This window comes from Delphinus delphis, chromosome 17, assembly GCF_949987515.2.
Source record: "Delphinus delphis chromosome 17, mDelDel1.2, whole genome shotgun sequence".
NCBI lineage: Eukaryota > Metazoa > Chordata > Mammalia > Artiodactyla > Delphinidae > Delphinus > Delphinus delphis.
The window spans coordinates 74,478,148-74,550,236 of record NC_082699.1 but is presented as its reverse complement, the minus strand read 5'-3'; the positions used below and the strand labels follow the sequence as shown (position 1 = coordinate 74,550,236).

Genomic DNA, 72,089 nt, shown 5'->3' with positions numbered 1-72,089 from the left:
GGGAGGGAGGATTTCAGGCAGTAAGACTAAGTGGAAAGTCTCTGAGGCAGGAATGTGCTTGGCTTGCTGGGGGAACAAGCAAGAAGGCCAGTGTGGCTAGCACAGATTCAGTAGCAGGGAGAGGGGCAGCACATACATTTGGAAAATCAGCAGGGGTAGGTAGAGGGAGAATAGATGAAATGAGGACTTATAAAATCTTCCTGTCTCTCGGTCAGACTTTCATCAAAATGCTATTTTAGTTTTCCTCTGGGGTCCCCTATCTCCTCATCGTTCCCGAACAATAGGAGGCTGGTGCAGGTGGTGAGGGTGACATTGTACAGGCGCTGACACGTCAAAGGCAGGAGGGCCTGAGTCAGGACGGCTACAGAGACGGGCTGCAAAGATGAACACGGTGCTCACCGACCTTCCGTACAAAGACAGCACCTGTGACCGGCAGCCAGGCGGCGTAGGTGTCCAGAGTGGTGATGTTCACGTGCGTGGTGCAGTCTGTGGAGGAGGTGAAGAGTCTCTTAGCCTCGGTCCTGATTCCTCAGGTCATCCAGTTTCTCCAGTCATAGCTGTTCCCGTAAACACTGCCACAAGGTGACAGCATCCCAAGCTGTGGAGAGGCGCTAATGTGTGAGCTGCCACCAGGTGTTGACCCCCCTTAGCAAACGCCCTGTCACTTCCCAGCAGCCTCACGAGCAGCTCTGCGCTGGGCAGGAGGCTCTCTGCTCAGCCTGGGGCCTGCCATGCTGGTTGGGCTTCACAGTCACACCTGCCATATGCTGCTGCATCACTGTTGTGATCAAGAGGCGGAGGAACAAATGCAATTGTGCTCCTTTTAAGCTCTTTTTGATATCATCATCATCGTCATCATTGTCATCACCGTCGTCATCATCATCATCATAAACATCTACTCAGTGCTTGCTGTCTGCCTGGCACAGTGATAAACACTTGCTCAGAACCTTACTGAATTCTCCAACAACCAGGAGGTTTTATCACCCACGTATTTAGATGAGAAAAATAAAGGAGAGAGTAATTACATAATTTGCCCAAGTTCACACAACTAGCTTGGGCTCACTGACCCAGAGGAAAGCTAACCTGTCCTCCTGCCAGGATGGTAGACAGAGCTGCACCCCTGCCCACCCTGGGCTCTTTATAAAGACCAGGGGACCTTACATCACTTCCTTAAGGTCCCACAGCTTGTTCATATCAGGAGCTAACACACACCATAGCAAGTACTAGTCTAGTGGCTTTTACGAAGTTTTTATTTATTCTTCACAGCAACCTGAATTTTACAGATGAGGAAACAGAGCCCAGGGTCTGAGAGCCACCAGAGAGCTGGGCAGGGGCTTGAGTTCCAGACTCTCTGATAACCTTTGCCCCGACCCCCGTGGTGTCAGGACTCACTTTGAGCAGAGCACGTGCCAGGGTTCAGATTTTTAGTGGACAGATTTTGTCTTAGAGCAAACAAGCCAGTGCAGCACCACAAGACAGAAACAGAATGGGAGCCACACGTGCACTTCCTACTTTTTTGAGTAGCCACATTTTTAAAAAGAATTGATAGTCAAGTCATACTCCCGAGAAAGGGAGGATAAATTTTCATCCTCATTCCTGTAAGAAAACTGAAGACAAGAAAAGATCCATAGAGGCGAAGTCCCTGGACTTAGAGTCACTGAGCGAGCTGAATTCAAATCTCCCATCTGCCACTAACTGTGTGACTCTGTGCACTGTATGTAAACACAGTCTTTGCTGCATCGTCTGCAACTTTAAACTCTAACGCCAAGCATCTCAGCACATCATGCTGATTCGTGCCTCCATATGTCTCTTCCAGACTAGGGTTTCTTCCCTTCCTGCTACCTACCCTCTTGTAAAACCGATGCTTATCCAAGGAAATCTGACAAAATGATTGACTTAGCTAAGCTGATACCTACTAGCGCTCCAGCTACAATCCAACTGAATAAGCGCGTCTATGCTTTTTACCTCTCTCTCTCTGCCCCCCCTCCCCTTCCCCGCCTGTGTGTGTGCGTGTGTGTGTGTGTGTGTGTGTGTGAAAGAGAGAGAGAGGGAATTCTGAGGGATTTCTTCCTCCAGTGTAGTTGAGATTAGGATAAATTGAATTGTTGGTTCATGACTATACCGAAGCTTCTTGAGTGTCCAGGAGAGACTCAGTATCAGATGGTTAATCTGAGACAAAACCAATAGCCAGGACTGCGCCATCAATAGACCTGGGTTTACAGTTTGCAGAATAATATTATGAACTGGAGGGTCAGCCTTCTGTTTGCCACTTTCGTCTTTGTTTGCACCAGTCTCACTCAGACCATCTTGCTCTACATGCTGACGTTCAGAACACACTGTTCCCTCTACAGCCATGTCCCGGGGGGCTCCCTTTCTTCCTTTGAGTGTCAGTTTAAATGTCACTTTCTTGGAGAGGTTTCCTTATGCAGACTTAACAAAGTAAAACCCACTCTTTTGGACACTATTTCAACCTCTATTTTTTCCTTCATAACATGTATTTTAGTTCACAATGCTTTTTAAACGTATAAGTACGTGCCTGTTTGCTTGAATATGTTTTTTCTAGACTAAAATGCAAAATTTATAAAGTCAGATATTGGTTTCTTTTATCATTGTTGTTGTTGTTCAGGTTTGTCCTCATTACCTAACATTATTCATGGTACTTAGTAGGTAATCAATAAATATTTGTTTGGGAAAAACAACAGTGACAATAAGGAAATGAGGAAGGAAGGAAGGAAAGCAGGGTGGGTGGGAGGGAAGAGAAGGAGGTTGAAAGAGAGAGAGAAGGAGGGAGGAACAAATAAACTAACGGACAAATGAGAGGGAAATGCAATGAAAAAAGAGGGAAAGAAAGAAGGCAGTTAGGTAGGCACTCAATTTAACAGAGCCTCATATTACCCTTGTGTATTGGGACTCCTGAGTGGAATTAATTATCAAGGATTTTTGTGTGATAATCAAACCATGCAAGTTGTAAACAGTAAAACACTATGCAAATCAGAGCCATTAAGGTTTGTCAATAACTCTTCCCCACCCCCACCAGAGGCATCTACTATGCAGTACCTAGAACATACTTGGTGTCTCTCTTTCCTTCTGCCCTGAGTGCTTTCCTCTCTGCCTTCATTCCTACTCACCCTTTAAAACTTCCTCTAGGACTTCCATGATGCCCCGTTTTCCTGCATTTTGAGGTAGGTATCTCCTCTACATTTTTGTGGGGTTCCATGGGCCTCTGGTGACTGGGGGCAGGGGGAGGGACAGTAAGCCACTGCCCTGATCATGTGGTTTTGGTTTTTTTTTCATTTTAACATCTTTATTGGAGTATAATTGCTTTACAATGGTATATTAGTTTCAGCTTCACAACAAAATGAATCAGTTATATATATACATATGTTCCCATATCTCTTCCCGCTTGCCTCTCCCTCCCTCCCACCCTCCCTATCCCACCCCTCCAGGCGGTCACAAAGCACCAAGCTGATCTCCCTGTGCTATGCGGCTGCTTCCCACTAGCTATCTACCTTACGTTTGGTAGTGTATATATGTCCATGCCTCTTTTCTCGCTTTGTCACCATTTGCCCTTCCCCCTCCCCATAGCCTCAAGTCCATCCTCTAGTAAGTCTGTGTCTTTATTCCTGTTTCACCCCTAGGTTTTATATGACATTTTTTTTTCTTAAATTCCATATATATGTGTTAGCATACGGTATTTGTCTCTCTCTTTCTGACTTACTTCACTCTGTATGACAGACTCTAGGTCCATCCACCTCATTACAAATAGCTTAATTTTGTTTCTTTTTATGGCTGAGTAATATTCCATTGTATATATGTGCCACATCTCCTTTATCCATTCATCTGTTAATGGACACTTAGGTTGTTTCCATCTCTGGGCTATTGTAAATAGAGCTGCAATGAACATTTTGGTACATGATTCTTTTTGAATTATGGTTTTCTCAGGGTATATGCCCAGTAGTGGGATTGCTGGGTCATATGGTAGTTCTATTTGTAGTTTTTTAAGGAACCTCCATACTGTTCTCCACAGTGGTTGTATCAATTTACATTCCCACCAACAGTGTAAGAGGGTTCCCTTTTCTCCACACCCTCTCCAGCATATATTGTTTCTAGATTTTTTGATGATGGCCATTCTGACTGGTGTGAGATGATATCTCATTGTAGTTTTGATTTGCATTTCTCTAATGATTAGTGATGTTGAGCATTCTTTCATGTGTTTGTTGGCACTCTGTATATCTTCTTTGGAGAAATGTCTATTTAGGTCTTCTGCCCATTTTTGGATTGAGTTGTTTGTTTTTTTCTTATTTAGCTGCATGAGCTGCTTATAAATTTTGGAGATTAATCCTTTGTCAGTTGCTTCATTTGCAAATATTTTCTCCCATTCTGAGGGTTGTCTTTTGGTCTTGTTTATGGTTTCCTTTGCTGCATAAAAGCTTTTAAGTTTCATTAGGTCCCATTTGTTTACTTTTATTTTTATTTCCATTTCTCTAGGAGGTGGGTCAAAAAGGACCTTGTTGTGATTTGTGTCATAGAGTGTCCTGCCTATGTTTTCCTCTAAGAGTTTGATAGTTTCTGGCCTTACATTTAGGTCTTTAATCCATTTTGAGCTTATTTTTGTGTATGGTGATAGGGAGTGATCTAATCTCATACTTTTACATGTACCTGTCCAGTTTTCCCAGCACCACTTATTGAATAGGCTGTCCTTTCTCCACTGTACATTCCTGCCTCCTTTGTCAAAGATAAGGTGACCATATGTGCGTGGGTTTATCTCTGGGCTTTCTATCCTGTTCCATTGATCTATATTTCTGTTTTTGTGCCAGTACCATACTGTCTTGATTACTGTAGCTTTGTAGTATAGTCTGAAGTCAGGAAGCCTGATTCCTCCAGCTCCGTTTTTCGTTCTCAAGATTACTTTGGCTATTCGGGGTCTTTTGTGTTTCCATACAAATTGTGAAATTTTTTGTTCTAGCTGTGAAAAATGCCAGTGGTAGTTTGATAGGGATTGCATTGAATCTGTAGATTGCTTTGGGTAGTAGAGTCATTTTCACAATGTTGATTCTTCCAATCCAAGAACATGGTATATCTCTCCATCTATTTGTATCATCTTTAATTTCTTTCATCAGTGTCTTATAATTTTCTGCATACAGGTCTTTTGTCTCCTTAGGTAGGTTTATTCCTAGATATTTTATTCTTTTTGTTGCAATGGTAAATGGGAGTGTTTTCTTGATTTCACTTTCAGATTTTTCATCCTTAGTGTATAGGAATGCCAGAGATTTCTGTGCATTAATTTTGTATCCTGCTACTTTGCCAAATTCATTGATTAGCTCTAGTAGTTTTCTGGTAGCATCTTTAGGATTCTCTATGTATAGTATCATGTCATCTGCAAACAGTGACAGCTTTACTTCTTCTTTTCCGATTTGGATTCCTTTTATTTCCTTTTCTTCTCTGATTGCTGTGGCTAAAACTTCCAAAACTATGTTGAATAAGAGTGGTGAGAGTGGGCAACCTTGTCTTGTTCCTGATCTTAGTGGAAATGCTTTCAGTTTTTCACCATTGAGGACGATGTTGGCTGTGGGTTTGTCATATATGGCCTTTATTATGTTGAGGAAAGTTCCCTCTATGCCTACTTTCTGCAGGGTTTTTATCATAAATGGGTGTTGAATTTTGTCAAAAGCTTTCTCTGCCTCTATTGAGATGATCATATGGTTTTTCTCCTTCAATTTGTTAATATGGTGTATCACGTTGATTGATTTGCGTATATTGAAGAATCCTGCATTCCTGGAATAAACCCTCTTGATCATGGTGTATGATCCGTTTAATGTGCTTTTGGGTTCTGTTTGCTAGTATTTTGTTGAGGATTTTTGCATCTATGTTCATCAGTGATATTGGCCTGTCGTTTTCTTTCTTTGTGACATCCTTGTCTGGTTTTGGTACCAGGGTGATGGTGGCCTCGTAGAATGAGTTGGGGAGTGTTCCTCCCTCTGCTGTATTTTGGAGGAGTTCGAGAAGGATAGGTATTAGCTCTTCTCTAAATGTTTGATAGAATTCGCCTGTGAAGCCATCTGGTCCTGGGCTTTCGTTTGTTGGAAGATTTTTAATCACAGTTTCAATTTCAGTGCCTGTGATTGGTCTGTTCATATTTTCTGTTTCTTCCTGATTCAGTCTTGGCAGGTTGTGTATTTCTAAGAATTTGTCCATTTCTTCCAGGATGTCCATTCTATTGGCATAGAGTTGTTTATAGTAATCTCTCATGATCTTTTGTATTTCTGCAGTGTCAGTTGTTACTTCTCCTTTTTCATTTCTAATTCTATTGATTTGAGTCTTCTCCCTTTTTTTCTTGATGAGTCTGGCTAATGGTTTATCAATTTTGTTTATCCTTTCAAAGAACCAGCTTTTAGTTTTATTGATCTTTGCTATCGTTTCCTTCATTTCTTTTTCATTTATTTCTGATCTGATTTTTACGATTTCTTTCCTCCTGCTAACTTTGGGGGTTTTTTGTTCTTCTTTCTCTAATTGCTTTAGGTGCAAGGTTAGGTTGTTTATTCGAGATGTTTCCTGCTTCTTAAGGTAGGATTGTATTGCTATAAACTTCCCTCTTAGAACTGCTTTTGCTGCATCCCATAGATTTTGAGTCGTCGTGTCTCCATTGTCATTTGTTTCTAGGTATTTTTTGATTTCCTCTTTGATTTCTTCAGTGATCACTTCGTTATTAAGTAGTGTATTGTTTAGCCTCCATGTGTTTGTATTTTTTACAGATCTTTTCCTGTAATTGATATCAAGTCTCATAGCGTTGGGGTCGGAAAAGATACTTGATACAATTTCAATTTTCTTAAATTTACCAAGGCTTGATTTGTGACCCAAGATATGATCTATCCTGGAGAATGTTCCATGAGCACTTGAGAAAAATGTGTATTCTGTTGTTTGTTTTTGGATGGAATGTCCTATAAATATCAATTAACTCCATCTCGTTTAATGTATCATTTAAAGCTTGTGTTTCCTTATTTATTTTCATTTTGGTTGATCTGTCCATTGGTGAAAGTGGGGTGTTAAAGTCCCCTACTATGAATGTGTTACTGTCGATTTCCCCTTTTATGGCTGTCAGTATTTGCGTTATGTATTGAGGTGCTCCTATGTTGGGTGCATAAATGTTTACAATTGTTATATCTTCTTCTTGGATCGATCCCTTGATCATTATGTAGTGTCCTTGTCTCTTCTAATAGTCTTTGTTTTAAAGTCTATTTTGTCTGACATGAGAATTGCTACTCCAGCTTTCTTTTGGTTTCTATTTGCATGAAATACCTTTTTCCATCCCCTTACTTTCAGTCTGTATGTGTCTCTAGGTCTGAAGTGGGTCTCTTGTAGACAGCAAATATATGCGTCTTGTTTTTGTATCCATTCAGCCAATCTGTGTCTTTTGGTGGGAGCATTTAGTCCATTTACATTTAAGGTAATTATCGATATGTGTGTTCCCATTCCCATTTTCTTAATTGTTTTGGGTTCGTTATTGTAGGTCTTTTCCTTCTCTTGTGTTTCTTGCCTAGAGAAGTTCCTTTAGCAGTTGTTGTAAAGCTGGTTTGGTGGTGCTGAACTCTCTCAGCTTTTGCTTGTCTGTAAAGGTTTTAATTTCTCCATCATATCTGAATGAGATCCTTGCTGGGTAGAGTCATCTTGGTTGCAGGTTTTTCTCCTTCAACACTTTCAATATGTCCTGCCACTCCCTTCTGGCCTGCAGAGTTTCTGCTGAAAGATCAGCTGTTAACCTTATAGAGATTCCCTTGTGTGTTATTTGTTGTTTTTCCCTTGCTGCTTTTAATATGTTTTCTTTGTATTTAATTTTTGACAGTTTGATTAATATGTGTCTTGGCGTATTTCTCCTTGGATTTATCCTGCATGGGACTCTCTGTGCTTCCTGGACTTGATTAACTATTTCCTTTCCCATATTAGGGAAGTTTTCAACTATAATCTCTTCAAATATTTTCTCAGTCTCTTTCTTTTTCTCTTCTTCTTCTGGAACCCTTATAATTCGAATGTTGGTGCGTTTAATGTTGTCCCAGAGGTTTCTGAGACTGTCCTCAGTTTTCATTCTTTTTTCTTTATTCTGCTCTGCAGTAGTTATTTCCACTATTTTATTTTCCAGGTCACTTGTCCGTTCTTCTGCCTCAGTTATTCTGCTATTGATCCCATCTAGAGTATTTTTCATTTCATTTATTGTGTTGTTCATCATTGCTTGTTTCATCTTTAGTTCTTCTAGGTCCTTGTTAACTGATTCTTGCATTTTGTCTATTCTATTTCCAAGATTTTGGATCATCTTTACTATCATTATTCTGAATTCTTTTTCAGGTAGACTGCCTATTTCCTCTTCAGTTGTTAGGTCTGGTGGGTTTTTATCTTGCTCCTTCATCTGCTGTGTGTTTTTCTGTCTTTTCATTTTGCTTATCTTACTGTGTTTGGGGTCTCCTTTTTGCAGGCTGAAGATTCGTAGTTCCTGTTGTTTTTTGTGTCTGTCCTCAGTGGCTAAAGTTAGTTCAGTGGGTTGTGTAGGCTTCCTGGTGGAGGGTACTAGTTCCTGTGTTCTGGTGGATGAGGCTGGATCTTGTCTTTCTGGTGGGCAAGTCCACGCCTGGTGGTGTGTTTGTTTTGGGGTGTCTGTAGACTTATTATGATTTTGGGCAGCCTCTCTGCCAATGGGTGGGGTTGTGTTCCTGTCTTGCTAGTTGTTTGGCATAGGATGTCCAGCACTGTAGCTTGCTGGTCGATGAGTGAAGCTGGGTGCTGGCGTTGAGATGGAGATCTCTGGGAGATTTTCGCTGTTTGATATTATGTGCAGCTGGGAGGCCTCTTGTGGACCAGTGTCCTAAAGTTGGCTCTCCCACCTCAGAGGCACAGCACTGACTCCTGGCTGCAGCACCAAGAGCCTTTCATCCACACGGCTCCTTAATTTGGGATGATTCGTTGTCTATTCAGGTATTCCACAGATGCAGGTACATGAAGTTGATTGTGGAGATTTAATCCGCTGCTTCTGAGGCTGCTGGGAGAGATTTCCCTTTCTCTTCTTTGTTCTCACAACTCCCAGGGGCTCAGCTTTGGATTTGGCCCCGCCTGTGCGTGTAGGTCACCGGAGGGCGTCTGTTCTTTGCTCAGACGGGACGGGGTTAAAGGAGCCGCTGATTCAGAGGCTCTGGCTCACTCAGGCCGGAGGGGTAGGGAGGGTCACGGAGTGTGGGGCGGACCTGCGGCGGCAGAGGCCGACGTGACGTTGCTAGCCTGAGGCGCGCCGTGCGTTCTCCCGGGGTAGTTGTCCCTGGATCCCGGGACCCCGGCAGTGGCGGGCTGCACAGGCTCCCCGGAAGGGAGTGTGGATAGTGACCTGTGCCCGCACACAGGCTTCTTGGTGGCGGCAGCAGCGGCCCTAGCGTCTCATGTCTGTCTCTGGGCTCCGCACTTTCAGCCGCGGCTTGCGCCTGTCTCCGGAGCTCTCTCAAGCAGCGTTCCCAATCCCCTCTCCTCGTGCACCAGGAAACAAAGAGGTAAGGAAAAGTCTGTTGCCTATTCGGCAGCTCCAGACTTTTCCCCGGACTCCCTCCCGGCTAGCCGTGGTGCACTAACGCCCTGCAGGCTGTGTTCACACCGCCAACCCCAGGCCTCTCCCTTTGCTCTGACCGAAGCCGGAGCCTCAGCTCCCAGCCCCGCCCGCCCCGGTGGGGGAGCAGACAAGCCTCTCGGCTGGTGAGTGCCGGTCGGCCCTGAGCCTCTGTGCGGGAATCTTGCCGCTTTGCCCTCCGCACCCCTGTGGCTGTGCTCTCCTCCGCGGCTCCCAAGCTCCCCCACTCTGCCACCCGAAGTCTCCGCCCGCGAAGGGGCTCCTAGTGTGTGGACACTTTTCCTCCTTCACAGCTCTCTCCCGCTGGTGCAGGACCCGTCCCTATCCTTTTGTCTCTGTTTAGTTTTTTCTTCTGCCCTACCCAGGTACGTGGGGGGTTCCTTGCCTTTTGGGAGGTCTGAGGTCTTCTGCCAGCGTTCAGTAGGTGCTCCGTAGGAGTTGTTCCACGCGTAGATGTATTTCTGGTGTATCTCGATCACGTGGTTTTGTAAGAATCTCTTTAGAAGCCTGTCTTCTGATTTGGTGGTTAGCTTCCCAAGGGATGTCATGTCTGTCTTGTTTATTATGATACCACTACTTAGCCAAATCACTGGCATATAACTGTATATTGAAACAATAAGCGCAGAGGTGATTGGGTAAGTAAATACGTGAGTGAATGAATAAACATTTTACACTTGCTGCACACAGGAGCTTTTTTTGGTGAGCATTCTCATACACTTCCTAGCATCTAGTTTCAAATATAATAGGTACCTAAATGCATCGCAGGTTTTTTTGGATGGCTTGTTATTTTCTTACAAAAGAACCACTGTCTCTATGGTTATGCAGCAAAACCAGACTGCAAACAGGAGTGTTCTGTTCATCAAGAGAGGCCAACAGGTGTTATTTTAGAGGCATCCACTGCCTGAGAGCTGAGCCCTTAATTTACTCTGATGACTACCTTAAGTAGCCAAAGTGACTCGGAAGCCCTCCCTTGAGACATTCATTGGAAAACACAGTTTGAATTAGTCTAATAACTGAATGTCAACCGACTTCTACCACAAAGCAGTGAGGTGTGCTTCCCTCTTTACAAATCAAGTAACCCAGAAGAGTACAGCCTCAATAACCACTAATAAGGGTTCTCAGAGGATTGAGGCCAGCAAGGGAATTCTTTTTACCTGTAGCCTACAGTCCAAATACCTTACCTTAGCATCCACTACCCTTAATGAGTCGGCCCTGACTTCCCCAATCATTGAAAACACTCCGCAAAATCCCACGAGCATTTGTAAAGAAGTGGAGACGACAGCGCATTCCAGGTTGAGGGAACAATTTAAACAAAGGCAAGAAAGTCAGTTAAGTTCAGTAATTCTATAAGGTGCATATGTGGGAGGAATTAATGATAAAATAGGGAAACGAAGGTCTGATTGTGAGATATCTTGGAATAAATGTTGCTCGGTCTTCTGGTCTGAACAGAGTGGCATAGATATGTTTTTCCTTGTCCCTCCTCACTCAGCATCACCATAAACCCTAGAACGGGTGCAGGAGACAACCAAGGAGAACTCTGAGAGGTGTAAGAAGGCCAGCAGGCTCGGGCTCCAAGACTGGAAGAACAGCTCAGGGGCAGAGCATCTTGTCTTCTCTCGCCCAACAGAAGAAGGTCACCCAGGCCTGGCGTTCACCAATCCCCGACCCACCAACAGAATAACATGCAGGCAGACGCATTCTGGCCCCGGATCAAACAAGAGTCTCTCTGGATACATCAGGTTACTCACTCAGACACCATGAATAACCAGAGGATAAACAAAGAACTCTTCCCCCACTGGGCCTGAGACTCCCTCTTTCTGCTGAAAGGTTCTGAGGGGTCAGGGATAAAGCAAGAAAAAGACAAGAAAACCAGTGGCTGTGTCCAGGAAGCCTCTCTTTCCTCACAGGCTTAACTGAGATTCCCCCTTCCCACTCAAAGACACCTGGGGAGCAGAGGGGGTGGGACTGGGGTCCAGTAGGTGGACCCAAACCACGCCCCTCACCAGTGGAAGGCATCCGACAGCAGACTTGGGGAAATGCCTTCTGTACCCTCCGCAGCACTAGCCAGGACAGGGAAGGCCCAGCAGCACCAAACCAAGCAGATGAAAACCACGCTGCGCACATTCTGAGGATTAAACTGCCACTAGAACCATACTCCACAAAGTCAGCCAAAGCCTGCATTCTAAACCTAAACTTGGTGACTTGCTAAAAGAAGAGATTTTACTAGGACCCAAAGCATTCTAACATACAGACGCTGTCCAGGACGCAACTGAAAATCACCTAGGATACCAAGAACCAAGAAAATCACAACTTCAATGAGAGACGACAATCAAGTGATGGTGTACAAGGGCGAATCAGACGTGGGAATTATATCGTTGTAAGAGAAGGATGTTAAGGCAGTAGTTGTAAAAAATGCTTCGAAATTCAATTATAGATTCTCCTGAAACAAAAGAAAAAATAGAAATTACAGCAAAAGAAGTTTTATATAAAGAACTAAATGGAAGTTAAGAAACTAAAAAATGCAGTAACAGGAAAGTCTCACTGGATGAACTCAAACAGTAAAGTAGAAATGACTTGTCGATCAAGACTGTGTGACTGACACACAGATCAATGGAACACATGTCAATGGAACACAATAGAGCTCCTACTGAGAGACTCACATAAATGTGCTCAACTGATTTTTGACAAGGGTAGAAAGGTAATTCAATGGAGGAAGGATAGCTTTTTAAACACACAGTACTGGAGCATTTGGGCACCCATAGGCAAGGAAAGAAAGAGTTATCCTAACCTACTCTCAACACACTATATAAAAATTAACTCACCATTGATCATAGACAAATATAAAAATATAAAACTTTCCACAAAAACAACAGCAACAGAGGAGAAAGTCTTCGGGATCTAGGGCTAATCTGAGAGTTCTTCAACTTGACATTAAAAATATGTTGCAATAAAGGGAAAATTGATAAACTGGACCTCATAAAAATTTTAAGAAGTTTGTATTTTGACAGTCCATGTGAAGAGGAAGAAAAGACAATTTACAGACTGGGAGAAAATATTTTCAAACCTCGTATCTGTCCAAAAATCAGTATTTAGAATATATAATGAACTCTCTAAACTCAACAGTTAAAAAAAAAAAAATGAGACATTTCACTGAAGATATACACATAACAGATAGTACATGAAAAAGGCATTCAACATTATTAACCATCAGAGAAATGCAAATTCAAACCACAATCTGCTATCACTACATACCTATCAGAATGGATGAAGTTAAAAACAAAAAATACCAAAGAAAATGCAAAGAAAATGAATCACTCACACATTGCTGCTGGAAATGTAAAACAGTATAGGCACTCGTTAAAATGGTTATTGGCTTCTTGTAAAACTAAATATAAAATTACCATATGACCAGGCAATTTCATACCTGGGCATTTATCCCAGAGTAAGAAAAATTTATGTTCACGTGAAAACCTGTACATGAGAATTCATAGTAGCCTCATTAGCAACGGTGAGAAACTGGAATCAGCCTGGCTGTGCTTCCGCAGGTGAATGGTTAGCAACGTGTGTTACCTAAGTTTCACGGAATACTGCTCATCAATAAAAAGGAATCAACAACTTGGTTAAGTCTCCAGGGAATTATGCTGAGTGAAAAGAGTCAATTCCAAAAGGTTACATTTTGTATTATTCCATTTATAGAACATTTTTAAATGACCAGATTTTAGAAAGGGACAGCTTTTTAGTGGTCAGGACTTCATTCCAGAGCCAAGTGGGGTGGCCATGGTAGGAGATGGGGATAGTTATAAAATGCAACATGAGAGATCCAACATGAAGCAGTAGTTAGAACTATTCAATATCTTGACTGTCGTGGTGGATACAGGAACCTACAAAGATGATAAAACTGTATAGATCTTAACATACACGTACATGTGTAAAGTAGAACTGGGAAAATTGGGATGAGATCAGAGGATTGTATTAAAGTCATTGCCCTATGATATTTAATATAGTTTGGCAAAATTTTGCTACAGAGAGAAACTGGGAAAAGTAGTCAAGGGATATCTATGTAGTATTGATTTTTATTACAATTATATGCGAATCTACAATTATCTCAATAAAGCTTTCAAGGAAAAATACTACTTGCTCTAACTTGGGGCAGACCATGGGATGGCTGAGCCCATAAGCCCTAGAGAAAGTAGCTAGAAGGGGTCAGTGTGAGTGGCTGACATTAGGAAAGGATTAAAAAAAAGTGAAGAGCTTGGTCAATGGTTGGCTTTTATGTAAGAGGAAAAAGAAAGAGATAAGAGACAGTTCAGAAATGTGAGACATCAAAAAGTTGGCACAATGAGTATTCTAGGCTCTCAACAGTAGGAAACAAGGTTGGAAAAGCTTGGACTGACAAAGACACATAGAGACTCAGCCATTCTGCATAAAGTAGTAGTGTCTCAGCCTAGCTGTCTTGAAAACAGAGCCCAAGACAATGTTGTATGTCCACGTGTCTTATCTGAAAAAGAATGAAAGACTAGGAAAGCCAAGCAGGGAAGGAGGAAAATCCAATTTAAGAATATTGGCCACTCCTGTGGGTGTCAGGGGCCCCGTCATCACAAGACCTTCTGAGAAGCTTTACACAAGGTGCCTCACTGTCAACCCATTAAGTGAAGGATAGGAGACATAAAAAAGGAAGCAGCAAAGTGTATCAAGCTTCAGAATTGTGTCTAGGTTGTGATGACTGGCCACATGTAACTGACTGGAGAGAAACAGATCAGAAGCTTCCTAAGTTTGGGGGTAAATTACATTGTCAAAACACTACCAAAGGTTCTCTGACTCTTTGAGACCTAAAAGGGCCTTTGAGACTCCATACCATACTTGCACCTGCAGAAGTGGGCTTTACAGGGTTACAGAAACGTTGCAGACCTATAATAATGCACCCTGGAGGATAATGAACAAGAATAGAACTCCCAGAGAATAGAGCAAAAAATCCATGGAGAACGAGGGGCAATGAGTATTCTCCCAAACATCAGAGGAGGATTTAACTAAGAAACGTCACCAATTTTCAAGTTAGAGGACCTTCTTAAAGCCTGCCCTGCAGGACTTCGAAGATACAGACCAGTGGCTGCTGTAGCCTCCCATTCTACCATTTTCTGACTGAGAATTTCTTTGCATAGGAGGAGGATGGGGAAACAGACAACTTCCTTTTTATTTGTAAATTATTGAACCATGAGGAGACATATCCATGGGGAACCACTGGGGCGCTAAGCATCTACCCGACTTTGAGCTGAATGCAGTGGGACAGAAGAAACCTGGCTTGGCTCTACTGCGGAGGGTATGAGAGCTTTTCTGTGTGACAGAAGAACGAAACAGATTTCTGGGCAGTGACCAGAAGGGTAAACTGAAAACCATTCCACGTTTTCTCTTCTCCTTGGGCCCAAAACTAGACTACATTTTTCACCCTCCCAGCAATTAGCCAGTGGAATATGAACTGAAGTAATTTACTTATACTTTTAGGTCTGACCCATTAAAATATAAATTGTCCATAGATAATTTTCAATTCTGTTTCCATCTGTTGGCTTAATGTAGAAATTTTGAAGAAGTTGGATGTAACTGGAGCCAAAAACGGAAAGAGTTTGGTTACCAAATACCTTTAACAATGCAGAGTTCTCTTGCTAACCCACATTGGACTGGGATTTATGCTATTTGGCAAAGTGAAGGAATTTTGCAGATGTAATTATTAAAGTCGCTAATCAATTGACTTTAAGTTAATCAAAGGGGATTTTATCCTGGGTGAGAAGGACCTAATCACGTGGATCCTTTATACAGGGGTCTAGATGTTAGTGTCTTTCTACTGTTGGTTCTGAAGACACAAGCTGACATGAATTCTACAGACACAAGGAAATGAGGCTGCCAACATCCTGATGGAGTTTGGAAGTAGATTCTACTCTAGTTGCGCCTCCAGGTGAGGACACAGCCTGGCTGACACCTGGATTTCAGCCTTGGGAGACCCTGAGCCGAGGGTATAGTTAAGTTATACCAAGACTTCTGACCTACAGAAATTGTGAGGTAATGAAGACACGTCAAGTTGCTAATTCGTGGTACTCTGTTATGTCGCAATATAAAATGGAATACAGCTACCTGCATGACACGGATTTCAATTATTTTATGGCAAAACTATATCCCTAAGGTCCTGTCAAAGGAAAGAGTTTTATTATATTTTCCCTTGTTTTCTGAAGTCAACCAGGACAGTCTTCAGTAGAAAAGGACCCCTGGTAGGTGCGATGGTCGTGGTCACATCCTCGTCTCTGTCGAGTCTAACTGATCCGTTACTGGATCACTTTCAAGTTTTGCCACCTCCAAGGATCACCTGAGATACAATTAAGTAAGTATTTCTTCTTTTTATCTACTCATATTTTTACTTACGTAAATCTCTGTGAAGAGTGTATTAGTTATGGTGACGCCAGCTGCTGTAAGTGACGAATCCTCAGATCTCATTGGCTTAGAATAAAAGTTCATCTCTTCCTGTGAAACATTCCAAAGATGGATATTCTCCAGGAAACTCTCTTGTGCAACTGGCTCCTATGCACTGATTCAGGATCCAATTTCTTCCAACTTGTATCTCAGTGGCCTTCAACATACAACTTACAAAATCACCTGGTGTTCATCTCAGTATAAGCCAACCTGTGGGTAAAAGAGAATGAGGAATCGTGCATAAGGAGTCCCCAGGTACGAGGCCTTGAAGAAATTTCCTTACTGGTCCCAGGGATATGCCTAATTGCAAGGAACCTGAAAAATACAGTTAAGTCCAAGAATACCCTCCTACCCACCGTGGACCTCAGACATACGTGGGAAAAACACCAGTGTAGTTTCAGTTCTCAACCCTGTGACTACTTCCCAGGTGACAGTTGTCAATGTCTGAAGGCTCTTTTGGTGGTCACAAGTAGGGCGAGGGCCACTACTGACATCTCATGGGTAGAGGCCAGGGATACTGCTGAGTACCCTACAATACACCGGACAGCCCTCCCCCTGCCCCGCAACAAAAATTAACTCTCCCCATATATCAGCAGTGCCAAGATTGAGTAACCTGGTATAGAGTAAACAGCAACAGATCTGTAAATCCCTGATATCATGTATTCATATGGGACAAATTCTTAAGCATTTACCATGTGCCAGGTACTGTTCTATATTCAGTGATGCAAAAGTGAACAAGACAGATTCCTTTCCCTCATGGCACCTACGCTCTGGCTAATTACATATGTGACCTGATTAACCTGCCTGAAAGTTCTGTTTCTCACTTACGAAGTAAGGGTCAATATAACTCACAAGGCACGTATCGAGTTTAAATGAGACAACGTATGTGTAAAGGAATGTTAAAATGGTGCTCTTCATGCTTCATGAGGCATGAATTCAACAGATGTTACATTCCAAAGTGAATTGGAGACAGAACACCATGGAAAAAATAATTGGTTATATGACTATCATAAAATGTGGATATAAAAAAGTAGGTGGAGGAGTGATCCAGGAGGACTCTGCAACGGGGGCTTTGGGGAAAGGCCGTGGGGCCAATGAGAATGTGAAGGGGGAGGAGCCTGATAAGAGGGCTTTATGAGCACAGTCAGATTTGATATGTAACCAGGGATGGGTGCTGATCTATACCCGAGAAAGTTATAGTAACCTTGGGCTTCAAGGGTGGAGAGTAACATCTTGGAAGTAATTGCACTCCTTCTGAGAGTCAATCAAACAGGCGTGGGGCTTTGGGACCAAATGAGGTAGGGATGGAAGCTTGGAGTAATTTCCAAAGGACTCCTGCCCCAAAGGGCCACCTTCCAGGCTGATAAGACTCAGCAGTAATGAGATGTGGAGTTTTCTGCTAAGACAGAAGCCCAGAGGAGATTTAGGAAGGAAGTCACGTCATAGGAATTGCAGGGGCGGGGTCTCAGCAGGGGAGATTCCGAAGAACTCACCATGGCACTCACAAAGGAAAGGGCAACTCTCATCATCTGCCAAATAAGAAAATCTTAGGACAACACTAGGTAAGAACTTGCTCATTCCCCTAGCCTCCCTACCCTCTGCTTGATAGGGGTCAGAAAATTACTTCACGAGTCTGGAGGAGGAGAAATTCCAGGTAGAAAAGAGAGTACGAGGATTATACCAACCTCTTTTGTTTTAAATGAGCAGCATAAACCCATTGGCAGCATGTAGAGAGCAGATTTAAAACTAAATCAAGTTCTGGGCTTACCCTGGTGGCGCAATGGTTGAGAGTCCGCCTGCCGATGCAGGGGACGCGGGTTCGTGCCCTGGTCCGAGAAGATCCCACATGCCGCGGAGCGCCTGGGCCCGTGAGCCATGGCCGCTGAGCCTGCGCGTCTGGAGCCTGTGCTCCGCAACGGGAGAGGCCACAGCAGTGAGAGGCCTGCGTACGGCAAAAAAAAAAAAAAAAAAAAAACACTAAATCAAGTTCAGAAAATTGGTCAGGATAGGAGAGGCTATAAGGAGGTAACAAATAAACCTACAATTCCAATTAATTCACACCACAATTTTTTTTATTTCTTCTCATCCGCACATCTCAGTTATAACAGCGGGTGTGCGTATGCCTAGGTTTGGGGGGCGGAGGTGCGCTTTCACATATTCACATAGGGAACCTCACTGACTGAGATTCCATCTCATCATTACTACCTCAACAAATGACTTCCAGGGCTTCTGAAGCACAGCAAGAGAGAGCTGGAGTGTTATACATGGGCTTTTATAAAGTGACCCGGAACGGTATACATGGCATAAGTGGCTTTTCTCCATCTCCCAATGGCCAGAATTCATCAACATGGTAGCAAGCATAATTGCACCGGAAGCTGGAAAATGCTGTCTTCCTATGTGCCCAGGAAGGAGAGAGCTGAATATGAGTGAGCACTCATATTTCAACTTTCCAAGTTATAATCCACTGGGACTAGACATTTTCAATTGCTATCTTGAGACATTGGATTTTAGGTATACCCAACAAAGTCGGGAAACTGAGTTTCCATCCAAGGGCAGAGGAAAGATCGCCAATACTAAATAGGTTAAAGAGAGATAGTTAGATGCAAAACAATGAAGCAGTTTTCATTAGACTCCACAAGTCCTACAAATTCAACTTTCTGGTAATAGAAGTAAAGCCCTAGGTACATTGAGGTACACAGACTGGGTACCATGGGACCATTTCCCTGTTTCTTTCTCTTTTCCATGCACAGATAGCTTCTATACCTTCCTACTCCCGATGTGATACAAAATAATATCCTATATTATAACACATTTTGTAACAGCAACACTTGCCATTTCTTTTGCACCTACTATATACCAGATGCTCTGCTAAGACCTCTTCACATTTTCTCTTCAAAGTCCTCCAGTGGGTGGGTCCGTGTTTCCACGTGGGGGTTAATGCAGAAAACTCTGCAGAGTGTGGGAGATATGCAAAGTCAGAATTTCCTGGATCAACATTTTTACTCAAATAGTGGGAAGACAACCTCACTAGCAAGAAATATAGAAGAGGGAATATTATTTTTTTATTAGAACAAATGTGAGCATATCTGTGGGGTTTTTTAAGCTTTGTTGAAATATACAAAAATTGTACACATTTAATGTATATATTTCGATGAGTTTGGGTATATGCATACTCTCACCACAGCTAAGGTACTAAACATATCCATTACCTCCAAAAATGTCCTTGCACTCTTTTGTGTGTTTTGCCCCCTTTGGTAAGAATACGTTAACAAGAGATCCACCCGGTTAACACAGTTTGAAGTGCACAATACCCTATCATTAACCATAGGTACTGCGCCGTACAGCAGATGTCTGGAATTTATCTTGTGTAACAAAACTTTATATCCACTGAAAAGTAATTCCCCATTTCTCCCTCCTCCTAGCCCGTGGCAACCACCATTCTATTCTCTGCTTTTCTGAGTCTGACCATTTTAGATATCTCATTTAAGTAGAATTATGCACTATTTGTCTTTCTGTGACTGGCTTGAGACCAGTTGGGTGTGTGCAGCTCATAGGAAGAATGTACTATTTTATTTTACTTTTATTTCTATGCAGAAAACTGCTAGTCCCTTCCCCTTCCTCCCTCTTCCCGCCACGCCAGGAATCAGACACAAAGCTGTCTCTATCCATCAGCACATTGTACAGGTGTTCCCTGGGGGGGGGGGGCAGCTTTGTTAAATCCCTGTCCCCGCACTTAGCTTGTCTTAGCTGAAGAATTAGGAACACTACCTTAGCAGAACAGGTACAGACAAAATTTATACTTTTCCTCAGGGTTTTGGGGACATCTCGGAGAAAAGGTAGGAAACCTTATACTAGCAAATGGAGAAAGAGAATATTCAGGGAAGAATAAGAGATTGACCCAAATAGAAAGGAGCCACAAAACTCTGATGGAAGGAAACCTTAGAGATGAGCATCTGTCCATGAACAAATCATCATCACACCCAGCACTCACAGAGCTGCTCTGTGCTAGGGCGTCCATCAACTTCACTTCGTTTAATCTTCTCAACAACCTTTGATATAGATATTATTATCTGAAGCCATGCACTCAATACAATTGAGACCCCAGAAGGTTAAGCAAGTTTTTGAGTCACTGCCACTCAAAATCTCCCACGTCATGTCCATTCTCCTTCCTGGCCCTGCCCTGAGTCTCCATGGGTCTGTGGCATCCTAGATCAAAAGCTCCCAGACTAGATTCCGCAAATGCTCATTCATCTCTCCACCTTCTGAAGGTAGCTCTCGCTACTTCTCTTTGCCAGAGGGAAGTAATAACCTCTGATTCAGTCAGTAGAATTCATGAAGGAGGATTTAAATTCCAGGTCAAACAAAACCATTAGTGTAAAAAGCCCCCAACAAAGCAAAACTGTAATGATCATTAGTGTACTGATTGCTTTAGATCTTTTCTAAAAACAAGGCAAGTATAAATAAACACCTGAAATGACAGAAGCCGTAAAAATAATACAAACCACGAAGAATGGTAAAAAGCTGTGTTTTCTAAACCAATGCCTCGTGGGATACAAGCTCAATGAAATTATCCTTTAAAAAAAAGATGATATGGTTGTGTAGTTTGGAAAATGGTCTAAGCTTAGAAATTCATGTTAGCATTGTAAAGATTCTAAGATGTCTGGCAATATTATAGTTAACATGGCTTAACTCAGATAATGAAAATTCCAAACTCAGTCACAAAACCATCTTTTCTCTGTAATGAATGTCCTTGATAAAATATACTGTGTATTTACTTCCTGTGGAAATATGTGGAAAATGCCAATAGGAAGCTATTTCTTTTTCCTTCTCAGCCCCTTGTTCGAGCCCTTGATGTAAAACCTCTAAGACTTGCCCTATCTGCCCCTCAGCACAACCAACAGGAGACTTTGTAATATGAGTAGCAGAGGTCCACATCCCGCCTAAGTCTTTTCTCCCGGGTGCTTCCACTGCTTTTCCTGCTCTACCTCTCTTTAGCTTCTCTGACCTCTGGCTCTTCAGCTGGGATATTTCCCTTGACTCACTTGACCAAGGTTTTTGGATTATCTGGTTTGGGCTGAGCTAAGTGAGGTACCCTTCAAAGATTCATCACCTGGTCTCTGACCTAAGAACTTCCCATATTGGCCTATAGTTTATCCAACATTTCAACACATCTTTACTGGAAGCCCACACTGAACATAGAGGGATGAATAGGAGAGACATGTACGTTCACACAGTTTGTTTATAAATTAAAGCTAGACGAACAGGCAGCACAGCAAGCATTATGGGAAGGGAATAACAAGCAGATAAAGAAGGGCATCTAACCCAGACCTGGGGGTTAGGAGAAGATCCAAGTTTAGAGGAAACAGCACATACTCTAAACTACGGGGTGAACAGGAACATCTACGTGAAAGGACATAGAAATGGAAGCAGAGTGTTGTGTTCCATACAGATGGAACCACATGGGTAAGAGTTTGAGCTAAGAGAGAGAAGGTGATCTTAGAACAGAAATAACTTCCATTAACTGAAACATGTAGTTTGAAGAGCTGAGAAACAGGGTGTGGGGCTTCAGACAAAAGGGAAGAAAATGTTCCCTGGGCCAGCAACCTAGGGGTGGACGCTTGACCAGGCCAGCCTCCTGGACCAGTTCTTACCAAGAATGCAGAGGAAACATCAGATTCACGAGCTCCGTTCAGCTGCAGGCATCGCGGATCTTCGCCGCGGGTCAGAGTCCTGCCCTTCTGCCCAGACCTTCAGCAAGTTAAGTAAACTCCAGGTGCATATTAGGAGCCTCAGCAGCGCCACTCAGAATGGACACAGGAGGAGAAGTATGAGGCCGAAGCCAGGGCTACTGTACATGCAGGGTCTCTACAACAAGCACTGCTCTGGACTCACTCTCATCCACCATCTCTTCTGATCCTGCAAGTTAAATGTTAAAATTCCCACTTAACATTTTAGGATGTGGATGATAAGAGAGATTAAGTAACTCACTTAAGGATATATAGATTATAAATCACAGAATCTAAGCACTGATCTACCGAAATCCATCCTCTTTCTATCATGCTGCCTCACTGAATGCATGTTTGCTTCCTGGTTGGTTTATTAATAGCAATGATTGTCATATAATAGCATCTAACATTGATTAAATGTCTTCTTTGGACTAGGGGCTTTATTAGGTGTTCTGTATTCATCATCTCCCTTAAACCTAACAACAGCCTATGAAATAAATACCATGATGCTTAATTTGCCGAGGATAAACCCATAGTTGAGAAAAGGTAATTTTTCTGAGGCAAATGGTTATTACACGGAGGAAGTAAGATTGGAATCCAGGTTCTTCTCATTCCAAGTTGCACATTCTTTCTGTAACCACACTCCTTCTGGATTGAATAACTGAATAAACAGAGAGACAAACAAATGCATTAACGAGAGCACTTTTTAAAAATGAAATGCGTTGAATTTTCTAATTGAAAGAACATGCCTTTTTACTATTTTTTGAAAGTGAAGAAGCCTTCCAGCAGAGATCTCTGGGGTGCTGTGCAATTATCCATTACAGTACAAGAGACACAGGTGTCAAATGCGCCTGCATCCATCATGGGTTTATTTTATTTTATTTCAAGGTAGATAATGAGCAGCCCATTTATTCTAGGCACTTTTGTCGATGACATACTAGTTGCCATAAAATCTGAGAAGTAAGATCAATTTTATGAACAATTAAATGGGGTCTATCCAGAGGTAATTAATTTTATGATGGAGGTTGGACAAGGTGATAGGAGAGCCTGTTTTAGAGGCATTGATGATAGGGAGGAATAATGGCTCATCAGCTATGAAGTAATTCTAAATTACCTGGCTTTCAGGTCGTTATTTATATTTTGTCTGTTGCCCTCCCCGTTCGCATCATGAAGGGAGAGCATATTGTTATCCATAGCATTTTGGGGAGTGATCCAAACTTGCTCTTGGGAGCATAATGGAAACCCAGACTGTTAGGAGACTGACTTTGCTTTCCTGTAGGACAGATGTTCTTTGATCTACAGTTGAAGGAACAATGAGACCATTTATCAGTGAAAGGAGCTGCTGGACTCAGGAAATTGATAGCAAACAGCTGAGCAAGAGGTCTTTGGAGGTTATGCCCCAGGTAGAATTAATTACCTATACATTCACTAAACAAATATTTATTGAGGATCTTCTATATATGAGGCACCATGCTAAATACTAGGGATATAGAGTAAGATTAACATAATTAGTGGGGAGCTTGTCAGTCTGTGATAACTGTATTTCCCCTTGAGATGATTCCAATTTTTCTTAAAAAAAGTGACTCTTGGGCTTCCCTGGTGGTGCAGTGGTTGAGAATCTGCCTGCCAGTGCAGGAGACACGGGTTCGAGCCCTGGTCCGGGAAGATCCCACATGCCGCGGAGCAACTAGGCCCGTGAGCCACAACTACTGAGCCTGCGCGTCTGGAGCCTGTGCTCCGCAACAAGAGAGGCCGCGATAGTGAGAGGCCCGTGCACCGCGATGAAGTGTGGGCCCCGCTTGCCACAACTAGAGAAAGCCCTCGCCCAGAAACGAAGACCCAGCACAGCCATAAATAAATAAATAATTTTTTTAAAAAAGAAAGTGACTCTTGAATAGGCCTGACCATCTCAAAATCCAGGGATTGCAAAACGCGTGAGCAGTGTGGCTTGCCTCCCAGTTAACTGATGATGCTTGACTTTATCCTTAGAATGGTGTTCCTACCACAGAGAGAGACAAGTTTGATTGTGATCACCAGGGACAGTGTAGCACAATAAAAAATGCCAAAGGACATTCTACTCACCATAGTTTATCAAAGCTTTACCAATCCTTCATGTCTTCTTCATGACGCTTCCTTTTCACCTGCATTTTCCGAGCACCCACTCCACTCTCTGTGTCGCCAGGCATGGGCAGAGCATGGACCTCTGAGTCAACCTGATTTGTCAGACTCTAGTTGTCCTAATAGTAGCTTCAATTTAGGCAAGAAATTGCACCATGTCAACCCTCCTCACCACCCCCTATAACAACTCCGTGGTTACAGGTTTTCAGTGAGAAAAAGACCTGACCCAAATTGCTGAAGGGAAAACAAAAGTTTCACTGGCTTGCAGGACTGAGAAGTCAGGTGGAAAATGGCTTCAAGCACAGCTGTCTTCATATTCACACATATTCAGATGATTTAGTGCCACACTTTCTCCATCACTGCTTTGTGCTCCTTTGTTTTTCTCCAGAGGGCTTCTGAGATGGTGACCTCTGGTATCTCCACATGTACATTATCCCTATTGCCTAGAATTCCACAAGGAAAAAGTCCTGTCTAACTTGCTTGAAAAGACATTTCCAAGATTCACTCTGATTAGACCAAATTGGGTCTCACGTGCCACATCAGACCAGCCACTCTGATGGGTCAGTTCTGGACTGTACACCCACCCTTAGCAGTAACGGGTGACATGAACTCCATCAGAATCCCATGGACAAGGAGAAGGTTAATTTCCCAAAGGGAATTATTATGAGTGCTGCTTCCAAACGACAGAGGCATAATTTACAGGGCAGACACAAGGAGCAGAGTCCATTCTGCCTACTTTTTCCTGAAAATCTAGCACTTGAGCCTCATAAAGTTGTTGGGAGAATTAAAATAAATGATTCAAATTATCTTCGCAGGTAGCACAGAGTAGGTGCTCAAATAGTCCATTCTCTTTCCTTTCTTTCAAAATGAAATGCATTGTTTTATGCTTTCCTGTCTCTCTAAAGAGGCAACAGAAGGGTTTTGGTTGGGTGCCAACTCATGTTTATAGCTTTTTCAAGATCAACCAGTCCTGTGGCTTGTGCCGAGTGACAGGTGTGCGTTTTTAAAGGAAAAGTGTTTCTACAAGCACAGACTGGAATTACAGAAAAGTCTAGAGAGATTTCTTGGATAAGATCACTCATGTTGATATAGCTAACTTAACTGGTCCTCTTCATGACCACATCATGGACCAAAACGGATCCACCTTGAGCTCTAATTGATAAGGAGCTTGAGTTCCTATGACAGGAATAATACTACAGCTGGGAAAAAGATTCAGAAGTCATCTTTGACCCACGCAAAAGTCATACATGACACAGCAGCTTCCCTGAAGACTTGACAAGCAAAAGTTGTGGTGAAGGATCACGTAGCCACGTGTTCTTTCAGCTAGCCAAGAAGGAGTCTGACCTAGAAACACGTCTTGCTGCACCTATATAAATATAGCCAGGCAAGTAGAACAGTCTGTGGCTAAGATAAAAGAAAAAGCCGTCTGGCTTTCTACAACAACCCTAGCTGGGATTTGAGACGTGTTCTCGTAGCCTGGGTTTGGTAATCTAAGCTCCTGGCTTTAGGATCTCCTACAAGAACAGATAGCCATTTTGTTTCTGGTAATCCCTTGTGTTACGATTGGCCAGTGCCTCTTGTTCAGACCCTTAAATGCAACTGCAAAGCCATTTTTATACCAGATGATTCAATGATTTATCCTGCAACCAAGAAACAGGAGGAATGAATTCCAGCCCAATTACCAATAAAACATTCATGATCAGCAGAAGATGGCAACGATGAAGATCTGGATACCCTGAATAAATGCCTACAGCCTGATCTGATCTACCCTCATCCAAAAGAGGGGACTAAAAAAAAACAAAGGAGTAGTTGTGTAGTTGTGACAGCTCTTAGCTTTTTGCTGTGAGCCACTCCATTCCTCCTACTGCCTAGATTAAAAATTATTGGCATCCAATCATTGTATTACTCCAAGCTCCTGACAGCAAGACACAACAGAGAAAATCCCTTGAACTTTCCCCAAATCACCTAACACAAGTCCAAATCCTGTAACTAGTGCCTCCTAACACCATCTTACTGAAGGTCCCACGGTTCCCTAAGGTGTGTGGTACCCTTCTTTCAGCAACTCACAAATCCAGCATCATTAGACACCAGTGTGTCTTCATCTGGAGGACATGGACTCCATCACTGGTACTCATTAGATATTAGTCACTGTGGGGAGTTATGAATATGTGGGCAGATTTCATTAAAGGGAACCACTCTTAGGGGGTCCAGACTCACTCTCAATCCTGGTCCTTGCAGCATCTGTGGTAGCTCTAGGGAAAATTTTGGGTTTCCACTGTGTTTTTCTGGATAACCTTGCGTTGAAAGAACCTAATTTTGGTGAAGAATGAGAATAGTTTGCACAAATGAGGACAGAACTGCACGATATAACCCTGGCTTCAGAAAAGAATCCTTCAGCAGATGGGAGACAAAGATCCTGCCTCTCTCTTTGGATTTGTGCCCTCATCTTTTAGGTCCAGACTGCCAGGACCTTAGGTATTTAGGCTCTGGGGAGACAGTGTAGAAATAACACCTACCACATGAGAGGGAGTCTGTGAATGGTGAGAAAAACATAGCCCGTAAGCCCTAGAAAGCAAGCCACACCTCGAAAACCAGATTATTGAGTGGTACATGACTTTCGGTGTTCATTTTTTGATTAACACCAAGCCTTTAGTAAACTCTCACTTAAATGTGTCAGCCTTGTTCCACTACGTAAGTGGTTATACTGAATGTCCATTCCTGGTCTAGAGGCTCAAAAAAGCAACACTGACCCTGCCCCGAGGCCAGTGTGGAAGCAGAGACAGACAGAAGCTAGACCTCCCAAATAATGATGCTTCGCATGGATAGCTTTGAAGACGCTGGTTTTGATTGTAAGAGAGGTGGCAGTTCCTGCAGAGTGTGGCTTGGCTGGTTTTAAAGGAGTTTTGTCATGAGCCCAGTAACTGCCCTTCCTTGGGTAATCTGCTAATACTTGGAAAGAAAATGAGGAGGGAAAGCCCTGTGGCTTGAGGCATTCACAGAGAGCCTGCCTAGTAAGGAGACAGTAAATGGAGGAAAGCCAAGGATATATTGTAACTTAAAGCAGCTCAGTAATTCCAGACCCTGTACACTCAAATCTAGTTTCCACCTGCCCCCCACCCCCCATCTTTGGACACTCATAATCATGACCCAAACGCCCTCTGTCTTGCTAAGAATGAACATGTCTCTCTGCAAACATTTTTATCAGTTCCTTTCTGTGCTAATCTTCCTGCCTGTCATGCATAGGTAGCAGAGTTATGATCTGTAAGTCCAGAAATGTATAATGCAGTTTGAACAAAGAAAATACTGAGAACTATTTGCTACTTACTGGGCAGGATTACGGTGTGCACAAGGGGTTTGAAATATTTACACGTCTCAGAACTACAGGTGAGGATTCATCAAGGCCACTGTGGCTTTTCTTCTTACAGAATTAAGTAAAGCAAGCCATAGAGTTTCACTGGGTGGCAGCGTCTTTGACAGGATATTAATATCACAGGATATTAAAATCACTCTGCTGCCCCTGAAATAATTTTACATCTTTTATTTACAGCAAGCTACTGGTAGATGGGACTAGTCCAAGAGAGCTCAGGGACCACTGAGGTAGGCTTGAAAGATATGGCAGATCAGGCGGAATTTGTGTGATTCAGTAGGCTTTTTTTTGTGTACACCTACTATGTGCCATCTTTTGTGTTTGGGCTTGTGGGAGAAATGGGTGATGTGTTTGCCATGTGATCAGTCCTGAAGAGGCAGAGCCAGCCGGTAAACCCTGAGGTCATCATTCCTCAGTCCTTCCATCCTTCTCACTTGCGCATCTGTTCTGTCCCAGGTTAGGGATGCTTTGTACTCACAGTGTGCCCTCATTTCTGCCCACACTTGTTCATGCCTAAAATTGGACCACTGTCCTCTCCACTGCTAACACCCTGGTTTCAGCCACCATTCGCTCTTTTTCTGGGGAACAGAAAAGCCTTCCACATGGCCTTCCTGATGCCACTCTCATGCTCCTGCAATCCTAACTTCATTCTCCACACAGTAGCCAAACTCAGTTCAACTTCAGAGTAGTCTGACTCAGGCCAACTCATGAGTGGCCTGATGGAAGAAAGGGTGTACCCTCTTCTGGAGGTAAATACCATCTATTTCCTTAGTTGCTGTATTTTGCACAGAATGTCTGGCAAGTGATTAAAAATTAGGAACATATGAAAAATGTAAGAACATATGACTCATGACCTAGAGAGAAATTAGTCAATAGAAGCAGGTCTGTGTTGGCTCTAATGTTGGAATTAGCACATTATGATTTCAAAATAAGTATGAAAAAATATATTAAAAGATCTAGTGGGAAAAGTTCACATGTATGAACTGATGGAGAATTTCAGGAGGGAGGTGAAATTAATAAAAGGATTAAGTGAAATGCTAGAAATAAAAAATATGATATTATTTCATGGGCTTCAAAACAGTCTGAGTACATCAAGGAAAGGATCACTGAACCAGAAAACAGGTCAATAGACATTTCTCAACATAAAACACAAAGAGAAAAAGAGATTCAGTAAAAATGAGTTCTAGCATCCAAGACCTTTGGAACAAAATTAATAATATAACACATGTAATTGGTGTATCAGAGGAAAGAAGATAGAGAATTGGAGAGTTTCCAATAATTTTTCACAATTTTTGAAAAAAAATCAACTCACAGAACCAAGAAGCTCAGCAAATCACAAACAATATAAATACAAAGGAAATCACACATACATATTTTATAGTCAAACTGTGAGATCTTTAAAGTGCTGAAAGAAAAAAAAATATCAACTCAGAATTTTTTATATAGCGAAATTACTCTTCAAAAAGGAAATCAGGGGCTTCCCTGGTGGCGCAGTGGTTGAGAGTCCGCCTGCCGATGCAGGGGACACGGGTTCGTCCCCCGGTCCGGGAAGATCCCACATGCCGCGGAGCGGCTGGGCCCGTGAGCCATGGCCACTGAGCCTGCGCGTCCGGAGCCTGTGCTCCGCAACGGGAGAGGCCACTACAGTGAGAGGCCGGCACACCGCAAAAAAAAAAAAGGAAAGCAAAATAAAGACACTTTCAGATGGATGAAAGGTGAGAACATTTGTCTACACCTGACCTAAACCACAAAAATGCTAAAAGATACCATACGAAAGTCAGATCTCAGGAAATACTAAAAAGTAACAAAAGGGCCAATATACCTTTTTATTTGCACACACACACAATTATGTGTTTTTATAATTTCTTTAAAGACCATTGAGTGTTTAAAATTAATATAATAGCAATTTGTAGGCCTGTAGCATAAACTGTCAGACAGTCAGGGTGAGAGGAGGGCTGAGACCAGGGCAAGGGGAGTGAGGCACCTAGGACGCAAAACTGAAGGAGGCGCTCACCCTCAGGGTCATGTCTGTACCTCACTCACTTCACCTTCGTCCTGACTCGGAGTGGGAGAGGTAAAATGTAAATATACTATTATAAGAATCTTACATTTTTCATATGGTTGTATAATTTTGTTTGAAGAAAAAGGTGAAATGTTAGCGTGCATGTTATAATATCTAGAGCAACCACTGAAAAATGTGAGCTATAACAAGTCAACGAGGTAAATTCAAAAACTCAAAGATACTAAATACTAAACAGTCAAAAATAGAAGAAAGGACTGAGATGCAGAGAAACAAAAAGTAAATGGGATAAATAGAAAACAAATAGGAAATACAGTAGAATTGAGCCCAAACATATATCTTTATATTAAAAATAAAGAGACTAAGCAAACCAATTAAAAGGCAGAAGTTGTAAAATTGGATACAAAGCAAGACCTGGTTACCGGTTATTAGCAAGAAACTTCAAACAGGCTGATGATAAAAGGATAGAAAAAAATACATTGTAAAAACTTTGACAGAAAAAAATGTGATTCTATTAATAGTCTTCAAAGTATACTTCAAAAGGAAAGAACATTACTAAGCAAATGCATTTAACAATGGTTAAAGATTACATTAATCAAGACGGTGTAATGATCATACTCTGTATTAAACTAATAAGGAGCTTCAAAAAGTTTTACAAGGCAAAAATTGACAGAACTAAAGGGACATATAGACAAATCTACAGTCAAATACAGGGATTTCAACATCCCTCTTTTCTAAATGACAGAACATAGATAAAAATATTAACAACATCAATGCTTGTAGAATTTTTCTAAATCAGAATTTAAAGGGAGTAGGAATAACTTTAATAACAATATTAAATAGTTACTCTCCTAAAATCACAGAGCAAATGGCATGACCAGACTCCCAACCAGCTGCTAGCTATTCTGATTTATCAGTTTGGTGCTCTTTCCTCACACCATAAATGCATTGGAAAATGCTAAGGTAATTGTTATATCACTGAAAATCATAAAAAATGTGGCTCCTTGTGTGCGAGAGCCCAGTGCAGGTACTAGAGCCTGAGAGAGAAACTCTAAAATGGCAGACATGGATAAAATGGCAGGTGGTTCCACTGGGAGCCAAAATAGCTCTCTTCCCAAGGGGCGGAAAAGGATAGCCCATTCTTCCCACGTCATTGACTCAAAAGACTGTAATGAAACTATAATGATCCATCGTGTCAGGGAATACTACTGTTCAGGGAGCACTTGATCTGTGAGCTGTTGGCACCATGCACCGTGAGGAACCGTTAAGGTACAGCTTCGCCAATGTGCGCAACATTGAGGAGCCACGTCGGCCAAAGGGGCAAGGATCTGCCAACTCTGAGGGCTCCATTCCTGAGACGCAGGGTTAAAGCTAAAGTGGAAGAGGTTTTTCAGACAAAACATGGCACTATTTCTTCATGAGAGAGAGGGAAAGAGGGAGGGAGAGAGACGGAGGAAAGGAGAGGAAATGAATAAAATTCTATCAAGGCAATTTAAAAAATCAAAAGTACCCACACTGACCTGTGTCACTGTCAGCTCAATCAGTCCATAGGTGATCGTTAAGCCTTTAGGAAGAATGAGATATGAAATGATATATATAAAGAATATCATCCTTGGCATACAGACTGAATGGGTTTGTTTGCTCCCCAAAATTCATAGGTTGAAATCCTAACACCCCATGTGCTGGTATTAAGAGGTGGGGTCTTTGGGAGGTAAGTAGGTCACAAGGGTGGAACCCTCATGAATGGAATCAGTGCCCTTAAAAAAGGGACCCCCGAGCGCTCTCTCTCTGCTCTTTCCACCACGTGAGAATGTGGGGAGAAGTTGGTGGTCTGCAAACTGGAAAAGAGACCCCACTAGAACCTCATGGTGATGGCACCTTGATCTCAGATTTCCAGCCCCAAGCCTGTGAAAAATAAAGTTCTGTTGTTTATAAGACATCTGATCTGTGATGCTTTGCTGTAGCAGCTCAAACTGACCAGGATGCTTGGTCTTTGCTCATATAAGCATATTCCTGTGCAGTAAAACTTAGGTTTCAGGGACGCTGCAGTGGAAACAGAATAGTCTGACAGACCTGGCTTTGCATCCTGTTCCACCAACTTTCCACCTTATGATCTTGGGTCGAGAACTTAAGCTTAATTTTCCTCATCCAAAAAAAAAAAAAGTACTCATCACTCCCATTGCTGCTAACCTGGCCCCAGACTGCCCTCATCTCTCACCTGCATCAACATCATAGCTTCTGAACTGGTTCCTTGCCGGCACTTTTCTCCCCTACAGCCAAGTTCCGGAGCATTCTTTAAAATCATAAATGTTTTCATGTCATTTTCCTGCTCAGAACATTTACCATTAGAATAAAACTCAAAACCCATAAAATTTGTTACAAGGTCTTACAACATCCTACATAACCTTGTCCCTGCCTGTCTCCCCCTGCTCTCCTCCTACGACCCACCTGGTGGTCACTGCACTGTTGCCATGGTGGCCATCTTGTTGCGATTAAAAAACATCAAGCCAGTTCCCACACCAGAGCCTTTCTACTGGTTCTGCCTTCTGCTTAGAACATTCTTTTGCACAGCTTGCTCTCTCAGTTCCCGGGTTTCCGGGAAAATTTCAGGTCCTCAGGGAAGCCTACTCTGGCTGCTCCAACTTAAACAGCCTCCTGCCCCCTCCACCTCTCTCTCCTCATCATCACTCTTCAAGCCACCACTCTGCATTATTTCTTACTGCAATCATCTCTATCTGAAATTATATTATGTATCGATCAATTGATATAATAGTTTATGATAGTGTATTACTTCTACACCCAACTTCTATAATAATGTAAGCTCCAGGAGGAGAGAGTGTTTTTATTTGTTTTTGTTCTGTATTGTGTCCCACATGTTTAAAATAGTTTGGATCGTGAAACAGTTTGGGTCATATCATAATATGACATGTATGTGTATGTGTGTGTATATAAGTATATTATGTGTATATAGGCAGACATATACAATATGTTTCTATTTAGATTTGTATTCATACTCCTATTAAATACATGAAGGAATGAACAACTCCACAGATACTGAGTGCGTAGAAGTGACTGAGCTGAGCTGTGTCCACAGTGTGCTGCTTTCCCTGGCCGCTCTGGGTAATTGGAGCTGCTCCAGAATGCCCGTCAAGAACTCTCTGCGCTGCAGCTAACACGGAGCAGACCTCTATCCAACAACAAGACCTTCTGCAATCAAGTCTCAGTGGGCCCCTCTGAAATAACACAGATACAGTGCAGTAAAAAGAGCCCGCAGAAACAGCATTTATAACTCTCTTTACAACTCAAGTCTATCAGAGGAAATGCCGAGAAAACACATATAAATAAAAATGAATTCTCAGATTTATCTGCTGCGACTATAACAACCTAATAAGGTTTCCCCAGCAAAATCAGGGCAGGTGGGGAGGAAAAATACCCCCTCAATTTCTTCTTTTCAGCCCACATATAAAGGCAATTCCTCCTTGTTTCCAGCCAGGGCCTCCTCTGATCACACGTAAGTGGTTCTAACTACCTTCGATTGGAGGTGAGAAGGGAAGGAACCATGCTTTCGCATGGCTGAATTCTTCATGGCACGTAGTGCAAACAGGACCACCTGGTTCCCAGGTTTTACATCCTTCTACTCCCACTAGTGAGTCTGACGTACCTGAAGGTCTGACCATCAAAATCTCAAGATCTTAAAAGAAAAAATAGGGCTTCCCTGGTGGCGCAGTGGTTGAGAGTCCGCCTGCCGATGCAGGGGACACGGGTTCGTGCCCCGGTCCGGGAGGATCCCGCGTGCCGCGGAGCGGCTGGGCCCGCAAGCCATGGCCGCTGAGCCTGCGCGTCCAGAGCCTGTGCCCCGCAACGGGAGAGGCCACAACCGTGAGAGGCCCGCGTACCGCCAAAAAAAAAGAAAAAATATATGTATTTATATATGTATACGTGTGTGTTTTACCTTCTTGCCTCAAGCAGGATGTGTACACACACACACTAGTTACCTCTGTTGTCAACTCATTTTCTGCCACATTAGCTTTAACTCTATACCCCAGTCCTAATAACTAGACTCTAGTTTCCTTCTCTGTGCATAAGGCCCAAATTCCCAGTGCCCTCAAGATACATATAATACCTTACCCTTAGAATTTCCATCCTAGGCATGGTTTGTCTGTTCCTAACTGTTGTCTGGACTCACCTTTTGCCATTCACCCTTTATATCCCATACAACCTAGACACTGTATTCTCTGCACCCCGCTCTAATTCAGAATCCAGTTTGCTTGGAGGTCATTCCAAGCCACAGGTTATTCTAGAAAAGAACCAAAGTTGTGGGGAGGTACACTCATGGTGCAGCAGGAGTAGATGGTACCTTGAATATTAGTTTGGGGGAAAAACAGAAAAAGTTGAATAAAAATACTCAAGGCCTTGGGTCATATCCCGGAGTCTGCTGGGACGGGGGGAGGGGCAGCAGGTACTAAAGCCATAATGGAGGGAGGCGTAGGGAATCAGAAAATGGGTAAAGAATGAAAGAAAATGAATGCATGAATGCTGATTCACCCAACTGTCAGCACTTGCTGTGACCTATAATATGCTGAGTGCAGTGCTGTGCTGCAGGGATAGAACACAGCCCCAGCCATCATGAGAACAGCGTTGAATGGAGGTGGGAACTAATAAGAAAACTGACAATTTTAATACTATTATCCCCAGCAAGACTTTCATTATGCACAGTGCTGCTGAGGATTTCTATTCAATATAACAGACTGAGCTGACATAAGAATTCTCTATCTCCAAGCTAAAACAAATAGAATGCTGGATAAAACCTAACCAAAATTTATTATTTTTTCATACATAAAGTGAGGTTAATCCAATAAAGGGATGAAGAGCAAACACATTGGTAATGAGATGACAAACCTAAAGGATTTATGGGAGAATCAGGACTAAATCTGCAATTCCATGCCTGGGGGAGAGATCTTTAGCATCAGAAAAGGTCATGAAGTACCAGCCAGGGTTCCTGTGCACATGAGAGCTACCTGTTAGAGAAAAGTACGAATGCCCAGTCTTTATGTGAAACAGAACAAAAACTCTATCCGCTGGCCAAAGAAAGAAGGGAGAAAGCATACAGTCATGCCTGATACGCAAAACTCAGGCCCGCCCTGTAAGAGTATATGGTCTGCATATTAAATAAATAAATATTTTAAAACTGCTCTAGGATCAATGAAATCATACTCTCCCAATTCTCTGAAGCAGATATAGACACAAATCTGTCTAAATGAATGCTCCGCAAATGGGGGTCCAGATAATTCTCCAACAGACTTAACACCCACTGAAAGTGAGCTCATGGTCAGAAATGAAAAACCACAAGAGGACAGCAACCACTAAGCGGGACAGTTAGCAGATGCTACAAACAGGAAGAGCTCGAGACAATGTATTTATTTAGTCAGCAAATATTTACTGAACGCATACAGAGCACTATTTTAGCACAGTGACAAATACGCAAATAAAACAGACCCAAAATTTTAGCCTTCATGAGTTTATACTGCAGTAAGGAAAGACACTTGAAAAATACTTGAAAGTAGGCAACCAAGAAAGAACTTACAGCTAATGAATTACCTATAAATTGTGTGCTTCCTCTCAAAAAGCCAGGAGTCACCTTATACTCAAGAGTTCAGAGATGCACCAATCATTCAGTAACTTCTATTCGTTTCTTAAGATGAAAAAGTTATAGCATAGTGAGATATATGTATATCTCAGTATATATAATGTAATGTGTATCTTACTATGTATTGATATATGATTCACTATACATAGTCCAAGTCTGATGATGCAGCCCAGGCACCTGGACTGGATTTGGCTGTTTCCTCTGCTTCCATCATGGAGCATCTCTTACATTTGGGACAGAAGTGCACACAGGGATTAAAGTGCAAACTACAGAGTCAGCCAGTCTGGTTTTGAATATCAACTCTTCACTTACCAGCTAAAAGATCTTAGGGGGGTTGCCCAAACCCACTGAACTCTTTCCACAGTTTTAAAAAGAAGATAAAAAGTGGGCAGAGGAGCGGAATGGACATGTCTTCAAAGAAGACATACAGATGGCCAACAGGCACACGCAAAGATGTTCAACATCACTAATAATCAGGGAAATGCAAATCAAAACCATAGTGGGGGGCTTCCCTGGTGGCGCAGTGATTGAGAGTCCACCTGCCGATGCAGGGGCCCAGGTCTGGGAGGATCCCACATGCCGCAGAGCGGCTGGGCCCGTGAGCCATGGCCGCTGAGCCTGTGCGTCCGGAGCCTGTGCTATGCAACGGGAGAGGCCACAACAGTGAGAGGCCCGCGTACCGCAAAAGAAAAAAAACCATAGTGGGATATCACCTCACACCTGTTAGGATGGATATGATCAAAAAGGCAGAAAATGACAAGTCTTGGTGAGGGTGTGGAGAAAAGGGAGCCCTTACAAACTGTTGGTGGGAATATAAATTGGTGCGATGACTACGGAAAACATTATGGAGATTCCTCAAAAAAATTAAGAATAGAACTACCATAGGATTCAGATATCCCACTTCTGTGTATCTATCCAAAGGATATGAAAACACTAATTCAAAAAGATATATGCACCTCTAAGTTCATTGCAGCATTATTTACAATAGCCAAGATTTGCGAACAACCTAAGTGCCCATCAATGGATAAAAGGATAATATATATTTATATATAGTGGAACACTACTCAGCCATAAAGAAAGATGAAATTTTGCTTCTCTCATGTGTGGAATATAAGCAACAACAACAAAACTAAATAAGCGAACAAACCAAACCAAACAAAAGCAAACACATAGATGCAGAGAACAGAGTAGTGGTTACCAGAAGTGAAAGGGTTAAGGAGAAGGTGAAACAGGTAAAGGGGGTTCACCATATGGTGCTTTTGATGGGAACAAAAATTTTGGTGGTGAGCATGCTGTAGCATACACAGAAGTAGAAAAATGATGTTGTACACGTGGAACTTACGCTGTAACCAGTGTCACCTCATAAAAAATAAACTTTAAATGAAAAGGATATCACGAGACAGAAACTCACAGGGCAATTATGATTTCTCTGTGTAAAGCACATAGCAGTGCTTGGCAAATAGGAAGAACTCAATTAGCTATTATTATACTATTTTGATGCCAGATAAAATTTACCCATGATACATATTGATACTTCTTGATTCTTTTTTCAAAGAATGGGATTTCTTTTAAATTCTGGAAGATAACCACCATTCAAACACTTAAATCTTTACACGTGAAATGAAGTCCCTTCCCTTTCATGGACAACCTTAGGAAGAGAGGGAAGCATTTGTTAAACTGACGAGAGATGGATGGCAAGGATTATTCCAGAACCGAAGCAGGTAAAAGCTGTTCAATAAGTTGTGACCAACAAGTTAACTGCGATGGAGAAGAAAATTGTGCAGACATGTGATTTGGGACGATTTAGGGCTAAAGCTCCTTTGAAATGTACATCCATTCTGTCCTCTAATACCTCCCGCAGGTTGATTAACTCACTAAGCTGGGTTTTATGAGAAAGCCCCTGTGATAATCTGTGGGTGAAGTCATCTTGAAAATGACAGAGTGCAGCATTAAGGGCAGTTCATCTTACCTTGTGGCTGTTTGATGTCAGTAGACTCTGATAATGTTGAAGTGTGTTATCAATGCCGTGTGAAGCCATCGGAGGCCAGTATGTATGTCTTTTCTATGAACACAATGATAACAGCAAGGATGATATCAATATTGCTCCACTAATGACTACATATGCATACTCTAATTTTATCTGCAATTTATTGTGAAATATAACTAACAGCATCTTCATTTTACAAATCAAGAAAGTAAGACTCAGAGAGCTTAAGTCACATTATGAACAATGGCAAAATCAAAATTCTAAGTCAGTCACTCTGATTCCAAAATTTCTGCATGGAATCTGCTGTAAAATAATCAAATCAAGGAAGTCTGTAAATAGATTTTCTCCATGTTACTCTTCCTTAGTCAAAAAATAATAATAGGGCTTTCCTGGTGGCACAGTGGTTAAGAATCCACCTGCCAATGCAGGGGACACGGGTTCAAGCCCTGGTCCAGGCAGATCCCACATGCCCCAGAGCAACTAAGCCCGTGCACCACAGTCACTGAGCGTGCACTCTAGAGCCCGCAAGCCACAACTACTGAAGCCCGCACGCCTAGAGCCTATACTCAGCAACAAGAGAAGCCACCGCAATGAGAAGCCTGCGCACCGCAAGGAAGAGTAGCCCCCGCTCGCCGCAACTACAGAAAAGCCCACGAAGCAACAAAGACCCAACACAGCTAAAAATAAATAAATAAAATAAATTTTAAAAAATAATAATAACTGATATTAAGCACAAGGAAAACATAGTCAACCATATTTGTAAATATTATTAAAAAATTGTTTCAATGATAAGGTGCTTCCCCTTGAAAAAATTGCTCTTGTGATTCTGGTATTTTATTGGTGTATTATTTATCTCTCCTGCACGTTTGGTTTCATAAACACTTCCCACAATGCTCATATGTCCCTAATAAAACAATGTGACACTTGCATTATGGGCTTTCCACAAATTAGTTTGACAGCCAGTAAAAATCATGTTAAGAAAAAGAAAAAATCTCAGCATCGAAATTGTGATGGGCATTTATTTGGACATTTGAGAATAATATTTGAGCATCTGGAGTACACACCCTGATTAGAGTTTACAATTGTTTAGCCAGCTGTCTCATTTCTATTGCCACTGAGTGTTATCCAGACACATATCTTAATCATTCATGAGCTTCATGGAAACATTCCAAGAGGAACAACTAACGGGCCACCGCTCTTGCCTGGATACTGTCAGATAAGATGTAGAGTCCTCGAATGTCGGAGATGAAAGAAACTTAAGTGATAATTTGTCCAACTACATCCTTTTACAAATGAATAAACTAGAGCCCGGAGAGAGGATGCAATCACTGTATTAGTCAGGATAAGGCAAGGTTATACTGCAGCAACAAGCAATCTCACATTACGGTACTTTAAAAAAGAGGGGAGTTATTTCTCTCTTAGGCTACATGACCCAAACCCTAGTCGGCCAGGCATATAGGCCATAAGAGGCTCTCCTCCCACATGGGCTTACATTGTCATCACAGAGGACTAGCACAATGCAAATTGTACCCAAGGTCTTAGACTTCCTTCCATGAAGCAAAGCTCTTCACTTTTGCTTCATTTTGTTGGCTGAAATTAGTCACATGTTTAACTTCAAAGGAGAAGGGATGTGTAATCCTACTAAGTACTCAGAGGATAAAGTCAGGTATATGTTTGAGTTGCAATAAATGTCATAATCCCCATTAACCATAGCCACACTTACAATGTGACATTAGTGTAGAATTCAATGAAAGGCGTGATTCCAGCAGAGGTTAAAACCAAGAAAGAGGGACGTCCCTGTCAGTCCAGTGGTTAAGACTCTGCTCTCCCAATGCAGCGGACCTGGGTTCAAGCCCTGGTCGGAGAACTAAGATCCCACATGCCGTGTGGTGCGGCCAAAAAATTAAAAACAAAAAACAAAAATAAAACAAGAAAGAGATGCTTTGGCAGACCTAGAAGGGCAGTGACAGAAGGAAACCTGACATGCTGTTCTAATAATCTCTCCATTTGGGGCCAAGGACTCTTTGGATAGTTTGGTACATCTGGATAGCTCAGGAAACATATGTCCAGCTCTGACCCTACAGATGGAGAAAACCACGTTGGAAGGAAAATAACACCAAGGTAAGTGGATGCTGGGGACTAATCAAACTCTTCTGTAGGTTCAGGAGACACTGGCAAAGGGAGAACCCAAATTAGGGTGGAAAATAGTCAAAGCTGTAACTAGAATATGTAGCAGCACTCATGACCCAAACTAAAGTGCACTGAGGGTAAAAAGTAAGAGAATGAAGATGGGGGGGAGAGCTGGAACCAGTATAAGGAATGGGTCAAAGCCAACTTATCATACTAAGAGAGTAAATACGGAGAGAAGGAGACACATTCCCTTTCATATGGTCCTTGGTGTCTGAGAAGGGGAAGCAGCATAGAGATTGGAGGAGTCCTGAGAGTAGAATCTGGAAAGCACTAAGCTTGGCTTTAGGAGGACAGAAGAATGCTCTTAGGAAGACAATTGTTCTTTGTTTAGGAAAAGCTCACCAACAGGTATCTTTCCAAGTACAAAGTGAGAGCCGGAAGCTGATTTGATGTATATACCTAAGGAGGGGATTTTTCTGCATCACAAATTAATCGGGTCTCTGTTCTCCAAACATAGGATTTTGAAGATCCCCAGGGCAGCTAAACAAGAGGAGTACAGGCCCAGTAAGGGCTGAAGGTAAAGGGTAAAGGGTAAAAGGCTGGCACCAATAGCAGGAAGATCAGCCAGGTCATGTGGAGAAAGACAGCCAATGAGAGCTCACGGGGGCGTATGCGTCCCGGCCCAGCCTATTGCAATGTCTCACCTGTTCTACTCTGAGCCATAATCATCCTCCAACATCCTCAGCACTCAGGGAAAGGTTGTTGCATCCAATGGCTTCCTGTTAGTAATCTGGAGAGTGTAAGTCATGTGAATATTCTCCATTTGGAAAAAAAGCAAGACAGAGAGTGCACAGCAGTTTCTGAAGGCCATAGGGGAAGCAGAGGGATGGCAAAGTCAAGAAAAAGATCGTGAGAGAACCATCGGAAGGCAGGATACGAGCCCTCTTCCCGCCCTGAGAGTCCTCGGTGATGCTGGAGAAGCTGAGAGGCTTCGCCAGCAAGCAGGCTGCGGCTCGACGTGCTGTCAGAACCCTGACATCAGGGCTGGCGGGCAGTCAGGGCTGCGTGCACAGCTACACTCACACTCACAAACCTGGAGCTGAGTTTTTGTGCCCAAAGGCAGGTTCACTTTGAACTGGAGCTGGCTGAACGCAAAATCACAGGAATGCTGAGAAATGACAAGCTGGCCCTTTGAGTCAGAGAACTTGCTCTTGTAGTTTTTTCCATTCTGCTCGGGAGGGGGCCAGTAAACATCCCAGGAAAAACCCCAGGGAAGTGATTGTTTCTCCAGCGCTCGAATTACACTGCATGACGTGCTTGCTTCACTCTAACTAGCCCTGGTTTCTGCTTTGCCAGCTACCCCTTATTCCTTCCTAACCCAACAGAGGTTCTGTTCAGGGGGCTACTCCTTTGCCACCGGGTTCAAGGGGAAATGACCACATCACCCACTTGTCTGTGTAGACGGTCACTCACAAAGCCTTGAGGGTGCTGGGAAAGTCTCACGTCCTGCAAAGGAAGCGGGACCTCAGGAGGCATTAGAAATAGGAATAAGAAATCAATCAGACGCCGGGCTTCCCTGGTGGCGCAGTGGTTGAGAGTCCGCCTGCCGGTGCAGGGGACGCAGGTTCGTGCCCTGGTCCGGGAAGATCCCACATGCCGCGGAGCGGCTGGGCCCGTGAGCCATGGACGCTGAGCCTGCGCGTCCGGAGCCTGTGCTCCGCGACGGGAGACGCCACAACAGTGAGAGGCCCGCGTACCGCAAAAACAAACAAACAAAATATAAATCAATCAGACGCCAGGTGCCTCTCCCTCTCTCCCGGTCTTTCTCCCCCTCACCTTTTAATCTCTCCTCCTCATTCTTCCCCACTTCCTTACCTGCTCTGAAAACAAGCGAGGCCTCACATCCATAGCTTTACGTGGTCTTCCAGATGAAGAGCACGACAGAGTCCTACAAGGCTCCGAGACCTGGACTCCAGATTCCCTGCAGGCAGAGGCTGACTGGCCTAGTTTGGGCTACTGACTTACCTCTGGCCTGACCAGCTGTGGCCTGGGGGCCAGAGTCTAAGGGTCCCAACAGCACATTCTCAGGAGAAGGGTGAATGACACTGTCTAAAAAGGAGTGTGTGAACACTGAGAAGCAATGAGCCTTTCTAGTGTTCAATTGTGAAGAGTCCACACGTCCAGGCACCACGGCGGGCACATTCGATAAACTGTTTTCTATAAATCTCACAAGAACCAGGCAGCATAGCCATTATTAGCCCATTTTACAGACATGGAATGAGAGGTGCATCAGAGAGTCCCAGCAGAAAACAGATGGCACACTCCAGCAGGGCTCAGACAGCATCAAGGGGGGATGTTCACCCAGGAACCAACCACAGCTGGAACCAGCCACCACCCCTGGATCCAGGGTCAGGGCGAGGGCGCAGTGTTCCAGAACCTGATGGGAGCTGCAGGGGAACCATCTCTACCTGGGGGCTGTGGCCATAGGTAGAAGCACCAGCTGCTACCCAGGCTCTGGTCCAACAAGGACAGAACAGTGAGAGCAAATACTGTGGCCACTTTTACTCTCATCATCTGCTGGTGCCTCCCACCAGCAACTAGAAACTAGAAACGCTGCACAGATGATGTAGTCCACCAGGGCAGCCTCCCAGGGCACCAAGTAAGGTGAGAAGTGGAGCTATCAGGCAAATGGAGAATAACTGAACAAGGGCCTTGAGGGTCCAGGCCTTCTGGGGTTCTCATCGCTCTCGTCTCCTTTACCACTTGACCCTTTCTTGTCACCTAAACTCCAACCATATTAAATGACTTGGATTACTGATGCCTTGCTGCTCAAAGCATAGTCCACGGTCCAGCTGTATCAGCTCAGCAGGGAGCTGCAGAGTCTCAGGCTCCACCCCAGATCTACTGAATCCAAATCCACCTTGAATCAGTATCCACGGGCGATTCCTGTGCACCTGGAAGTGTGCAGGCATTACCCTAATGGACCCCGAGGGCTCTAACTCTAGGACTTCATACAGGACGACCCCCCTTATCTTTGCATGGTGTAACACATATAGCGCCATTGTTAATTTGTCCAGAAATATTTTTAAAGGGATTCCTTTCTCCAGCATGGTGGGAATGCTCATAATATAGCTGGTCTCCCCAACCTCATGGGAGGCTCGTGATTCAGGCTGACCTGGGTGCACAGATTTCAGTGTCCAGAGGTAAACTCGAGAACAGTGCTTCTAATTAACTGCAGTGGATGACTGAACACATGAGTGAGTAAGAGAATAGGAATGTGGCCCAAACAGGACCATGCAGTGTCCTTTTCTGGGGAACTGACGTGGATCCTGGCAGAGTACCCATTTGTACAAGGACCATGCAAGCCTGGATCAGCTTAGCGTATTCCACTTGCCTAAATGGGAGAAAAATTCTAGAGAAACAAACAGGAAAATAAAATGTATGTGTAAGAACAAGAGAATTGTAGACATTGTCTAGACCGGGATTCCACCCATACCTGGGCAGTCCCTTGAACCCCTCACTTGTGGCAGTCAATAACTTCTTTCTTTGTGCTTAAACTTATTCTTTTTGGTATCTCTACCTAGCAACTGAATGATGTCCAATTAATCCTTCTGGATATTTTATATTCGTATTCATCTTTCTGGAAGAGCATAAGTGTCACCTCCTCCAGGAAGCCTTTCGTGATACCTCTTCCCTAAGCAGAAAGAAGTGTCACGTCTCTTTGCCAACACAATCTTCTGGGCGTATCTCTAGCACAACATGTATCACATCATAGGACCACCACCTGCCCCAGCATCTTTCTCACTGGACTGAAGTGAGGACCAAAGGCAAGTACCACAGCTATCTTTTTCACCATTGAAATAAAAGCATGTTGAGGAGTGTCTGGCATATAATGGGCACTTAATATATTTTGTTTTATTTTGTTTTGTTTGTTTTTGCATTAGGAGCTAAAACACTTGCTCTGGAATTTTTTATTTGTTGTTTTTCTTTTAACTGTGTGTGGCATGGTGGTTTTTTTTTAATTGAAGTATAGTTGATTTACAATGTTGTGCTAATTTCTGCTGTACAGCAAAGTGACTCAGTTATACACATATATAGTCTTTTTACATTCTTTTCCATTAATATATTTTTAATTAAAAAAATCATTGGGCATAACTCTCCTACATCCTATATATATGCAGAATGTTTCTTAAGTCTTTGTGAAAATTTCAAGTTAGTAGTATTTCAGCAGAATTGGACAGATTCTCCTGGGCAGGTCCAATAAAGATAGAGGAACAATGTAATCACCCACTCTTTTCAGCTTCATTAAGTAAGGAATTGGAGGTAAACCGAGAAGGCAGACAGCACTTGGGAATTTGATACATGTCTTTTAAAGGACTTAAAAAGAACAATTAGGAAGACAGGGCTCCACAGTTAAAATGAATCTTAATTGAATCAGTCTGGAAAGAGAAGCCTGAATTAGATTTAAAGGGAAAGTTTAAGGGACTCTTCATAATTAAGTAAGTTAATTCAAAACATTCACAGTCTAATGGTTTCATCCACTCCTAGGGCTGGGTTGAGAGGAAAGAGAACAAATTAGTAAGAAGTACCTCTGTAAAATCTGTACCACGCATGTAGTTGAATCTCCTGCTGGACTAGGACCTGACATGGTGGAGAAATCAGGTGGTGGAGGCAAGATGGTGCCTCAAACTGCAGCTTGGGAGATGCACAATCAAAGGGGAATTAACAGAGGCTGCATTTCCAAAGGCAAAGTCCATGAAAGCATCCAAAGTCATGTTAACAAATCTAAATAAAGCCTGAAATGAAGAAGCAGGTTCAGTTGTCTGCCCTGGAGTACAAGGAAAACAGAAGCTTGTGTGTGGATGCACATCTAGACATACTGCCAGGTACTTGCCAGGATCAGTCCACGGAGGTTGGGGCATCAGGTAACAGGAAGATGCTAGGCCACACCAGTGTTCGCTGCAGTGCTGTTTACAACAGCCAGGACATGGGAGCAACCTAAGTATCCATCGACAGATGAATGGGTAAAGAAGATGTGGTACATATATATACAATGGAATATTACTCAGCCATTAAAAAGAATGAAATAATGCCATTTGCAGCAACATGGGTGCACCTGGAGATGATCATACTAAGTGAAGTAAGTCAGACAGAGAAAGACATATCATATGATATAGCTTATATGCAGAATCTTAAAAAAAATGGAATAAATACACTTATTTACAAAACAGAAACAGACTCACAGACTTAGAAAACAAACTTATGGTTACCAAAGGGGAAAGGGGGTGGAGTGGGGACAGGGATAGATTGGGAGTTTGGGAATAACATATATATACACTGCTATATTTAAAAAAGATAACCAGGGACTTCCCTGGTGGTGCAGTGGTTAAGAATCTGCCTGCAGGGGACACGAGTTCAAGCCCTGGTCCTGGAAGATCCCACATGCCGCGGAGCAGCTAAGCCCGTGCGCCACAACTACCGAGCCTGCGCTCTAGAGCCCGTGAGCCACAACCACTGAGCCCACGTGCCGCACCTACTGAAGCCCACGCCTAGAGCCCGTGCTCTGCAACAAGAGAAGCCACTGCAATGAGAAGCCCATGCACCGCAGCGAAGAGTAGCCCCCGCTCGCCACAACTAGAGAAAGCCTGCACACAGCAACGAAGACCCAAAACAGCCAAAATTAATTAATTAATTAATTTTTAAAAACCTTAAAAAAATAGGTAACCAATAAGGACCTATTGTATAGCGCAGGGAACTCTGCTCAATATTCTGTAATAACCTAAATGGGAAAAGAATCCGAAAAAGAATAGATACATGTATATGTATAACTGAATCACTTTGCAGTACACCTGAAACTAACACAACATTGTTAATCAACTCTACTCCAATATAAAATAAAAATCTTTAAAAAAAAAAAAAAGAAGAAGTAGTCACTAGGCATGGTGAAGAAGAGAGGACAACATGGGTTTCCCCCAAACAGAAACCATCTTGACCATCACTGTGTCTGCACAAGACAATAGCAACAAAAAGATTGTGTGCCTCCTGTGTGCATACCTTTGTTAGATGCTGGTAAATTCAGAAATTAATATGACTCCTTTAACCTCTCTCAGGTTTCAGTTTTTATTATCTACTCCCAAAGCTTACTGAAATGAGGTAGAGTATATTTAATTTTATAAGGGATTACGGACATACCAAAATGCGTGACAGACAGCCCCTGCACCGTGGATGTGCACAATCAGGTAGAGACGTAACACAGGACACCAGGATGTAAGCCTGCCGGAACAAAGTAGCATGCTACTTCTAAACAAAGTAAAGCTGCTCAAAGATGAATTCTAATCCAAGGAGTAGGATGTGACTGGGTGATCCTTTTTCAACCGGTCTGTAACAACAGGAAGCGAAACAAAGAAAAGAAACCTCTAGGTAATGGAACCAGCACAAGACTCCTGGATGGAGAGATGTATACACATCTGAGGGATATTTTTGCCAGAAGAGACATTACATTTGATTCTGTTACCACAACCACTACATACTACACGCCACTCTCTCTACTATGATAAATTCTTCACAAAACGCTTTCAGATTTATTTATAATTTTATTTTATTATTTTTATACAGCAGGTTCTTATTAGTCATCCATTTTATACACATCAGTGTATACATGTCAATCCCAATCTCCCAGTTCATCCCACCACCAGCCCCCCCACTGCCGCTCTCCCCGCTTGGTGTCCATACGTTTGTTCTCTACATCTGTGTCTCTATTTCTGCCTTGCAAACCGCTTCATCTGTACCACTTTTCTAGGTTCCACATATATGCGTTAATATACGATATTTGTTTTTCTCTTTCTGACTTCCTTCACTCTGTACGACAATCTCTAGGTCCATCCACGTCTCTACAAATGACCCAATTTTGTTCCTCTTTATGGCTGAGTAATATTCCATTGTATATATGTGCCACATCTTCTTTATCCATTCGTCTGTTGATGGACATTTAGGTTGCTTCCATGACCTGGCTATTGTAAATAGTGCTGTAATGAACATTAGGGTGCATGTGTCTTTTTTGAATTATGGTTTTCTCTGGGTAGATACCCAGTAATGGGATTGCTGGGTCATATGGTAATTCTATTTTTAGTTTTTTAAGGAACCTCAGTACTGTTCTTCATAGTGGCTGTATCAATTTACATTCCCACCAACAGTGCAAGAGGGTTCCGTTTTCTCCACACCCTCTCCTGAGAGAGTGGCATGGACATATATACACTACCAAATGTAAAATAGATAGCTAGTGGGAAGCAGCCACATAGCACAGGGAGATCAGCTCGGTGCTTTGTGACCACCTAGAGGGATGGGATAGAGAGGGTGGGAGGGAGACGCAAGAGGGAGGAGATATGCAGATATATGTATAGGTACAGCTGATTCACTTTGTTATAAAGCAGAAACTAACACACCACTGTAAAGCAATTATACTCCAATAAAGATGTTAAAAAAAAAAGATCTTGCTGTGATTTATGTCAAAGAGTGTTCTTCTTATGTTTTCCTCTAAGAGTGTTATAGTGTCTGGTCTTACATTTAGGTCTTTAATCCATTTTGAGTTTATTTTTGTGTATGGTGTTAGGGAGTGTTCTAGCTTCATTCTTTTACATGTAGCTGTCCAGTTTTCCCAGCACCACTTATTGAAGAGACTGTCTTTTCTCCATTGTGTATCCTTGCTTCCTTTGTCATAGATTAGTTGATTGGATAACTTATTTTATATTATTATCCTCTTTACAATCCTGTGAGAGGGTAAAACAAGGGATTTGATTCTCCTTTTACATGTGAGGAAGCTGAGGCTTAGGAAAATGAGGCAAAAATGGCAGAGTCAAAGCTGGAAGCTTTCTACCCCCAAGTCTGATGCTTTTCGGTGTTCTACCAACCAGAAAAAAAAGGGGCAATAATGAAAGAGCAGGCCATAAGAGTAATCATAACCACATCTTTACTGTTTCTCTAAAGAGTTTAGAATATAGCATGTAGATAGTTAATAATCAATATTTCATTATTATTTAAATTTTTTAAGCAGAGACTATCAAACCTAATTCTGTTGCAAATCTGCTTTTGCAAAGATAAAACAATTTGGATCAGACATTATTTTCATCCAAATGTTTACTGGTCACACGGCAATCTCCAGGAGTTCAAACCACTCCCCGCCTCCATCCTTCCTTCACCTGCCCCACCCAAGGAAGCCTGAGATGTGTTGTGATGGCCAGCCTCCAAGGTGACCCTCCATCATCCCTGTGTTCATGATCTTGTATAACACCCTCCCTCTAGCTATGAGCTGGAATTGTTGACCCATTTCTAACAAATGCAACAAAGCTGAACCAGCAGGATGCTGCACCTTATCAGGTTTTAAAGATAGTGGCTTCTAGCTTAGGCACTTTCACTCTTTGAAATCTCTTCCTCTGCCATGCTATGTGGGCGTCCCGTGAAGAGGCCCACAGGGTAAGAGATCAAGGTCTGCAAACAGCCACGTATGTGAGCTTGGAAGTGAGTGCTCTTCTCTAAATCAGGACTTCACAGGAGACCACATTGCTTGACAGCTTGACTGAAACCTCATGAAAGGCTTTGAGCCAGAGGCACTCAGTGAAGTTATGCCTTGACCCACATTACACGTGAGATCATACATGCTTGTTGTTTGAAGCTGATAAGTCTGGGGGCAATTTGTTGTACAGCAATAGATAACTCATACAAAATTTGAAGACTGCAAGGAACCTTCAAGAATATATAAGTTGACCTTCCTAAGGTACTGGAGTTTTTAATGACCTGTATTTGTTTTGTTCGTTTGTTTGTTTTTTCTGAAAAGGACAAGGAGCCTTATGAAAAGAGTAAGATTCAGCAGGGTTAAGGCAGGACTCAGAGATTTTCATTTTCAGAGGGCTGCGTGGGTGATTTTGAAGTTAACCAAAGTTTGAAACCCACAGACTCAACGGAAATGTCCTAGCCTTTGGGAGAGTGAGAGCTGGGTTCAATCCTAGCTCCATCATATACTGGATGTAGGATGTAAAACATGTTACTTACGTTGTCAGACAGAAGCCTCATTCCCCAAATATAGAAATGGGAAGAATTCTATCACCCTCTCAAAGTTACTGGCAGGATCTATTAAAATAAGGGAGCTAAAAGGACTGGCGTGTGGCACGCAGTAAGGACTCAACAAAATTTCATTTTCTCCCTGGCCAGTTGGGTTTGCCCTCAGACCAGGACTGCATATGTGTGATGGTTATTTTTATTGTGTCTACTTGACTGGGTTAAGTGATGCCCAGGTACCTGGTAAGGCATTATTTCTGGGTTTGTGTGTGAGGGTGTTTCCAGAAAAGATTAGCATTTGAATTGGTGAACTGAGTAAAGCAGAAGATCCTCCCCTGTGTGGGTGGGCATCATTCAATCCTTTGAGGGGGCAAATAGAACAAAAAGGCAGAGCAAGGGCAAACCATTCTCTCTCTGTGCTTGGGGTGAGCCATCCATCTTCTCCTGCCCTCAGGCATCAACATCGGTACTCCTGGTCCTTGGGTTTACTGACTCAGAGTGGCACTTAAACCACTAGCCCCAATTCTTGGCTTTCAGACTCGAACTGAATTGTACCACCAGGTTTCCACCTTCTCCAGCATGCAGATGGCAGATGGTGGGACTTCTTGACCTCCAAAACCCCATGAGCCAGTTTCTACAACAAATCTCCTCTTAAAACTATCTGTATCTATCTATCAATCATCTATCTATCTATATATCTATCTATCATCTACCTATCTGTCTCCTATTGGTTCTGTCTCTCTGAAGAACCCTGATTAATACGATATGTTAATACTTACAAGGGCAACACTACTAGAGCAGAGAGCCTGGAGGAATGTAAGATTACTGTTGTCTCCCTCAAGGACTGAAAGAGCCTATCACCTGGTATTTTTCTCTTTTAGATCAAAAAGTAGAGAGTGGGGACTTCCCTGGTGGCACAGTGGTTAAGAATCCGCCTGCCAATGCAGGGGAGCCCTGGTCTGGGTTCGAGCCCTGGTCCGGGAAGATCCCACATGTGGTGGAGCAACAAAGTCCGTGAGCCACAACTACTGAGCCTGCGCTCTACAGCCCGTGAGCCACAACTACTGAAGCCCCTGCGCCTAGAGCCTGTGCTCCGCAACAAGAGAAGCCACTGCAACGAAGAGTAGTCCCCACTCGCAGCAACTACAGAAAGCCCATGCGCAGCAACGGAGACCCAACGCAGCCAAAATAAAAAGATAAATAAATTTATATATTTTTTAAAAGTCGGGAGTGATGGGAAAAATGATTGAGCCAAGAGTAACTACCCACACCTCTCAATCCTCAGAAAGAATGTTATTACTGAGAATAAGAAAGCATTTTTTTCCCAGTGGAGTAACTGAGAGATGCAAGATGTGTGTGTGTGCGTGTGTGTATACACACATCTATGCACACACATGCACATATATATGCGTGCGTGCACTTATGAATATTCACACACATGTACCTGTGTACACTTGTAAACATACAGGCTTACGCACGCGTGTACGCATATATGTACGCACACTGTGTGTGTGCATATGTATACACACACCTGTATCTGTATATGTACATATACATTTGGCCCTGAAACCAAGCTAGAGAGTGAGTGTGTCGCATCGCGTAAGGATGCATGTTTTTTCCTTCAAACACACAGAAGCTACCTGCCTAGTGAGCTGTCTGCATGGATTTATCACCCTGGTACCAGGGCACCAACAAGTTGTAACAGACATTGTGGAATAATAGTCAGACAAAGACAAATGGCACCTGAGAGCTCCTACACCACATGGCACCACGCACCCCGAGTAAAAGCGTTTTGTCCTTGCATCTCACAGTGGGCGGCTTCTCCCTCCCTGCTCGGCTCTCAGGGACCCTCCCTGCCAGCACACTGCCCTATATTGTTCGTGCCTCCTTGCTATTTATTCCTTTTTGTTGCAGCTAATTCCACTCAAGTGCCATGTGACCTTCGGTTTTCCTCCACTTGGGGGCGTGCAAGTAACAAAAAGAGGTTACCGAAGACCAAAGGTGCCAGCCTGCTTGGAGAGGGTAGGAATTGGCTGAATCCCAAATCTGGTTTTTAACTCTCTTAAAGACATGCCTCCATTCTGGCCTGTTCTCTACTCTTTTTTTTTTTTTTGGCCGTGCCACGTGGCACGTGGGATCTTAGTTCCCCAACCAGGGATTGAACCCGTGCCCCCTGCAATGGAAGCCTGGAGTCCTAACCACTGGACCACCAGGGAAGTCCCTGCTCTCTACTCTTGACCACATGAATGATCTTGAACACGTCTTTTAAACTCTTGTACATCCAAATTCATTGGGTTATCAAGGAGATTAAAGGAGAACATCCATGTAAAACGCTGGTACATGGTAAGAACTCTTTAAATGTTAACTCATTGTTGCAGTTTTTATTTTATTTTATATGTACCTCCATGGGGTTACTGAAGCAACTGAATGAGGTAATCTATGCATTGTAACTACTATGGGACTGCACACGTTGTAGAAGCTCAATAAAAGCTATTTCTATTTCTTTCCCTTCCTTTCCCTTATCTTCTGATATCTTCCAAAAAGTAGAAAGATATGTCAATGATAGATAGATGAAAAGAAGTGTCTGGTCCAGGAAACCATTACCAGCCACTTTAAAACATTCCAGAAAGGTACTGGCTACTGTAGCAACCCTAAGACAGTCTTTAAATTCTTCAGAGGGGCCCTGGCTGTGCCCAGTTCTTCCTGACATTTTCTGAGACTCCCAGTTTCCTCCACATCCAAAAATATTACCCAAATTTTCATTCTGAGAATAAAAACCAAAGAAGAAAAAAAAAAGCAAAAAAGAAACCAAAAAAGAAAAGTAGGGACTAGAATCTGCTCCAGAGTTTCTCATATCTCAATCTTACTTGGAACAAAGTGTGCTGGGATTATGGAGATTCTGAATTCAGTCAACGAGTTTTATTGTGACAAAGATCAGTACCTCTCTGACAAAAAATTGTGTTTCTGGTCCATGCTGTAGAGGTGTTTCTGGGACATAGCTTCCACTGCAGGGAGGAGCTTGTCTTTGAGGTCTGGCCAATAGTGGGAGCAATTTATATCTCGTCTTGGCCTGACCCCACTCAACACCCTTCTGGCTGATCCTCTTTTCTCCCACGTCCTCATTCGTCTGCCAGATGAATGTTGTTAATCAATGTAAACTTGAAAACCAAAAACTGTTATGAGGTTGGATCCTCCACTGGTCTGGGTTTCAGAATTAATCCATGGAACAAGCTACCCTCGCCACTATCACCCATCAAAGTGCCCATTGGCCAAAGTTGGTCTTACGAATGACATCCCTTGGAATTTGCTGGAAGTGTTCAGAAAGAGACACTTTCCAGCTATTCAACTGTAGATGCAGACTGAAATCAGTTTATGGCCATCTCTCTACTATGTTAGACCAGCTTGCCCAAGAGCAAAGCCAAGGCAGAGGAAATCAGGACTGGCTAGAAGAAGAACAGCGGCGGCCACTCCATAATGGATCTTTCAGATACATAAGCCATTTTTTCCATTCAACAGTTTGAGCTATTTCTATCATAGGCAATCTAGAGACTCCTGGTGAATATAATCCTACCTACATATTATGTTTATTCAGAAATCCTTATAACATGATTTCTTGTCTTGCAATATGTCAGAGTTGCAACACAGTAAAATGGAAAAAACACATTTTTTATTCATTGTTTAATAGCTGTGTGACCATGGATATATTACCTAATGTTGTTAAGCTCAAGTGTCCCATTATTAGATGTGTGGATAAAAATATAATGATGTACAAGTTTGCTGGGATGAAGAAATGAGATTGCTGGATTCAAGTTCTGACATATGGTGGATTGAGTTAATACTGTAACATAGATGCCACTCTTGTATCTTACTTAGAAATAAGGGATAAAATTAATTCTTTAAAGATTAAATATGTAGCCGCAGGGGAAGATGGCGGAAGAGTAAGACGCGGAGATCACCTTCCTCCCCACAGATACACCAGAAATACATCTACGCGTGGAACAACTCCTACAGAACACCTACTGAACGCTGGCAGAAGACCTCAGACCTCCCAAAAGGCAAGAAACCCCCCACGTACCTGCGTAGGGCAAAAGAAAAAAGAAAAAACAGACAAAAGGATAGGGACGGGACCTGCACCAGTGGGAGGGAGCCGTGAAGGAGGAAAAGTTTCCACACACCAGAAGCCCCTTCGCGGGCGGAGACGGCTGATGGCGGAGGGGGGAAGCTTCGGAGCCGCGGAGGAGAGCACAGCAACACGGGTGCGGAGGACAAACGGGAGAGATTCCCGCACAGAGGCTCAGGGCCGACCGGCACTCACCAGTCCGAGAGGCTTGTCTGCTCCCCCACCGGGGCGGGCGGGGCTGGAAGCTGAGGCTCGGGCTTCGGTCGGAGCGCAGAGAGAGGCCTGGGGTTGGCGGCGTGAACACAGCCTGCAGGGGGTTAGTGCGCCGCGGCTGGCCGGGAGGGAGTCCGGGACAAGCCTGGAGCTGCCGAAGAGGTAAGAGACTTTTTCTTCCCTCTTTGTTTCCTGGTGCGCGAGGAGAGGGGATTAAGAGCGCTGCTTAAAGGAGCTCCAGAGACCGGCGCGAGCCGCGGCTAAAAGCACGGACTCCAGAGACGGGCATGAGACGCTAAGGCTGCTGCTGCCGCCACCAAGAAGCCTGTGTGTGAGCACAGGTCACTCTCTACACCTCCCCTCCTGGGAGCCTGTGCAGCCCGCCACTGCCAGGGTCCCGGGATCCAGGGACAACTTCCCCGGGAGAACGCACGGCGCTCCTCAGGCTCGTGCAACGTCATGCCGGCCTCTGCCGCCGCAGACCCGCCCCGCACTCCGTGCCCCTCCCTCCCCCCGGCCTGAGTGAGCCAAAGCCCCCGTATTAGCGGCTCCTTTAACCCCGCCCTGTCTGAGCGAAGACCAGACGCCCTCCAGCGACCTACACGCAGAGGCGGGGCCAGATCCAAAGCTGAGCCCCGGGAGCTGTGCGAACAAAGAGAAAGGGAAATCTCTCCCAGCCGCCTCAGGAGCAGCGGATTAAATCTCCACAATCAACTTGATGTAACTTGCATCTGTGGAATACCTGAATAGACAACGAATCATCCCAAATTGAGGAGCCGTGTGGATGAAAGGCTCTTGGTGCTGCAGCCAGGAGTCAGTGCTGTGCCTCTGAGGTGGGAGAGCCAACTTCAGGACACTGGTCAACAAGAGACCTCCCAGCTCCACATAATATCAAACGGCGAAAATCTCCCAGAGATCTCCATCTCAACACCAGCACCCAGCTTCACTCAACGACCAGCAAGCTACAATGCTGGACAACATATGCCAAACAACTAGCAAAACAGGAGCACAACCCCACCCATTAGCAGAGAGGCTGCCTAAAATCATAATCATTCCCAGACACCCCAAAACACACCACCAGACGTGGACTTGCCCACCAGAAAGACAAGATCCAGCCTCATCCACCAGAACACAGGCACTAGTCCCCTCCACCAGGAAGCCTACACAACCCACTGAACCAACCTTAGCCACTGGGGACAGACATCAAAAACAGCAGGAACTACGAACCTGCAGCCTGCAAAAAGGAGACCCCAAACACAGTAAGATAAGCAAAATGAGAAGACAGAAAAACACACAGCAGATGAAGGAGCAAGATAAAAACGCACCAGACCTAACAAATGAAGAGGAAATAGGCAGTGTACCTGAAAAAGAATTCAGAATAATGATAGTAAAGATGATCCAAAATCTTGGAAATAGACAAAAAGCAAGAAACATTTAACAAGGACCTAGAAGAACTAAAGATGAAACAAACAATGATGAACAACACAATAAATGAAATGAAAAATACTCTAGATGGGATCAATAGCAGAATAACTGAGGCAGAAGAATGGATAAGTGACCTGGAAGATAAAATAGTGGAAATAACTACTGCAGAGCAGAATAAAGAATGAAAAGAACTGAGGACAGTCTCAGAGACCTCTGGGACAATATTAAACGCACCAACATTCGAATTATAAGGGTTCCAGAAGAAGAAGAGAAAAAGAAAGGGACTGAGAAAATATCTGAAGAGATTATAGTTGAAAACTTCCCTAATATGGGAAAGGAAATAGTTGATCAAGTCCAGGAAGCACAGAGAGTCCCATACAGGATAAATCCAAGGAGAAATACACCAAGACACATATTAATCAAACTGTCAAAAATTAAATACAAAGAAAGCATATTAAAAGCAGCAAGGGAAAAACAACTAATAACACACAAGGGAATCCCCATAAGGTTAACAGCTGATCTCTCAGCAGAAACTCTGCAGGCCAGAAGGGAGTGGCAGGACATACTGAAAGTGATGAAGGAGAAAAACCTGCGACCAAGATGACTCTACCCAGCAAGGATCTCATTCAGATTGGATGGAGAAATCAAAACCTTTACAGACAAGCAAATGCTGAGAAAGTTCAGCACCACCAAACCAGCTTTACAACAAATGCTAAAGGAACTTCTCTAGGCAAGAAAGACAAGAGAAGGAAAAGACCTACAATAACGAGCCCAAAACAATTTAGAAAATGGGAATACGAACATACATATCAATAATTACCTTAAATGTAAATGGACTAAATGCTCCCACCAAAAGACACAGATTGGCTGAATGGATACAAAAACAAGACCCATATATGTGCTGTCTACAAGAGACCCACTTCAGACCTAGAGACACATACAGACTGAAACTAAGGGGATGGAAAAAGATATTCCATGCAAATGGAAACCAAAAGAAAGCTGGAGTAGCAATTCTCGTATCAGACAAAATAGACTTTAAAATAAAGACTATTAGAAGAGACAAAGAAGGACACTATATAATGATCAAGGGATCGATCAAAGAAGACAACATAACAATTGTAAATATTTATGCACCCAACATAGGAGCACCTCAATACATAAGGCAAATACTAACAGCCATAAAAGGGGAAATTGACAGTAACACATTCATAGTAGGGGACTTTAACACCCCACTTTCACCAATGGACAGATCATCCAAAATGAAAATAAATAAGGAAACAAGCTTTAAATGATACATTAAACAAGATGGACTTAATTGATATTTATAGGACATTCCATCCAAAAACAACAGAATACACATTTTTCTCAAGTGCTCATGGAACATTCTTCAGGACAGATCATATCTTGGGTCACAAATCAGGCCTTGGTAAATTTAAGAAAATTGAAATTTTATCAAGTATCTTTTCCAACCACAATGCCATGAGACTAGATATCAATTACAGGAAAAGATCTGTAAAAAATACAAACACATGGAGGCTAAACAATACACTACTTAATAACGAAGTGATCACTGAAGAAATCAAAGAGGAAATAAAAAAATACCTAGAAACAAATGACAATGGAGACACAAAGATCCAAAACCTATGGGATGCAGCAAAAGCAGTTCTAACAGGGAAGTTTATAGCAATACAAGCCCACCTTAAGAAACAGGAAATATCTCAAATAAACAACCTAACCTTGCACCTAAAGCAATTAGAAAAAGAAGAACAAAAAACCCCCAAAGTTAGCAGAAGGAAAGAAATCATAAAAATCAGATCAGAAATAAATGAAAAAGAAATGAAGGAAACAATAGCAAAGATCAATAAACTAAAAGCTGGTTCTTTGAGAAGATAAACAAAATTGATAAAACATTACCCAGACTCATCAAGAAAAAAAGGGAGAAGACTCAAATCAATAGAATTAGAAATGAAAAAGGAGAAGTAACTGATACTGCAGAAATACAACAGATCATGAGAGATTACTACAAGCAACTCTATGCCAATAAAATGGACAACCTGGAAGAAATGGACAAATTCTTAGAAATGCACAACCTGCCAAGACTGAATCAGGAAGAAATAGAAAATATGAACAGACCAATCACAAGCACTGAAATTGAAACTGTGATTAAAAATCTTCCAACAAACAAAAGCCCAGGACCAGATGGCTTCACAGGCGAATTCTATCAAACATTTAGAGAAGAGCTATCACCTATCCTTCTCAGACTCCTCCAAAATATAGCAGAGGGAGGAACACTCCCAAATTCATTCTACGAGGCCACCATCACCTTGATACCAAAACCAGACAAGGATGTCCCAAAGAAAGAAAACTACAGGCCAATATCACTGATGAACATAGATGCAAAAATCCTCAACAAAATACTAGCAAACAGAATCCAACAGCACATTAAAAGGATCGTACACCATGATCAAGTGGGGTTTATTCCAGGAATGCAAGGATTCTGCAATATACGCAAATCAATCAATGTGATAAACCATATTAACAAACTGAAGGAGAAAAACCATATGATCATCTGAATAGATGCAGAGAAAGCTTTTGACAAAATTCAACACCCATTGATGATAAAAACCCTGCAGAAAGTAGGCATAGAGGGAACTTTCCTCAACATAATAAAGGCCATATATGACAAGCCCACAGCCAACATCATCCTCAATGGTGAAAAACTGAAAGCATTTCCACTAAGATCAGGAGCAAGACAAGGTTGCCAACTCTTACCACTCTTATTCAATATAGTTTTGGAAGTTTTAGCCACAGCAATCAGAGAAGAAAAGGAAATAAAAGGAATCCAAATCGGAAAAGAAGAAGTAAAGCTGTCACTGTTTGCAGATGACATGATACTATACATAGAGAATCCTAAAGATGCTACCAGAAAACTACTAGAGCTAATCAATGAATTTGGTAAAGTAGCAGGATACAAAATTAATGCACAGAAATCTCTGGCATTCCTATACACTAACAATGAAAAATCTGAAAGTGAAATCAAGAAAACACTCCCATTTACCACTGCAACAAAAATAATAAAATATCTAGGAATAAACCTACCTAAGGAGACAAAAGACCTGTATGCAGAAAATTATAAGACACTGATGAAAGAAATTAAAGATGATACAAATAGATGGAGAGATATACCATGTTCTTGGATTGGAAGAATCAACATTGTGAAAATGACTCTACTACCCAAAGCAATCTACAGATTCAATGCAATCCCTATCAAACTACCACTGGCATTTTTCACAGAACTAGAACAAAAAAATTTCACAATTTATATGGAAACACAAAAGACCCCGAATAGCCAAAGCAATCTTGAGAACGAAAAACAGAGATGGAGGAATCAGGCTCCCTGACTTCAGACTATACTACAAAGCTACAGTAATCAAGACAGTATGGTACTGGCAGAAAAACAGATCAATGGAACAGGATAGAAAGCCCAGAGATAAACCCACGCACATATGGTCACCTTATCTTTGATAAAGGAGGCAGGAATGTACAGTGGAGAAAGGACAGCCTCTTCAATAAATGGTGCTGGGAAAACTGTACAGTACATGTAAAAGTATGAGATTAGATCACTCCCTAACACCATACACAAAAATAAGCTCAAAATGGATTAAAGACCTAAATGTAAGGTCAGAAACTATCAAACTCTTAGAGAAAAACATAGGCAGAACACTCTATGACATAAATCACAGCAAGATCCTTTTTGACCCACCTCCTAGAGAAATGGAAATAAAAACAAAAATAAACAAATGGAACCTAATGAAACTTCAAAGCTTTTGCACAGCAGAGGAAACCATAAACAAGACCAAAAGACAACCCTCAGAATGGGAGAAAATATTTGCAAATGAAGCAACTGACAAAGGATTAATTTCCAAAATTTACAAGCAGCTCAATAACAAAAAAACAAACCACCCAATCCAAAAATGGGCATAAGACCTAAATAGACATTTCTCCAAAGAAGATATACAGACTGCCAACAAACACATGAAAGAATGCTCAACATCATTAATCATTAGAGAAATGCAAATCAAAACTATAATGAGATATCATCTCACACCAGTCAGAATGGCCACCATCAAAAAATCTAGAAACAATAAATGCTGGAGACGGTGTGGAGAAAAGGGAACACTCCTGCACTGCTTGTGGGAATGTGAATTGGTACAGCCACTATGGAGAACAGTATGGAGGTTCCTTAAAAAACTACAAATAGAACTACCATATGACCCAGCAATCCCACTACTGGGCATATACCCTGAGAAAACCATAATTCAAAAAGAGTCATGTACCAAAATGTTCATTGCAGCTCTATTTACAATAGCCCGGAGATGGAAACAACCTAAGTGCCCATCATCGGATGAATGGATAAAGAAGATGTGGCACATATATACAATGGGATATTACTCAGCCATAAAAAAAACGAAATTGAGCTATTTGTAGTGAGGTGGATGGACCTAGAGTCTGTCATACAGAGTGAAGTCAGAAAGAGAAAGACAAATACCGTATGCTAACACATATATATGGAATTTAAGAAAAAAAATGTCATGAAGAACCTAGGGGTAAGACAGGAAAAAAGACACAGACCTACTGGAGAACGGACTTGAGGATATGGAGAGGGGGAAGGGTGAGCTGTGACAAAGCGAGAGAGAGGCATGGACATATATACACTACCAAACACAAGGTAGATAGCTAGTGGGAAGCAGCCACATAGCACAGGGATATCCGCTCGGTGCTCTGTGACTGCCTGGAGGGGTGGGATAGGGAGGGTGGGAGGGAGGGAGACGCAAGAGCAAAGAGATATGGGAACATATATATATATATATATATATATATATATATATATGTATAACTGATTCACTTTGTTACAAAGCAGAAACTAACACACCATTGTAAAGCAATTATACCCCAATAAAGATGTTTAAAAAATGATTAAATATGTAAGTGAACATAAAAATCCAAAAGGGAAAGGGAAATTCCAGGTGCTAGAAACCAATGGTATTAGTTCCTGAGCTGCTCCTGAAGTCTTTGGAGCCTAGAGATACACATTAGACAGACATTCCAGGGGCCTAAGGGATGTTAGCCCCATAGAAGGGAAGAAGGTTTGCTATTTGGCCAGGTTATCCAGAGAGTTTGAAATGAGTATCCAGAGATTTTGAAATGGGTTTCCTGTGTTGATTCAGGACCTGAGAAAACCAAATGCCTAAGTGAAGGAGGGACCAGAGAAATACTGTTCAACAGCCAAGGAAAGAGGCAAAGAAGATTGTCTCTAGCCAGAGCTCTAGCTGAGAGGAAAGAATAAGGAAGGTCATTCATTCATGAGAAACTGTTAAACACCCAAGCCTGCGTGGAGTGCTGCTTTTGCTCTATCTGAAATGCTCAGTGATCTCTAAACCAATAAATGAACGAACTAACTTATCTCAAACCTGGAACACCCGTGGAACACCCAGGGGAAGGAAATTCAAAAGTTTTCTGAGCCCATTTCCAAAATCTAAGATTCTCCCATAAATACCCCAAATAAACATATCCCTTATGAGAATGTTAACTCTGATATCAATATTTGGACACCAGCTTTCTTTTAATATAGGCAAGACAGATACTAATTAAGTGAATGCAGAAAGCATTAATATGGAGAAAGGTGACCTTTATAAATGATAAAATGAATAATTCACCAGAAAGATAATATAATCCTGGACCTATGAGTACTTAGAAACACAGATGCTAGAAGTTAAAGTAGAAAGGACATTTGATTAACTAAAGAATACTAAATAGAAAGATGTTAACACACCTCGGTAAGAAAATTATAAATCAAGCAAAGAAAAAATACTGAGGATACAGAAAAGAGACTGACAAATGTTTTCTGTGAAAATATTTCTGTAAATATTTTATAACTTGCAGACCACATACAGCTCTCTCTCCCTCTCTCTCTCTCTCTGTCTCTCTCTCTCTTTCATATACCAAATCCCTCAAAGATGTAAAAATTAATCTTTCAGAGATGGTCTTAAAGACAGCGGTAAGCGTGAGGGAATGCCTTCCCAGCGGGCAGAGCTTCAGATGGCGCTCATGGTCATCCAATTTGTATGGAAAAAGTAGTAGCCCAAATGCAGATTAAATAAGGAGTCAGGGGCAGCAGCGAATGCTCTGGCTGCCTGTTCAGGGGCTTCAAGAGAAACTATTAGAATATTGATAATGAGGAGGTCTGGGATTGGAGGGGTAATGAAGTCTCAAGTTCTTAGTATCCCATATTAACGTCCATCAAAGAGCACTTTCCATGGAAGAGGCACCCGCCCAGTACCAAAAGGACCCAGCCATCTGATGTCAGCTGCCCTCTGTCACTGAGTACCCAAGTGCTACCACGACAGGCACATGGGTGGAGTGGCTACAGTGGCAGAGATGGAAGCTATTCGCCAGCCCTATAACAAAGAAAGGCTCACCAAGGTTGATCTATTGCCACTACCAAGTGTTAAACCCCCCACCAGCAGAAACCAATGCGGAACTCTCAATGGGACACAATTTCTCAGAGAGGCCCTGAAGCCACTGGTGACAATCGAACACGCAAGGCCCCTTCTACTCTGAAAGGACCAGCAGTTTGTTCTCACAGTAGTGGACACATACTCCAGGTACAGATCTGCTTTCCCTAGTCTCAAGGGATTACGGAGCATTTGATCCACAATCAAAAGGCTCCAATCATGTGAATCCAGGGAGTTCACCTCACAGAAAAGATGCTGAGGGGGGCGAGTGCATAGGTATGGGATCCTCCGGGTGTAGCACACCACACGACCTAAAAGCTTCTGACTTGGTAGAATGTTGACCTGGCTTGATGAAGCACAACTGCAAACAACAGTTTGGAGACACTACCTGAGGAGCAGTGGGTGCTGTCCTCCAGGAACCAGTCTATGCTTTGAACCAAAAATCTTAATATGGCACTGTGCTCCCCATTGGAAGCACGTATGGTCAGGGAGTCTAGGGGTATACATGGCACTCACAAAAGAAGCATATGTTTCCCATCCTTGTATCTATGGGCTCTTCAAGTTAGATATCCTGGTCCCCAAATACATATGGAGAAGGACATTTAGCAGACAAGGGATGGACCATAGTAGACATGGCTCTGTGCTGTCCTAATCCCTTTTCAAAAAAAGACTTGCTGCCCATCTATAGGGAGTATAGCCCAGAGACAGCCACCGATAACTTCCCAGCATTTAACTAAATATCTGTTCCTTTGTCTTCTATACATGTATTTTTCAAATCTAATCTATATAATTTATACATGATTGAATATTGTTTTATAATATTTTGTACTTCACAATAGATTGTATATATTTTACAATATGACATTCGTGGCTACATCAAATTCTATCAGCCAAATACCATAATATATTTCTCTGATTTTGATATTTATTTTAATTGTATTTTCCTTCTCTGTGTGGAGCAAGTCCAGTTTCCCCTACAAATGGCAAGCAGGAATTCCTAGGATATGCTGTGAGAGGACTTACACCCATGAAGATCCTTACCAACAGCCATGTTGTAGAGTACTGTTAAAATTTTAGGGATGATATAAAGATAATAAGGAAATTTAGATACCATGACAGATAACAGTTACAAGGGCAGGGTGGGAGGAGGGTAGTTAGTGAACAGGATGTAATTGGGGAGGGGCCCACAGGGCCTTCTAACGTACTGGTGATATTATTTTCTTAATACATGCCGAGTACTCAGAGGTTCATTTTTAAAGTAGTCTTTATTTGTGATCTATTTCATAATAAAAAAATTTTTAAGTAAAAAAAATGTTAGGGATGATACATTGAAGACAGAGTAAACTTATTACATTGTTTATAATTTTTCCTCAGCACTTTCTTGACTTATGAATTTAAACACCACCTGCTATTCTTGGATCTCCTTTCGCCCCGAGAGAGAGTCCAGCCCCAGGCAAGATGAGCCAGAGCAGGTGGGGCCTTTGCAAAGCCAATCTCTGGTGGCCTATTTCCCCATCCTAATTATTGGTATAGAAGCAACTGCACAGCATGAGGAAAAAAATAAAGCTTACATAATTCTGCCTTTAATTTATGCTTGCGATAAGTTAAGCTTGCGCCTAACTACCTGTGCCAGACACAAAGTCGTAACAGGAGGAGCGCGACGGTGCATTTCGAAAACTAGCCTTGACTGAGATTGTCGATGTAACGGTAGTTTGCGCATCACCGAGGAACGACTATTAGGACTTTATATATACATATAAAATCTGTGACTTTTCCTGTGTGTGTTTCTATTTGTTTCTCTGACTCAAAACACATAAATGGCGTGCCTGAGTCAGTGACCCTGAGCGTGACACTCACGTAAGCAGAAGGGAAGATCTCTGCAGACCTCAAGGAGCACAGCCATCCCTTCACCTGCAAGTCAAGCCTCCTCCGATGAGACCACAGAGGCTGCTGCGGTGGGAGCCACACACTTCTCTCCAGAGCTGACTCACTCTCAGCTTGGTCATCTGAAACGCAGACACCGTGTATCTGTCTTTTAGGGACAACCTCTGAAGGTGATGTGACAACTGTATATACCACCTAGTAAAGTGGAGAATGTAGAAATCATGGCAAACTCTATGGCAAAATGTTCAATTTCCTGAGGTCCTGAAAGATATTACTGTAAATCTACAATACGCCCCTTAACAGCTACCTCAGCGTGGATAAATCACTTAACCTTTCTAGTCCTTAGCTTCCCATCTTACACCTGGGAGAAATGATGTGTGTCTGTGAGGATGATATAGGATAATTCATAGAAAGTGCTTACTGGTGCATAAGACAGTTTTGGTACTGGGTTTGCTGGAGCTTCAGATAAGTTGTCACGTATATACAGAAAGACAATACACTTAAAAATTTCTTAATGGAATCCTCACATGTGATCTTACTCATTTTACACATGTAAGAAAATAAAGACTAAAGAAATCTGTGACTTGGCCAACCTCACATAGCTGGTAATGGGGTGAAACTTGGGCTCAGTCTTCTGAATGAAATGCAGAAACTGCCCCTGTACTCATCCTGGAAGAGCCTACAACACACCAAGAAGACTTGTTTCCTCAACTCCTCCATAGAATCTGAAAAACTGTGACAAATACCAACAGCACTGCGTCGCTTACATTAAGTTGTTTTTTCCTTGAAAAATTTTAACGATAACAAGAGTGAACCCAGTCTATAGGACAAAGTATATTCTGCCCAAACTTGTGATTAATGGAGGTGTTCAACAAATATTTATTAGTACCGTCCACATACCACTTAACCATATATTGAATACGAGTGTTGTCCACCTACACACACAAATGTAGTAAGAGTTTGTCTATATAGGCTTTAATAAATATTAGGTCAAATCTTTGTTTTTTTTGTGTTTGTTTGTTTTGCGGCACGCGGGCCTGTCACTGTTGTGGCCTCTCCCGTTGCGGAGCACAGGCTCTGGCAGCGCAGGCTCAGCGGCCATGGCTCACGGGCCCAGCCGCTCCGCGGCATGTGGGATCTTCCCGGACCGGGGCACGAACCCACGTCCCCTGCATCGGCAGGCGGACTCGCAACCACTGCACCACCAGGGAAGCCTCAAATCTTTGTTCTTTAAAAGTAATATATAAGAGTCACCTAACTGTGGGTCTCATACTATTTACCAGTTTCACCTCACTGTGACACTGATTATGTCCTTAGAATGGTAAAGGCAGTATTGGGTCTGTGTAATCCAATACTAATATTATACTTATTTACAGTGCACATAAGTTGGGCTTAGCATTAAATAAAATGCTAGTTTTTGAGGATACATTTCCTCAAACGTTAGCCTTTAAAGGAATCGTGCCTTGATTACCCAGAATTTATAAACAGTCTACCTAGGTCTTTAGTTATTTTTGTCCCAAATAGCTATTTTGTGAATCCATGAAAATGACAAAATTCAACAAGTGTGGCTCTCTTTGAATGGAAAAACATCACAATACCCTCTATGAAATGCTATGTAACTGTAGTGGGAGGAATTTAATTACCGTCCCCGGGTTTTCAAGGAAAAAAAAAATCATTTTCCTGGCTGACTACTGCCCAGAATGCACACCCCATAACTAACATACCTTTTCATTTTGTTGATTTCCTATCTGCTGCCTTCAAGTATTTTTCCTCCTCTCATCTCATCTTCTACCTCTAGCCTCCCCATCCTACCCAGCCCAACTGTAGCAGACAGAGTGTAAAGTCACACAGAATCATAAAATGAGTTCTTTCTCAGGATCCACTTTGCAATCAGTTTGTGTCTACTCCATGGGAGTTAAATTGAAAACATAGAAGAATGAAATTGCATTGTTCTTGCTTTTCATTTCTTGTAGCTAATACATATTTTGCTATAAAAATTCAAAGATACATATGTGAGTAAATAGGAATCATCTCTGAATTATGCATCGGGTATGCATTTCTATAGAAAAATACTGATAGAGTTATTTATTATTACAAAGGAGCAAATTTTTCATATATAATATAAAAAATAAACACTGAAAATGTGAGAACAAGGACAGGCTAGGTGTATGTAAATATACAGGTACATATATTGCTTCAGTCATTTAATAAGCAAGACGGCTTCTATGTTAAGCAGGGCTAGGTGTGGGATATAGAGATGAAGAGACACAGTCCCTGCCCTTAAGAAGCTCACTTTCAGGAAGGGAGATAAGCACAAAAATGGACACATACAAGATATACACTATTTTAAGGGTTATCTCAGAGTGTCTGCAAATACATCGGGGCCCCCAAGTTTCTTGGCAGTATTAGACCAGTTCATGTCTGAGGTCAAACAGGTAATCAGTAGGAAATTCATCGCCCATTCTATAATTGTCAAACGGATGGGCTGGAGTAGCAATCCTCTCTCAAGAGGGTAATTTGCAAGATGCTTGGAGGAAAATTGTTAAGATTTTAAAAAGAGTCAGACAATAACTATCTTCTGAAAAAGATGAGGAATATGACAAAATAGCTTAGGGTGGGGATACTATTTTGTAATCAGCCTTCTGTTTATAAACAATCCTAGTCAAGAAAATAAAACAGCAACTTTTCCTGTTTCTCTCAGACTTTTCCTTTGCATTTCTTTTTCCACTGAACAATCCAAACAACCGAGAAATGAAGGAAAACACAAACACTTGCAGACAGACAGACAGACACACACACACACACACACACACACACCATTTCATCATACACGTTGTCCTCAGGCATGAGAAGCCTTTAACGTTATGCGGTTTCCCTAAAGTCATGTTGGATAAAGATCTTGATGTGTTGCAGAAGGGCGTTGTAGGGGGAAGGTTGAGAAAACCGCTTGGGGAGACAGGAAGGAACATTAGGGCACACGTCGCTCGGGTGTGTGTTAACGTGTGTGTGCGGGCAACTCATAGGGACCGATGTTTAGCGGGTTGTTCTATAAAAGAGAAAATCTTTACCGGATTGAAGCTAATCCCTTAATCCCTTCCATTTGTACAGCAATTTACAGTTCTTCAAGCACTTTTCCAACCATTATCACATTTAATCTTCACAAGTGCCACGAAAGAACAGGGAAAGGGATTAATCAGTCCTCCTAATGCAAACAGGAGAGGGTGTGATTTGGCCAAGGTCACAGACAGTGAGGGGCAGAGCTGGCTGAAACTTTGAGTGATTCTTTTTCTTTTTAGGCATGGCCCCTCTTTTTTACTTTTTTAAAGCCTTGAGGTAGATATTAATTTGGGCCATGGGAAGAAGTAAGTAAACAAATGACAGTTTTATGTTTACACCAAGCTTTCATACCAGGTGAAAACTGACTCCTCCTAAAGTCCTGCCTGGTCTCCTAAACTCAGTCAGAAGATTCTAGAAGCAGGACCCAAGGACCTCTGCTAGCCCCAAACAGTGTGTTTTCACTCTGCGGTGAGAAAAGGGTTTGTGCCTGAGTGCGATCAGTTGCACACTGCAGGTGGCAAGTGTTTTCTTGGCAAGGCTCTGCTGATCCAGGAGGGGGTGTGTGTCATGGATGCGGACGCAGACGCATGCTCCCGTCACAGCCCCGGAACCAGCAGCTGGAGGACAAGCCTTTTGAGCAGCATGGCTCTCGACTAATGAAACTAATGACACTGAATCAATGAAACTAATGAAATTCCCTAGTGTGGGATTTCGCAGTGCCCTTTCTCCTGGTAACAACTTGAGTTCCCATGGAGAACTCTGGACTTGGGGAGCTTCCTATTCACATCTTGCTCATAACTTCCCTATCTCCCCCACCCTCTCAAGTGGAATAAGCGCCCATTTACTCAGCCACACTCTTCTGAGCCCCTGCTTCTTGCCAGCTGTGGACTACAGGCTGGTGAAGTCTATCGACACGGAAACAAGCATTAATGGAAGAAAGTGTGAAGGGCTGTGACTGAGGTAGGTACGGGGGCTCTGGAAAGACCAGGCAGGAGTCCGTAAACCAGGGTAGTGAGGGAAGAACTTGAGAAAAGGAGCCCGAGAGCAAGTAATGACTGTACTGAGCCAGATGAGTGCTAGTAATTTACCAGGCAGACAGTGGAGGGAAGTGAATATCCCATAGAAGAAATAGTGCATAGAAAATCACAAGGGCGAAATACAATGTGCTCACAGAACTGCGAGGAGAGGGGCATAGCACAAGCAGGAGGATCCTGACCATAAAGGATCATAAAGGATCTTTTATGCCAAAGTAAGAGGCTTAGTTTTTATCCTGTGGGCAGTGGTAAGCTACTGATGGCATTTATGCAGGGTCATGGAGGAATAAGTTCAAAGTTTTTAGAGACTGTCACTCTGGAAACTATAAGATTGTTGGAGGAGGCTGGTATAGGAAGCAAGGAAATTAACAGATTTTTGCAGTAACCCGGGAGGGCAGGCCTAGCCAGGACAGAGACAGTGGAAATTTGGGAAAGAAGATTAAAATTTTCAAGAGGTTGATCTCGACACTTAACGATAACATTGGGGTGAAGGGTGTTGAGAGGGAGAGAGGTATGCAGGGCCATGGTGTCCTTGGTTTGTGCTACGTGTAGAACCCTAATGTACTGGTCCCCAGCCCAGCACTCATTTCTCTATGTAACAAAGCAGGTTGCATGTGAATGTCAGGACCCACCTGCCACTGTCCTTGACCTCTGCCCTGCACTGGCCAGGTTCTGCATAGTGACCAAATCAGGTCAGTGACGTGGCCTATCACGCATGACCCTCTGTACTTGCTCACAACATGCTCACCCACGGATCTGGGGTCCCAAGCAGCTTCCAGATCCTGGGCTCCGTCTCATGGTCCCCATCTCATCCTGCCCTCTCAGACCCCGGTGGCTTCTGTTCTCTCTGCCTTCTGACTCTGCCTGTACTCGGTGACCCCAGGTGGGATAACCCATTCTTCCTGCCTGCTTTGAACTGCCTCAGATGAGATGTCCTATCTAGCTGGCACTCAGGATCCAGAGGTGCCCACTTCCAGCCCACCAGCCGGCCTCCCAGACTCGACTGAGTGACTCTGGCCAGAACTGTGCACAGTGTTAAGGTCCCAAAGGGCCTGTGTTTGCTCCATCTTCCCTGAAGACTAGGGGATGGTCACTTCTCTTGGAGACCACGTAGCTCAGAGGGAAGTTTTCAGGACCTAATCTGCTCAGCTGCCCCGGCAGAGCCCGCAACCCATCCCTGCTCCGGAGGTGTCCGTGAGCCCTGTGGGTAAAGGGAGAGTGGTGCTCACATCCAAGTACCTGGGCCCCATGGATGAAGCACCAGAGGGCAGAATAATAACATCTGTATCACATGTTGTCTCACCGAATCCTCACAACAAATGTGGTTTGCTCAACATGCAACAGATATGTGCTTTGCACCTGCTACGTACCAGATACTGTTTAAGGAGTTGAAGATTCAGAGGAGAGAGGACGAAAAGGTTCCTTCTGGTCATGAAATTAAAATTTTAGTGGAGGGGAGATGGACATGAACAAACAAAGAGTTCAGTTAGTGCTAAGTTCTATGAAGAAAATAAAACAGCCTAAAGAGATAAAGGGTTTTGGCAATTTTGGGTCTTTTATGGTTCCACATTAAATTTTAGGATTATTTCTTCTAGTTCTGTGAAAAACATCACGGGTAATTTGACACGGATCACGTTAAATCTGTAGATTGCCAAGGGGGAGGGGAGGTAGGGGCGTCTGGGGTGAGCAGGTGCAAACTATTATATACAGAATGGATACACAACAAGGGCTTACTGTAGAGCACAGAGAACTATATTCAGTATCCTGTGATAAACCATAATGGAAAAGAATATATATATATATATAAACTGTATCACTTTGCTGTATGACAGAAATCAACACAACATTGTAAATCAACTATACTTCAATTTAAAAAAGGAGCGATAAAGGGCAATGGGGGAGAGTGGTTAGGGAAGGCCTCGCTGAGCAGGGGCATTTAAGTTGAGACAGGAATGTACCAGGGGTCGCCCTGCTTCCTGAGACGGTCAGTAGGAAAAGCCTGTTAGCCAGAGAGGGCAGCTGATGCAGACACTCCAAGGTGATAACAAGCTTAGCTAAATGCAAGGACCCCGTGGTAAATTTGTCTTGGACAGCCACGTAGAAGCTAGATCTTGTTTCCAAAATTCTGTTCTGGAAGAACATTACTGCTTCTTCATTTCCCAGTCGATGCCTCTCTTTTTATTCTTTATAGAGAAACATTTTGGCACATTAGAAAGAACCCAGGCTTTGGAGGAAGACATACTTACGTTTGACTATCAACTTGATCTCTCTTTATCTCCATCAACTTAGTCAAACTACTGAAAATCTCTCAGCTTCAGTCTCCTCATCTGTGTAATAAGGATGAAAAGCTCAACTTTAGAGATTTAGAGTGAGACCCAAATGAGATAAACATTCATTAAAATTTGGTAAGTTTTCTGAGACATAATGTTCACCTAATAAATATTGGTTATTCCCCTTCCTCATTAAAGAGGCTGAAGACTATTATAAACAAAAGTATTATTAGAGCTCTTATTAACTTCATAACCCTCTTGCTTCCAATTAAGGGAAATACCTTTTATTAGTGTCATAGAGTATGAATAGAAATTTGAATATCACAATATGCGAACCTCTATTAAACGTATTTAAATGTGTAAATTAAAAACAAACACATCTCAATGTGTGAGTAGTCTGCTAAAATATACCCATTTCCATGGGCCTTGAGGATTAATAATGGCAACAAATAGAGAAAAAAAAATCAAGATTAATCCAAGGCAAATTGGTCAAGGGAGCATTCCACTTCATTTATCTAAAGAAACAATAAAAGGACCTGCCATTCTTGGAATGATCATTATGTGCTTTGAGCACGTTATACCTCAAATCATTAAAATAACCCTGAAAGTTAAGTATTTTTTTGGGACTCCAGCCATTGCAAATGACAGGATCTCAAATCTAACTCACAAAAAGAGACGATTTTGTGAAGTCCTAACTGTGAAGTATAAGGTTGGGACCAAAACCAGGCATGGCTGGATTCAGAAGCTCAAGTGAGGCTTTGAATTTGACGTTAGTGTTTGTTTCCCTTTCAATATTTCTGCCTTTTATCCTTCTGTGTTGGCTTTGTCATTAGGCAAGCTCTTTCCAGGAGAAGAAGCATCATCACTGGATTCCCAAGACCCTCAAGACTCATAATCCAAAATTAAAGAGTTCTTTTCTTTTCCAGTGTCCATAGACCAATCTCAAGGAGGACACTGAGTCATAGCCCTGCTTAGAGCAGGTGACTTTATTTTAACACTTTCTCATGGTCAGGGTGATGAGCTCATTCTCTACTGTGGTAAGGATGGCATCTAAGGGTGGGAAGGAAGTAGGGTCATGATCAGGACAAAATGGAGATGGTAGGAGTGCTGTCAAAGGAAGGATGTGAAACAAATATACACAATATACTATATTGCATTCTTAATTTGCATATGAGAAAACTGAGGCTTGGATATTTAAATCAATGAATAAACAAAATCTTGCCCAAATCACACAGCTAATCAATGGCAGAACAAAACTTCAAAATGATAACCGATTCTAAAGTCTGAGATCTTCCAGTTTGCCACTTGCTTCTCTAACCCTCCATTAGTGCAAAGGCATATCCACTGGGTATTTCAACAAGGAAGACAAGATCACTGTATTGTACTTGCAAGGTCCAGTTTCTAAGGGGCATTTTTATGCTTCCTCTCAGTTTTGTCCTATCTTTGGTGTATGTGTGTGTGTGTGTGTGTGTATATATATATATATATATATATATACACAGATTAGATTATTATCTAATATATATATTAGATTATTCTAACATGTGCCTTCTTTGTGCTATCTCAGATTTTCTAAATGTAATCTACTAAACAATAAGATTATCAGGAAAAAAAAGTTAATTGAAAAGACTCAAGTCATGCACAGTTAAACTTCATAAGTCTTGGATTTTGGCCTGGGATTATTTTCCAGTCAAGTCGACAGAGCTGTACAGAGGGAGAAGGTTTGCTTTGCAAACGTCTCTCTCACAGCGCATTTATGTCCTTCCATTATCATTATGTGTCTGTGATTCTTTCCCTCTACCGCCACCCTCACTGTATTATCAGGACTTAGTACTAGGGGTGTTTATTTAGTTTACAAGTCTGGTGTGTAACACAGGACTTGGCTTAAAATCTCTGCCAAACTGTCTGCTGAGTGAATAGGTGTATTCATGTACTACTGGAAGAGAGAAGCAAGAGATGTATACCTCTGTTCAGCGTACTAATGTCAAAATGTACTATTACAAGAGAAAACAACAACAAAAGAAACAGAATGAGTATGAAACTGCAAAGAATAAGTCAGACACAATTATTTTAAAGCTTTGGGGGTTTCCCTCAATATGGGTAGGAAGGAGAGAGAGCCGTGCCAGTGAAGACCTGTCTCTGACAAAGGCAGAAGTCATGCAGTTACATAAAGATAAGTGATTGGTTTAAAAAATTACCTGTCATCTGCTCTGGACTGACTGATTACAGTAGAGTTGGTGCTGCCGATGGCTGAGCCCAAAGTCCATTTGTTGAGTCCAGAGAGCACAGTCAATGAGTTTATCAGTCTGTTTTTCTGCTGTTTCTGGGCAACTTAATGAAAGTCTTGGGTTTCTTGTTCCAGGGTTCTGACCACTTGGCCTACGCCTGTGTGAGTAATACTCCTTTGAAGTAATCATCTTCTTTACATCTACTTTACATCTTTGAAGTAATCACCTGAGGGAGAACAGAAGTGTTGGCTACCCAGCCCAAAGGGAGAGGGACGGGTCAAAGCAGCCTTCCAGAAAAGGGGACACCGGTTCTTCCCTTTTGTCAGTTCTTTATTTTATTGAACATCCAGAAGTGGCTAAAATACGGCTACAAATGTTGGTTTAAATAATACTGGCTTCCAAATGACGGAAAGGATCCTCAGGCACCATTGGATAAGGATTTACGTATGAAGTACCTGTAGTACCATTAGGAAATCTTATGAAGATTTGACATTCATCGTCATCGACATTCATCGATGCTCAGTGATGGTCTCTGATCCCAGTTGACCTGACACTTGCTTCTCTTGCCTTTGAGAGTGTTGCTCTAGGCATCTTTAGACCTACACACCTTCTTCTCTTGGGCATATGCTATCTATCTCTCCACGAAGGCACATCTTTCCAACATAAGCAACTGAAATTTCAGTGGGAAAGCAAAAGAGGTGTGAAACAATTCTCCTTTTGGACCTTGCAGGTTTAATAAGGAATCTATCATCTCCCCAGCTTCCAGACTCTATGTTTCCAGAGAAGAAACCAGATATGAGGATGTCTCCTTAGGTATTTTGTTCACATCTTCAAGAGAATAAGATACAGTTTTATCAGAACAAGAGATATGAAGCACAGAGCACTGGTACAGGTGCATGAACTGCTAAGAGTTAAGAGCATAGGTTGGGTGTCAGCAAAAAAAAGTTCACCCTCTGGCAATGTCAATCACTGTGAACTTGGCTAGGTTACTTAACCTGCCTGATACCGTTTCCTCATCTGTAAAATGGATATTGTCTTGGTGTCTACCTCATAGCCTGAGAATTAAACCTGAAAGTGTATGGTGAGGAGAGCTTTTGTCCACAGTTTTTCTTATATAAACATTCGTCTCAATTCTGGGAATTTATCCTTAGAGCAAGTTAAGCGTGGTTCTTGTTTGAAAAATTGGAGGAGGCTCTCATGATCAAAGAGGGAAGGCAGCCTCAACAGGAGAAGAAAGATTGTT

The 72,089-nt window shown here is 42.5% G+C and overlaps 1 long non-coding RNA gene across 1 annotated transcript; it reads right to left on the bottom strand.

The window, feature by feature from the left end:
- Positions 1-36,901: 36,901 nt before the first annotated feature.
- Positions 36,902-71,021, bottom strand: LOC132440393 (uncharacterized). Its single transcript, XR_009522565.1, has 3 exons — positions 70,817-71,021; positions 68,595-68,675; positions 36,902-36,994 (listed from the first exon to the last, which is right to left on the bottom strand). It is a non-coding gene; the product is annotated as an uncharacterized lncRNA (long non-coding RNA).
- Between the last annotated feature and the right edge of the window lie 1,068 nt (positions 71,022-72,089).